Source organism: Pelecanus crispus, chromosome Z (assembly GCF_030463565.1).
Source record: "Pelecanus crispus isolate bPelCri1 chromosome Z, bPelCri1.pri, whole genome shotgun sequence".
NCBI classification, from domain to species: Eukaryota; Metazoa; Chordata; class Aves; order Pelecaniformes; family Pelecanidae; genus Pelecanus; species Pelecanus crispus.
The window spans coordinates 59,203,504-59,275,592 of record NC_134676.1 but is presented as its reverse complement, the minus strand read 5'-3'; positions in this window follow the sequence as shown (position 1 = coordinate 59,275,592).

Below are 72,089 nucleotides of genomic sequence, written 5' to 3'. Positions count from 1 at the left end.
AGAGCAATGGGTGGTGGGACATTCAAACATTGGGATACACATTTAGCAAAAGCCACCTGGTTAGTCAACACCAGGGGATCTGCCAATCGAGCTGGCCCTGCCCAATCAGAACTTTTACATACTGTAGAAGGAGATAAAGTCCCTGTAGTGCACATAAAAAATATGCTGGGGAAGACAGTCTGGTTACTTCCCCCTCTGGCAAAGGCAAACTCATTCATGGGATTGCTTTTGCTCAAGGACATGGGTGCACTTGGTGGGTGATGCATAAGGATGGGGAAGTCCAATGTGCACCTCAAGGAGATTTGATTTTGGGTGAAAATAGTCAATGAACTGAATTGTATGATGTTAAATGCTATATAATACTGTATGTTATCTCTTTAATGGTTGCTATATGCCACATCAATGGTATTACAGTAAGAATCACCCAGCTTAATGAAGATGAACATTAATGAAACCATGTTGGAATGAGAACTGGCTTCAGCATGCAACAATCCAACACTGCACACCACCTCTCCTGCTCTGAAAGACTGTAATGACAGATGGAACCCAATGTCATGGACTAAATGAACTCAATGGACATTTTAGAGGGATGGCCCATAGACGAAGAGAATGATATCTGTGTGTATATATCAAGATAGGGAAAGTGGTGGTGATTAATTAGAACACACTGGAAAGGGGTAGGACCTGTGCATGACGTAGATGGTATACAATAAGGGGTCGATACTGCCCTGGTTTTGGCTGGGATAGAGTTAATTTTCTTCCTGGTAGCTGGCATAGTGCTGTATTTTGGATTTAGTAGGAGAAGAATGGTGATAACACACTGGTGTTTTAGGTGTTGCTAAGTACTGCTTATGCTAGTCAAGGACTTTTCAGCTTCCCATGCTCTGCCAGGTGCACAAGAAACTGGGAGGGGGCACAGCCAGAATAGTTGATCCAAACTGACCAAAGGGCTATTCCATACCATATGACGTCATGCTCAGTATATAAACTGGGGGGAGTTGGCCACGGGGCAGCGACTGCTGCTCAGGAACTGTCTGGGTATCAGTTGGTGGTTGGTGAACAATTGCATTGTGCATCACTTGCTTTGTATATTATTATAACTACTATTATTATATCATTATTATTATTACTATTTTCCTTTATTTCAATTATTAAACTGTTCTTATCTCAACCCAGGAGTTTTTCTCACTCTTACTCCCCTGATTCTCTCCCCCATCCCATTGGGGTAGGGGGAGTGAGTGAGCGGCTGCGTGGTGCTTAGTTGCTGGCTGGGGCTAAAGCATGACGGTATGTAAATATATATCTCAGAATCAGCAAAATGGTATTGCAATTGGTGTTATTCACCTTGCATCTGCAACAAGTCTTGTTGCTCTTTCAATAATGGTGAAAACAAGGATGGTCTTCAGCTTTAAACATTAAATTAGAACTGAAGAAATAAAACTAAATTGCCGTTATAAATTTAATTGAATTGCATGTAATGAGTGGCAAGGTTTAAACTATAAAGAGAAACAACCACCGAACTGGAAGATATGTTTCTGTCCTCCTTATCCATCTTATGCACACATACATTTTATTTATTTTCTTCCTGATGTGAGAAGAAATGTCTGTCACTGGCAGTGGAAAAGATACTTATTTGGATAAGTAATATTACTGAACACATTTCCACAGTGAATGCCTTCCTCCTTCTTGGTAAACATGAAGCTGAACAAAGCAAAGCTAAGAATTAATTCCATTCTGAGAGAGAATTGATACTTGTACAACCTATGATCACATTTTTGTTAAAATGCCTTTATTTGCTGATGTTCACAAAGAGCAGACATTTCTTGATAGCCTTATCTTTATGGGATTTGAAATCAGCAATTCCACTTGAAGAATTAAAATGTTTTGTAGGTTCATGACAATCTGTATGAGTCTAATTTTCTTCCCTGACACTGAGTAGTGTAGCAGTGGGATTATTTCCATGGTGAAGTATCACTCAGCATGAATAAGGATGAAAGAAATGGATCCTAAATTAATGTAATGTGAAGAAAGCTCAAAAGGCAGCAGTGCTTGTAACATAGTAAGACCTCAGTTTTCCCAAGCATCAGTAAGATATGTATTGAAGATATGTTTATGGATTTGATGTAGGATCCATAATTATGATATTAAATTTTGATTTAACTGGGGCCTGAGGCGAACAGGAATGTAGGACTCTGTTCTGTGAGAAATCACACAAGTTGCTTCAGTGGGTCTAATTCTGTGCTTAGATTGGGTAACCTCTATGTATATGCTGTAATGCAGTGAAAATACATTGCTTCAGATGGGCAAACCACCTTTGACCTCCACAGAGAAGTAATCACTCTGTGGCAGATAAAGATTAACACAAAGTGCTTTTCATTTTAGTCTCTTCAGGTTCTTCTACAACACTAATCACTGTGAGCATTTTCTAAGGAAATGGCAGTGCATGTAATTTTCAGAAGGGATATGAAGAGTGAGAAATAGGTGAAGAAATACTATGTATACATAAAACATCCCCAGATTTGCCTGAGCACCCATCAAAGATGGAAATCAGGGCTTTTAAACGTGTCTGGATAAAGAAAAAAAAAAAAACAAACCCAAACATAGAAGCAAAGAAACTGAAATTATGATAATTTAATCTACTTGGGAGGAGATAGATAATTTTGGTTTGGGTTGGGTTGGGTTGGGTTTTTTTTGTTTTGTTTTGTTTTGTTTAAGAATTAACAGGAGCATTTAGAAGGCATGACCTGATAATGTGGAATTTAAGCTAAAAATAGGTATTTTGGAAAGGACAGGAGAAAAGGCATGCTACCTATTAACTTCCTGGAATATTTTAGGAGCAAACTTGTGTCAGAAGGTGAAGGAAGTCCATAGAGCAATGCAGTTTACTTAGGCTTTTGGGTGGAATGGCACAGGCATCAGAAGGTGGAGATACTTCAGATGGATCTTCATTAAATGAAGATTGTGACAGATGCAGAACTGAGGAACTAAAATCCTCCAAACAAAACATCAACTAAAGTAGGCATTAAGATGCTGGGAAGAAATTCCAATGGGAAGAGAAGTCTATAGAGAAGCTAGCACATTTTGAAGGTTCTGAGAGGCAAACACAAAAGTTTGGCATTCTCAGTTGTGAACTCTGATTTTCTCAGAGAAAACCACAAAAGACAGAACTGGGATATTTTTAGGTCCAGCTTTACTAGTAGTTTGACAAGAGATGGTAAATGGTGACTGTTGAAGTGCACACCACTTATTGCTTCCTCACACAGGACAGGACATTTTAGAGCTGGTAAAATCTTAAGCTTGCACAGCTAAACCTGCTGCAATGTACCTGTCAGACTCCTATAAGAGCAGATGATAAAGGCTCAACAGAAAATAACCCTGATTCAGCAATAAAACATTAAGTACACATAGCAAAGACCTGCTAGATTGTCTAAACAGATCTGTAACCTGGAGAGAAGAAGAGAAACAAGGATGCCAAGAAATAAGTATTTTGCACCAGGAATGAATACAAAAGAATGGCACAAGCATGTGCAGAGAGAGCCAGAAAAATGAAAAATGTAACCAGCAAAGGATCATAGAAAAAACAAAATCTTTTATAAATATTAAAAATAAATATACAAAAGAAGTAATGGCTCAAAATTTAACAAAGCTTATAAACAAATACCAAATAATAAAATAAGAAGCTTTTTCACATGGGGTTAGGAGAGGGAAGTTTCATCTTGACTGGACTCTGAACACAGTTAATTTAAATCACAAAGGAATTGAAGACATTGGCCAGAGTAGGGGAACACGCTAAACAAGCTTTAAGTTAGCTAAACTCATTTAACTTGAATAAGATGGATGGAAATTAATCTCTAAGTACTTAAAGAGTTTTATGGAGCCATGAGCTGCTGTTTCTGAGAATTCATGGAGGGTTAGTGATGCCCAGAAACCAGAGAAGAGAAAGTACACAATATTTATTTAAAAGGGGGAGTAGAAATGTGTGCAATAATAGAAAAGCAAACCTAATGTTACTTGCAGAAAGATACAAGCTATTAAATTGTGTGTACATAAATGAGAAGATGAGAAGTGCATGCTGGTACTTTTAATATGTAAGTTGAATTAAACTTTTTCTTTGGTAGGATGTGGGAACTCATGAGCAATGGAGAATGGAGCAATGGAGAAGCAATCATAAGCTTCAGTAAGCTTTGTCTGCTCTTCACATTCTCCCATACAAGTTAAAAAACAGAGAGCTGAAATTACTGTTGTGTGGGTGTACAATTAGTTCAAAAACTATACTCAGCATGTTGTCACTGGTGGCTTTCTGTCTAGCTGGGTGGTCATGCCTATTTGGAAGGATGTGCCAAAATAGGTTTCAGACTGCTGTTCCATACTAATATGTTCAGTAATGATTTGAATAACTGGATAGGGAGTATACTTGTAATTTCTTGGTGGATAACAGCCAGATAACAAGGTTTGCAAGTGGTTTGAGAAACAGGATTAGAATTCAAACTGATTTTGATGCACTGGAGAACTTTTCTGCAATCTGTGAAAGGGAATTCAATAATGATAAGTACAAAATACTTGGCTTTAAAGGGAAAAAAATAAAATTAAATAAGATAAGATACAGGTTTATTTTGTTTAAATCAAAATAAGATTATGGGGAAAGATTCCATTTTGACTAATTTGTCTCTGCTGTGTGATTAGCATAGGAGTCAATGCAATAATTAATTTGAACACAAAATTAATTTTTTGAGTACTGGCTTATCTGACCTTCCTGTTACCTAGACTGACACATTCTCCACTGAACCATCTGACTGCCATATGAATTTGTTTAACCCTGTGTATTTGTCTCAAAAGAAAGACTGTGGCAAAATCTGTGGTTTTTCTCTCCATTTTTTTCTTTCTATTTTGGATTAGCAACCAGTGAAAAGACAGAAAAATTGGAAAGAGAGTTGGAGGTCAGGAATTTCAGTAAATCATACAGTAATTTATTCTGCCCCAAATCAGTTTTAGCTGTATCTAGAGTAACTCAAGTTCATCACATTGGTAGAAATTTTTTTTATTTTTAAAGTTGCTAACAAAAGCATTCTGAACACTTAGTTGTATTCAGAAGAAGTCTGCTTTTCTCTTTTACTCTTCAAGAAAGAGACTAAACAAACTGTTTTGATCTTAAATTCCAAAGGAAAATTATTGTGAAAAAATCTACAATAGCAAACATAAGAGGGCTCCAACAGCTGCCATTTTGAAGCATGTTTTACAATTCTGAAAAAGATTATATTTTTCCACCTGCTGTTATCACCACTTTTTTGTGATATTTTTGATGATTTTTTTCCTATTTCACAGATTTTTTTTTTGCTTATAACAGAGAAACGTTTTGAAGGTATCATGAAGAATTGTGTATGTATACACAAAATTATGTATTTTAAAAAATAAAAAATCTGAGACAAGTAGTCCAGCTGGTTTTTTTGTAAAGATTTTTTTAGTGTGCATGTTGGATGAGAACTGATGATAACTAGTGAGTATTCAACATGTTCATCTATCTCATCCAAGAGAATCTGTCAGATGTGAAGGATGCAGTCTCTTACCTGTCTTTTTTGTTATGCTAAAAAAATATTTGAAACTCTAGACCCAGACAGTTGCTGTCTCAATGTTTTTGAAGAACATTTTTACTTACTGTTATGAAAAGGTAAACCAACTTCCCTAGCACTTTTGTTTCTTCTAATTGTTAGGTACAAGCAAGTGTGACTGCAACTATGTTTGCTTGGGAAAAATCCTATTATTTCTTTTCTTTGGGTATTTCTTTGATAAGGTTCTTAGAACACCTTCGTAACATCCCAGGGATATCCAGCTAGTGAGTCATTGTATCTGGATATGGGGGACTACCCTAGTTTCTTAAGGCATTCAAAGCTATTTTGATTAATGAGGTGAATTGCATTTCTCTATAGACAGAGGGAAGAACCATATGATATCTCTTATGTCAGCTTTTCCTATGTAAAAAGATTCTGTGTGGAATCCATCATACTCTCCAAAAGACTGGAGGTTTTAAGACATGGTTGGGGTAGGACTGTATGTGGACAAATCTTCCTCAATTCTAAATGTGAAATGGCTGGAGAAGGCATGAAATTGGAGCAAAGATATGGGATTACCATGATAGACTGTTTACCTTGGTAAATTATAGTTTTTGTAAAATTTACTTTTTAGATAACATTTAATTTGCAGAAGTAGCTGACATTTTATTTTCCTTATTGAATCATATACAATGAACCATTACACTGCATATTTTTCAGTATTTGAATGTGAAGAAGCAAATGTCATTTTGGGTAGTAATGATTAAATATGATTAAAACCAGGTACAGACTATAAAACAAGGTTCAAGTTGCTGCATATCTTCTTTTTCCTAAAATATTTTTTTACGTAAGTCTAGTCTGCCTGAGTGCAATTCTCAGTGAGGAAGATGATCTTACTTCAGTAGATGCTAATGTTGCATTAGGTATCTTTAAGGCCAGGTCTGCTTCTTCCCATTCATAGATGAATAGCAGGTAAATACCTTAAGTGGCTGGTTCACTGATATATCATTACTCAAGGAAAGACTGTGAGGAAAACTTTTTTCATGGCTGGACATTGATAAGGTGTGTACAGCCTATGTGGCAGAAATCTGGTCTAACACAAGAGAATAGTTTCACCATCAGAAAAAAATTCTATTTACTACACAGTGGTTTTGCATCATCACTTTAAGACACCTGTAATTCCTCTTTCTCATACGTGAAATTATTTGGCTTCATAACAATAGGATGAATATCTTATCTGTGAAAGTAAAAATACATTTTTGGTACATTGATTTGGTTGATGCTTACTACAGTTATTCAGTGCTTTCAGACGTAATAATAAAAGAACGCAGAAGGAATATGCATGTAGAATGAGCACCTAAAGTTGGTATTATTCTTAATCTCTGGTATGAAATCTGTATCAAAGTTATTCAGTCCATTAAATTATCATTTGAAGTTTAATCAGCAATATAAGCATGGGGTACATAAGATTGCAATCTTAGAAGGCTAACTACTGGGATGGAATTGGATCATAACCTTTAGTATGACATTTGGAACCATAGCTTTCCCATTACGTGATTTTTTTTAAGCTGTTTTTATGGAGCAGATATTTTACATTCTGAAATGGCATTTCCATTCTATATGCCAAAAACCAGCAAAAACAATGACGTTATATTCAAAATGCTGTAGTTCCTTTAGTATAAAATATAACAGATTTTCTTCTGTAGAAGATATAACTGCTGATTAAGTTGAGCATAGGAAAGCAACATTCAGTATTACTCTTGCCAAGTAAGTAGGTTCTAAGGAACATATTTGCTACAGGAGATTGTGCACATGAAGCCTGATTCAAATCCCTAGAACGTCATGGAAAGGCTCTCATTTCCTCAATGTTGAAAAGTGTGGGTAGCACACATGTTAGGAGGTGCTGCACTTAAGTTGGAAACTCATGGATATACACAGATGCTCCTGCTTTTTTACAATTACAAGACACCTAGTGCTGACAAAGCCTGATAAAAGGCACTGTGCACAAATAAATTTTGCTGCAGCTGTGTCTGTCCAACCTATTACTTAAAGAATTGTGCCACGGTAGAGCAGGCAGCTGCATTTATGTAGAAGCCTACTGATTTTGTATGAACTCTCCAGAGGCATCAATAGAGTTTTCTGAGCAATCTGATGAATTCTTATTTCAGATGAGAAATTTTCTGTTTGCAGAGAGTGTAGGAAAAAGCACAGCACTTCTAGAGATCTCTGCACCAAGAATAGCTGTCATAATCTTTGGGGAAGAGGATATGCAGTTGAAATGAATGTACCTGACCAAATCAGATTTAGATTCCATACCATTTGTTTCTCTAAATTCTATCTGAATTAAACACGTAGTCAGAAAGACTTATACTGACAAGCATGGTTGGCTTATACTGGGGAATAAACTTTCATCCTTTATGGTGAATTAATCCTGAGACCCAAAGAACAACTTTAATCTTTGAAACCATCTCCCAGTTACAGACATATGAACATTTTAAAAGATTTTGAAAGAAAATCCCTATGCCATTTTGTAGAAATAATCACAATATCATATGTGATAAAACATGGCATTTTTTGCTCTCCACTTGGACCGAAGGTGGTCTTCAAAGATTTTCAAGAATTGGAACTTGTCAAAATGCTTTCTTCAGATTAAAAAAAATATTTTTCTCACATGGATCATTCTTAAAAGGGTGGAAATTCAAGGGTCTAGCAGAAGTGCTCCTGTCAAAGTAGTTGAAATTGGTAATTTTTGTGAGATATTTTCTTTTATTAAAAAAAGCAACTGTAGCTGAGTCTGAAACCTACTTTTATTTAGAATGATTTGTGGAACAGCAGTTAGTAACTTGTACTTATGTTAGATAAACTACCTGGGCAGTTAACTAAACTATCCATGTGTTTTGTAAATGACATATCATTAAGAGGAAAAACTGAAAGTAAACTGTGCAGCATCTTGTCTGTCTAGCAGGTTGGCTGTCCAGTGAAAGTGGTGGGCAGTAAGACAGACATCCTGCCAGCTTAGGGGGAACCAGTCAGCCAAAGCAGCATGTTAATTTTGACATTCCTGGTCTTCAGCTTTGTGCTGCTTCCCTCAGACTACTTATCCATGAGAAATAAAGGAGTACAATAGGTTTTTAACTCAGTCTGACATTGGCTCCTAGTTGCTGGCATCTTTATATTATTTAAATCTAACCTTGCTTTACTAAGGACTGTGAGGGAGAAACTTGGTAGACATTAGCTTCAGCTGAATTTTTTAAATACTTTGGATTTCACTCACTTTCTACAACATACTCGTCCAGGCTTTCTAATTCTTTCTCAGGCCAGAACAAGAAGCATTTGACAGCAGCAACTACTATTTCTAGGTGTAATCATTGTCTTCAATAAATCCTTCACAATAACAATGATTCTTGAGGTAGCATTGGATCAGACCCTCATTTATTATGTTTTTATGATACATATATCTTTTATGGGAATCAATTACACAGAAAATAAAACAGGTGAACAAATAGCTTTTGCTTTGCGTGTACTCCTTTTGCTAAGACATTTTATTTTCTAATTCACAAACCAAACAGCTCCCCTTTATTTTAGCACTTCAATTCAGATGCTGCAGTTCAGCAATAATGTGGAGAAGTACCTGACACTAGTGACTTATGTGTAAAACATAAATATTCTTTTTATCATTTGTTTCTGAGTGGTGATTTGCTAGTGAACTGAACATGGAAATCTGAAGGCATGCATTTTACATGACACATGGCAGCATGGGATTATATTAGAAACTGACTGCTATGACAGTGCAAGTAAATAATAACACTTCACAGCAAAAATCATTGCACCAAGAATCTGTGAGTTGTTTTCTTAACTTTTGTTGGTTATAACTCAAAGTGACTTAATAATTTGATTTCAGAGTTCAAGATGAGAAGGTAAGAATTGGTCCAATATAATTAGATATCAGACTATATTAGCTGGCAAGAGACACAAAACTCTACCAGATGTTGAATATAACTTTCTAGCTGCTGTGGTGCTGACTGGTTTTTTGTTTCTTTTAATAGATTTGCAACACTTGACTTTGCTTAGGTTTTGTACCACACTTGGTGCATTACAGAAAGTAGAGTAAATATGCAGAGCTTCTGCAAAGACACCTGGAGTTGCTCCATGAGAATCCTTCTTGGAAGAAAAAGTTTTGAGTGGGGTGCAATAATATTCAAATTGGTTTTGCAATAATACATAACCAAGGTCATGCAGATTTGTACCCATTGTATCAAACCTAACAAGTTACATCTCAGGAAAAGCCACCCAGCTTTCAAGTTCAAGGTGAAATACTTCTATGGGCCTGAGGCACATTTATTATGGATTGGGCGAGCACTATAGATTTCAGTACTGTAATCTTGTAATGTACTGTGGCAAGTACTTTGTTATGATTGTAGTAAGAAAAGTACTCTGACTCCTTAAGGCATTGTTTTAAAATACCATGTATTGAAGCTAACACTACAAGGAAAAAGAAGATAAATGTAAATTCTTTCAGATGCTGGAAACCCTGAGTTTTGCAGCATCAGACAGACTTCCAGTCAGGGCACGGCACACTGTACAGTTACTTTCCGTGGAGGCATTCTTTGGCATTATGGTCTTTAGAGCTCTTGCAGGATTTTTTTTAGAAGAAAACTATCCAATTCATCTTTTCTATTGTTAAGAAAAAGTATGTTAACATAAGATCATGCTGCTTCACTCAGATAAAGACAAGGACATGCAGGTGATGCCAAGTAGGAGCTGCCTACAAACTCCTCTACTATGATTAGCTAGCTAATTTCATCCTATGGCCAACGTATATCCACAGCACAATGCAGGCATGAAGAAGGAGCTATACATGCAGCATAGCGCAGCACAGCACAGTGCAGCACCTGCCTGTGCCTACTCAGGTTAACTGCTCTGTAGTCAGTAACTGCTCAATGTACAACAGCCTCACAGCTAGCATCAATACAGGTCAATACTCAATGGAGACATGCCCTTTGAAGCCTTTGTAATCTCAGTCTGATTCCCCAAACTTCAGTCCTGCATTAATACGGAATGAGAAGCTGTGTTTCCTGAAGTATATTGAGAGATGATCATAAATCTTTGCTATGTTGTGCTTTCCTACATGTATTAAACACTAAAGCAGTTGGAAATAGTGGCATTTACCACTGTTTCACAGGACATCTGAGATTAACCTAGATCTAAATATTCAGGCAGGTTTTAGTGCTTCAGCTACTCTTCAATAGACTTCCAACCCTCATACATCAGCTACGGTGTTCAGATTTGAATAAAGACACATTTCAGTCCATTAGAGGAGAGAGGCTACTCAAATGCCACACTGAAGGCAAAATTTACAAGACGACCTGCCAATACTGAAGCAACTGAAGTACAACTGCTTCTGAAAGTTCAAGGGTTGCAAAGACAATATACAAGGTAAAAATGCCATACCTTTTGCATATGTTTGCACATTTTAACTACTCAGGATTCTTATTCATTAATAGCAAGCAGTGAATCAAGTTGTGATACTATTTATAAAGCTTGGAACTATGGAGAAAGGAAAGGGATCACTAGGCAAGGTGTGTTTTGCATAAAAAAATATATATGTTGAACAAATATTACTGTCAACAACCTTACTGTAATATCATAGAGGATGATGACATCTGGAAATGAATAGGTGGAAATTCACATTCAAAAACTTAAGGACTATTTACTGTCATATCTGAAAATCATGACTTATGTGATTCAGAGAAGCCCAGCCAAGGTTTTCCTTCTCAGTCTATATTAGGATAAGACCTAAACAGTCCCATTTCTGTACTTTCGTGAACTTTTTTGTCCTCTTCTAAAGACATGTGTAACAACTGTGTATCCACCAACTCATTTATAAGAGGCAGAAGGTAGCTCTGTGATCATTAACAAAAACAACAGCTGATAATTATAACATGTAGGAACAAATTCTGACCCTGCAGCACTTCTGATTCCTTCCTTGTTCTGGGTACCCAGTGCAGTTGACATCAAACTAGTGTTGGATCTATTGCCCAGTGAGTTTCACAGAAATTGTCAGGGCCCTGAGCATCCCCACAGGTTTGACTGTTGGGCTCAGGGCCATATGGTGGTGATAGTGCAGCTGCCAGCTGCCCCTTCCCACTGGTGGCCTTGGAGAGAGACTCCCAGGCACCACCACAGGGAAGCTGCAGCCAGGGCCGAGCCCCTATCCTTGCCTGTGTTGTTGCCATGGCTGGCTCCTGGCTCTTCATGCCTTGCAGAGCAGCTGGCCCTCACTGCTCCATGACACTTGGGCACAACATGTTGTAATTTGACATAAATTTTTATCAAAAACATAGAAGAAATTTTATTTTCCTAATGGCAAGCCATGTCTGATTTGCTAACTACTTCTGTCTTTTCCCTGCTCCTTGTAAGACTGCTGCCCCGATAAGTAAGTAGCCGTTTCCCTCATTGCTGCTGCTCAGCCTGTTACATTCAGTAACTGATCGTCTGGAACAGACTCCTAAGTCACCCAGTTTTTGATCTTCTTCAACCTGTTTGTAGTTTATGTATATGTGTAGTGCTTGACACAGAAGCCTGTACTCCAAGTGTGTCTGGTTCTTTAGGGAACTAAGATTATTCATCTTGGGTATCTGTGTAAAGGGGTAGGCTGAGCAAATTTGATCAGATATGGTGAAAACTAGATTAGTTCAACGGGCCCTGCTAAAAATTCCTCTTCATTCTCAGTAGGTACGAGTAGTGAGGAGGTGGAGAATGGATGATGATAGGGGAAGGTTATAAGGTGATGGGAACTATAGCTTAGGGTTTCCTCAGGAAGCATCCTCTGTGCTGGGAGATGTCTGCCTTCATTAATATGGTATGTGACCATGAGTGAGTGTGTACCAAATGTATATTTGGCTCAGTGTGTTTGTACAGGATTTGGTGCTTGGGAGAGACGCAGTGTTTTTCTTTATCCTGGCATTTATTGCCAAAAATTTATATTAGAATACTTACAAAATTCCTCTTGGTTAAATTAAATATGGGTTTCTGCTAGTTACAGAAGTAAAGCTTTTATAGAGCTGGTCCTGCTCAGCTATTGATTGAGGTTGTAAGACAGGTGTAAAATTATGGAGAATGTGGGAGCTCTGTACAGTATAAGGTGAGAAAATAATCTAATATCTACACTAACACTGCCTCAGCACCTCAGCATAACTCCTTCTATTGCAGGAATCCTCTGTTGACAAAAGTAATAGTTTCATTAGTGATTTGTTGCTGACAATATTAATACAGGTTGTGTGTATCTATTAATAATTTATCACACTTGAGTATAGCAGGCAAATGGTATCCTCCTAGCATTATATTAATGACAATGTTAAATTAATAAGTTGGTTCTTTTTCCTGAGAAATCTTTGAGAAGCTTTATAGCTGTATCAGTGAAAAATAAGTTGCATTAAATGTAACACAGTGAATTTGTTCCAAGATGATACTAGATCTTCTGTTACTGAGATTAAGAAAAACTTGAGCTGGGATACTGTGATGTTCTTCGATAACAAGTGTTAATTTTACCTCATATGCCTTTTTTAAAAAAGCATTGATTATTATTATTGTATGAGATCAGAAAGTAGTAACAGGGATAAGTATCTGACCTATTTTTAAGCTTTTCTTTCTTCTTATTGGTGCAAAGCTGAAAGAACTGTTCAGCCACCCACACAGATTTTTACAAACCATGCTTGCCTCCTAAGTAGGAATCCATACAGTTTACATGAGCTCTAAGAAAAGCTATCACTTGAACTGAGTGCCAGGCTATTGCTTCTTTTTTATAAAAGATAATACGCAAATCACTGGGCTACAACATAGCATCAGCAGAGCAATTAATAATCCCAGATTAATGGACTGTCTAGCTATAGTGAGGTGGAATAAGCAATAATGATTATATGCAACTACAGACTGCAAGTGCTGTGGTAAACCGTAACCATAAATGAAGGGAAACCCTACAGTAAGTGTATTCAATGTTACAAATAGAGTTACAAAAGAGTCATCACTTTAAAAAGCTTCCTAAAAAGTAATTAGAAGTTTAAGAAAAAATATGATCTAAGAATTATTTTTACTTTACAAATACAAATGTGGTGCAACTCTTTAATTCAGTGTGTGACTCCAGATTCACCAGACTGTGACTGGAAACATAGTTTGTCCTATGGAATATAATGAAATATTTTCTGTTGACAGTAACATTTATTCTACTGAAATTCAGAGCAGTTTGCAGTTGTCAAAAGCATCTGCACTTAGTGATTAGAACCACTCTGTGTCAGGGATAAATAGGGGAATGGATTTTAAGACAAAAAACCTTAATACTTCTGTAGAATAAAATTTATGTCCAAGTTTTAATTAGTTTTAACTACTCAGGGATGGGATTAAAAGTTTTAAGTAAATGTGTTTACTTTATCCCATTAAAGAATGAATGAAACAGCTTATATATAGAAAACTTGAGTGATCAAACCTAATTGTTTACTTTAATGCCATGTAAAGTGCATGTGGGGCTTAGCAGGTAACATTGTCTCCTTCTAGACCACCACACTTTGAATAAGTGTACTGAAATTCTAGGGAAAGTTGCAATGTTTTTATTGCTTTGATCTGTTTGGACAAATATATAGATGTTATATGAAAAATAATGTTAGTTTGTTAAGCAGCTGTTGCTGTGATTACCTGTGTGTATCAGTGTGTTATGAATTTAGAAGCAACTGTGTAAAAAAAAAGAAAGCCTTGCATTTTTTTTTTTAAATTGGTCAGAACCCACCATTAATGTTCTGTGGAGTTTGATAGGTGCAGAGTATGTAATAGTCTGGCCACTGTTTAGAAGTACCCCATCTAGAATTTAAAAATGACTATACATAAAAATTTATTTGGTGAATTTCTTTTATCTTCTGGAAGTTCAATGATCCATTGTACATACGTAGATAGCTTTTAAAAAAATCTAGGACATGCAGTTGCACTTTGGGAGCCTTGCTATCAATGAAGAACATTTAATTTTTGCTATGTGAAGGAAAAGAGACAGAATTTTACTTGTCTCCTAAAGTTAGCAATTAAAGTTAAACCATCTCTCAGTGTTTAGGAGATATGAAACAGAGGAATTACAATGCTTAGTATTCCTAATGCTACCTTCTTTCTCATTTTTATTTGGCATTTTTAATGTTTCTAGAAGTCTTGCAGGAGCAAAATTTCATATGACTTGAAAAAAAAAATTCAAAGTATACTAAACGCCTAACCCTGGAAAATCTCATGGGATTTTTGTTTGTTTGTTTGTTTGCTTACTCATCCCCACAGTATCATACTGAAAACACAAATATATGCTCATAGCATTGTTAAGAGATTTAAGAAACACTGTTCCCATTTTTTTCATGAGGGAAATGAAACAACATGGAGACAAGAAACTTCTCAAGGTTTCATGGGAAGTGTATAATTGAACCAGGCCCAAATATATACTATATATCTTGTTGAGAAAGTCAAGGATAGGAGTAGCACTGTTGTCGTTGGTGCTGGGAACCTTGATTATGTACAGCTGGCATTATGGATGGGGAAGTACTTGGACTGCACCTTATTCCTTACTATATTCCCTGTGTGTTCAGTCTCACTGATCTTGTTTCATCTAACTGATTTCCTGTGAGCTTTTTCTAGGAAAGGAAGTCAGATCTGAGATTTAAGTGGTTACAATGACAGTAGTGTTAATTTATTTTTATTCACCTGTAACTGTATTATCTACTTCTGAAACTCATGGGATTGTTTCGATCTGTCTAGGTTTTCCTGTCAGTGGTTATTTATTTAATTATCCACTCATCTGCTGTTATTCTCATCATTCCCCTGGCATGAAAGAAGGAAGAGCTGATTACTCCTGTTAATCCTTTGTTTTACTAAAAGTCCATTTTTGTTCTAATTGTTACTCCTTCTGCAGCACTCCCTTCACAACAGTTTGGACAGAAGGAAGTCTGACAGAGCCCTGCGAGGAAAGGGCCTAGTGCAGGGGAGCACGAGGAGTGTAGTCTGTGACTACTCAGGTCCCCTCCTTCTGAAATTTGGAGCCTTGCACAGATTATTCATCAAGCTATCTGTGGCAGCATTTGTCAGAGAGGTGGACTCACTTTACTTGTTACTGTCAAGCCTCAAATACCCAATTTGTTTTTGAAGAGGCTAGGGAGTTGTTTTAGTTCTGTTGTTCAGTGGTACAGAAGAGCATATGCTTTTGTCTCTGAGGATCAGTTTCTCTACCGGGACCAGGACTGCAATTGCTTTAGTGTTTCACCACTGAAGCACCCTAACACTGGAAAAAAAAAGTTCTTTTTAGGTATGCACTGAGGAGTCACTAAGACCTACCCCCCATATTACTACCACCTCCACAAGGAAGAAAAGACACGTCATAGTTGTAGGAGACTCCATTCTGAGGGGAACAGAGGGTTCAATATGCCAGGTGGACCCTCCTCATAGGGAAGCCTCGTGCCTCCCAGGAGCGTGGGTCAGAGATATCACTAGGAGACTTCCCAGCCTGGTATGGCCCCCAGACTACTACCCATTACTGCTCTTCCACGTGGGTGGTGATGAAGTTGCAGTGCGTAGCCCAAGGGTGATTAAAAGAGACTTCAGAGCCTTGGGACGGTTGGTGAGGGAATCTGGGGCACAGGTTATTTTTTCCTCCCTCCTTCCACTTGTGGGAGGTGACATTGGAAGGAACAGGTAAACCCAATCTCTTAATACATGGCTCCGTGGCTGGTGCCACCATCACAACTTTGGTTTTTTTGACAATGGGATGGCCTACATGGCCTACATGGCACCAGGCTTGCTGGCGTCAAATGGGAGCCACCTTCCTCAAAGGGGAAAGAGGGTCTTTGCTCAGGAGCTTGCAGGGCTCATTGACAGGGCTTAAACTGGATGTGAAGGGTGAGGGGCAACATACCAGGCTTGCCTGTGACAAGCTATGGGATGGTACACAATGGTTAGAGGGCTGAGGTGGTACTGTGAGCCTTCAACCTGTTGCCAAGAGGCGTGCTGGGGATGCTGCAGCACAGTCAAAGTCTTGTGGACATGAGCTGTGGGCTCCTGAGGTAGTAGGAACTAACAAGGAAACCTCCATGAAATACCTCAAGGGAAACAAGGGATGTTGCACTAAGAAAGCAACATAGCCAACAGCCCAGATGAAATGCCTCTACACGAATGCACACAGCATGGGGAACAAACAGGAGGAGATGGAAGCTACTGTGCTGCTAGAAAGCTATCACCTGATTGTCATAACCAAAACCTGGTGGGACAAATCCCATGACTGGAGTGTGGCTGTTGATGGCTACAGGCTGTTCAGAAGAGAGAGGCAAGGAAGGAGGGGTAGAGGCATTGCCCTCTACATAAAGAAATCGATACAGTGTGAAGAGCTGTCCCTGAAGAATAGCCATGAGCAGGTCAAAAGCTTATAGGTAAGAATTGGAGACAGAGGCAACAAAAGGAACCTTGTGGTTACTGGCTACTACAGGCCACCTGATCAAGGGGAGCCTACTGATGAAGCCTTCTTCCTCCAGCTCCAGGAGGCTTTGCGCTTGCAGAATCTTGTCCTGCTGGGGGACTTCAACCACCCCGACATTTGCTGGAAAAGCAACACAGCAGGCTGTAGGCAATCCAGGAGATTCCTGGAATGCATTGAGGATAACTTCCTAAGCCTGGTAATAGACACCCCTACCTGAGGGGGTGCAATACTGGATCTGATGGTCACCAAGGCAAGTGAGTTCATTGGTGATGTCAAGACTGGAGGCAGCCTGGGCTGCAGTGATCATGCGTTGGTGGAGTTCACGCTCCTGAGGGACATGGGAAAAGCGAGGAGTACAGTCAGGACCCTAAATTTTAGAAAAGCAAACTTCCAGCTCTTCAAGGAGTTAGTCAGAAGGACCCCATGGGAAATGGTCCACAGGGACAGGGGAACAGAACAGAGCTGGCAGATCTTTAAGGACAGGACACCTTCCATAGATCGTAAGAGCTCTCAGTCCCCAAGTGTAAAAAATCAGGCAAGGAAGGGAAGAGACCAGTGTGGCTGAGTCGAGACATGCTGGTCAAACTAAAGAGTAAGAGGGAACTGCACAGGCAGTGGAAGCAGGGACAGGTGTCCTGGGAAGAGTACAGGGAAGCTGCCCAGTTGTGTAGGAAGGGGGTCAGGAAGGCCAAGGCGCGGCTGGAGCTGAATTTGGCAAGGGATGTAAAGAATAACAACAAGGGCTTCTACAGGTATGTCAACCAGAAAAGGAAGGTTAAAGAAAGCGTACCCCCCCTCCTTGATGAACAAGAATGGTGACCTAGTATCAACAGACGAGGAGAAGGCAGAGGTACTCAACAACTTCTTTGCCTCAGTCTTCACCGGCAACCTCTCTCCTCACCCCTCCCAAATCAATGGACTGCAAGATGGGGACCAGGGGGTTAAAGCCCCTCCCACTGTAAGGGAAGATCAGGTTTGAGACCACTTGAGGAACCTGAATGTACATAAGTCTATGGGACCTGATGTGTCCCAGAGGCCTGAGGGAATTGGCTGACATGGTTGCCAAACCACCCTCCATGATATTTGAAAAGTCATGGCAGTCAGGTGAAGTCCCTGGTGACTGGAAGAAGGGGAATGTTGTGCCCATTTTTTAGAAGGGAAGAAAGGAGGACTCTGGGAACTACCGACCTGTCAGCCTCACCTCTCTGCCTGGGAAGATCATGGAACAGATCCTCCTAGAAGCGATGCTAGAACACATGCAAGACAGGGAGGTGATTCAAGACAGCCAGCATGGCTTCACCAAGGGCAAGTCCTGCCTGACCAACCTAGTGGCTTTCTATGAAGGACTGACTGCATCAGTGGACAAGGGAAAAGCAATGGATGTCATCTATTTGGACTTCAGTAAAGCCTTTGAGACAGTCCCCCACAACATCCTTGTCTCTAAGCTGGGGAGATATGGATTTGACGGGTGGACTATTTGGTGGATAAGGAACTGGCTAGATGGTCACATCCAGGGGGTAGCGGTCAATGGCTCGATGTCCAAATGGAGACCGGTGACAAGTGGAGTCCCTCAGGGGTCCGTACTGGGACTGGTGCTGTTTAACAACATCATCAATGACACAGACAATGGAATCAAGTGCACCCTCAGTACGTTTGCAGACAACACCAATCTGAGTGGTGTGGTTGACATGCCAGAAGGACGACATGTCACCCAAAGGGACCTGGACAAGCTGGAGAGGTGGTCCTGTGTGAACCTCATGAGGTTCAACAAGGCCAAATGAAACGTCCTGCACCTAGGACGGGGCAAGCCCCAATACCCATACAGGCTGGGGGGGTGAAGGAATTGAGAGCAGGACTTGGGAGTACTGGTAGATGAAAATGATGAGCCAGCAATGTGCACTTGCAACCCAGAAAGCCAACGGTATCCTGGGCTGCATCAAAAGAAGCGTGGCCAGCAGGTCGAGGGAGGTGATTCTGCCCCTCTACTCTGCTCTGGTGAGACCTCCCCTGGAGTACTGTGTCCAGCTCTGGAGTCCTCAGCACAAGAAGGACATGGACGTGTTGGAGCGGGTCCAGAGGAGGGCCACAAAAATGATCTGAGGGCTGGAGCACCTCTCCTACAAGGACAGGCTGATAGAGTTGGGGTCGTTCAGCCTAGAGAAGAGAAGGCTGTGAGGAGACCTTATTGCATCTTTTCAGGACTTAAAGGGGGCCTATACGAAGGATGAGGACAATCTTTTTAGCAAGGCCTGTTGTGACAGGACAAGGAGTACTGGTTTTAAACTAAGGGACGATAGATTTAGACTGGATATAAGGAAGACATTTTTTTACAATGAGGGTGGTGAAGCACTGGAACAGGTTGCCCAGAGAGGTAGTGGAGGCCCCATCCCTAGAAACATTCAAGGTCAGGTTGGATGGGGCTCTGAGCAACCTGATCTAGTGAAAGCTGTCCCTGCTCACTGTAGGGGGGTAGGGCTAGATGACCTCTAAAGGTCCCTTTCAACCCAAAGCATTCTATGATTCTATGTTTCTGGGAATAATGAAATTCTGGCAGTGAAAGTCTGGCTTCATGAAAATCCATAGAACTTTTGTAAGGAATTCAGCGGAGTCACAACCCTATGTTCCAAGAAGAACTGTTAAAATGTGTTTTCAGACACACTTAATAGAGAGCAGTCAAATGCAAAATGCACATAGTTTGGTATTGAAATGCATTTCCTAGTTGATGCTCCTTATCAAAGCCTTGTGATGTGAGCACAACTAATACCATGATAATTTTAATAACATAGTGAGGTGCTAAAATGTTGAAGAGTGTATACAAAAAAGATATTTTACCCAGGTGACTTCTTTTTTCTTCCCTGCCTTCCTCTCCATTTATATAATTATATTATTTTAACTAACTTATATATGAATTTAAGAAGGTTCACTCTTTGCTCTCACCAGTTGTTTCTGTACTGTTGTTGTATTTTACTATTTGCAGGTCAGATCCTGCTGTCTTGTACAGGCTCCAGGATGGAAGTTAGTGCATGTAAAGCGCTGCTGCTGCTATAGTGGGCGTTTGTTGGGCTTTTACCTTGAGTTTCATATTCTTTCTTATTATATTCATTTGTAATTTTCAAGTGAGTGAAAAATTTCAGTGTGTGGCTTTGGTTTAATGACTAAATTTCTTAAATACTTCATTGAATAATGTAGAAATATTTTATCTGGGAAAACCAAAGAATAAATAATTTCAATGGAAAAAGCATTCACTAAAACAGTGGGAGCACAATCTCACCCTTATTATAAATGCAACCCTGGAAACCAGGCAGATGGTTTGGTATAGTGACATTGTAGGTAATAAGTGTTTGTGTTAGAAGACCAAACAAGCAGGGCTAAACTTTGTGATCTTAAAATGGAGATTAGATGTGATTAAGTCAAGTTCCTTAGCTCCACAAGAATGCACTAAGACAGAGTCAAATGAACCATTTAAAATGTTCAAAGCTATGCTCGGAGGTAGTCTATTCTGTTTTATTTACTTTTCTTTACTGCTGAAGGTGTGTAAAGTATGTGCTTGTGCTTCTTAGATTGTAAAGGCAAAATGTATTTTATGACTGAGAGATTATTGGTTCTAGCTGAGTGAATATCCAAACACTACTCTTCTCAGAGAAGGAAAGGGAGATCTCAGTCTGGTTCTTAGCAGACAGAGATCCTCATCACAAAAGCACAGGCACTGTTGGCAGCTTCATTAACTGTCAGAACCAAGGGCAAAATGGGCATAAAAAGAAACATACTTCATCACTTAAGGTGGTTGATTTAGGTCATAGTTGAGGTTTATGAGGGATTGTTCTTGCTTCCCTTTCTGTAAATTCCTACAGCTAAACCAGTACATTGTCGTTTAGAACCTTCTATTACCTCTTGAAATTTTAGTGGCCCTGAGAATAGTAATTTATCCGTATTTCCAAAATAAATAGTAGTATGTACCAGTATTTCCAAGCAAGACGGTTTCATTCTCATTTCATATGGGTAAACATTCCAGTTACTTTATCACAAAAATACTGAATATCACAGAATATTGACATACAGTGCAGTACTACCCTGTATTTCATATGTGTATAGGTGTCAATATCCAAAAAACATTTGACAGTCTGCAAGTGTTGGAATGTTCTTCTCATGTGACAAACCTCTCTACTGAAATGGCAATTTCAGCTAGTGAAATGGAAAATACACTGGAAGCTGAAGTGTCTCACTTTATATGGTCTGTGCTACTGTTGTGGGACAATGAAGACTTGTCAAACATACCTGCTGACTGGCCTACATGGTGGGTCATGGTAGAATCATAGACTCATAGAATGCTTTGGGTTGGAAGGGACCTTTAGAGGTCATCTAGCCCTACCCCCCTACAGTGAGCAGGGACAGCTTTCACTAGATCAGGTTGCTCAGAGCCCCATCCAGCGTGACCTTGAATATTTCTAGGGATGGGGCCTCTACCACCTCTCTGGGCAACCTGTTCCAGTGCTTCACCACCCTCATTGTAAAAAATTTCTTTCTTATGTCTAGTCTAAATCTATTCTTCTTTAGTTAAATCCATTATTCCTTGTCCTGTCACAACAGGCCTTGTTAAAAAGATTCTCCTCATCTTTCCTATAGGCCCCCTTTAAGTACTGAAAGGCTGCAGTAAGGTCTCCTCACAGCCTTCTCTTCTCTACGCTGAACAACTCCAACTCCCTCAGCCTGTCCTTGTAGGAGAGGTGCTCCAGCCCTCGGATCATTTTTGTGGCCCTCCTCTGGACCCGCTCCAGCAGGTCCATGTCCTTCTTGTGCTGACGGCCCCAGAGCTGGACACAGTACTCCAGGTGAGGTCTCACCAGAGCAGAGTAGAGAGGCAGAATCCCCTCCCTCGACCTGCTGGCCACACTTCTTTTGATGCAGCCCAGGATTTGGTTGGCTTTCTGGGCTGCAAGCGCACATTGTTGGCTCATGTCCAGCTTTTCATCTACCAGTACCCCCAAATCCTTCTCCTCAGGGCTGCTCTCAATCTCTTCATCCCCCAGCCTGTATTGAGATTGGGGCTTGCCCCGTCCCAGGTGCAGGACGTTTCATTTGGCCTTGTTGAACCTCATGAGGTTCACATCCGTCTGTGGATATATTCAAAATCCAGCTGGACAGGGTCCTGGGCAACCTGCTGTGGCTAGCCCTGCTTGAGAAGAGGCGTTGGACTAAATCTCAATAGGTCCCTTCCTACATAAATGATTCTGCGTTCTGTGATCAGTATTTACAGGTATTCAACATTGAGAAAAACCTTTGGAATAACATGCTGTAAAAAAACACAGTCTGTCAGCTTACATGTGTTTAATTTGCAAGTCAAGTAGTAGATTTGTCATTATTGTGATTTCTGTGTTAAAAATCTGTGATTTGTTTTACTTGGTGGAATAATTTCAGCTGCTGCTTTTGTTTGTTTTCATTAAGGTAGACTTCTAGCTTAAGCTAGAAGTCAGAGCTGTTGAGAGTCTCAGTACGTTGTTTAAATGAGTCCCTTCTTGGGCAAAACTTAGGAAAATACTGCCTATGTTTACAGTGAGAAGAGATGCTGGCATTCACCTGTTTGGTATGGAAACGTTAGTATGGAGACAGGAAATATTTTGTGTACAAACATATTTAGAGAAATGGGAAAATAAAAGGCTATTCAGCCTTAACCAATGTGTGCAAGGTGTGGGAAGAGGAAAATATTTACAGTCTTCTTAAAATTGGAGTTTTGTGTTACCTTTTATTTGATAACACAGCTGCAGGATATTCTTGTCTCTGCCAAAACCTCCAGCTGTTGTTGATTACCCTTTTAGCTGTCCTGATGCACTGTTTGCAAATCACTGCAAGTTTGATTATTGAAATGAGCGGTTTTAAAGAACAAAAGTCCTTCCTTCCCTATTCTTTTTGTGAAGCAGTCACTGAATTTTTTTCATGCTTTTAGAGATTTGAACAGTGCCCCTTGTCTGTTGTCTTACTAAAAAGATCAAATTAAAAAAAAAAAAAAAAAAAAAAGCATGACTAGAAATTCTGACTTGGTTAACGAAGAGCAAAATGTAATCCCCATGTGTCTGTTTGCTGAACATAGCATTGGACTAAACCAAAATTAATTCTTTTTGAAAAAAATTCCAGTCCATGCAGATGTAGTAAGGAATCTGAATGTCTTGCAGTTAAACTGTCCTGTTGGGAGGAATAATCTGGCCCTTAGTATCAAGCTTTGATTAGAAGCTGTAACAGCCAGAAATGCACAGCTTTTACTACTGTGATTATTTACGTATCATTGAAAAAGCTGAAAGCTAAATTTTGAGCAGTAGATAAGTGACCCTGGAATATACAAGTGAAGCTTGAAAGCCATACTACTGTATTTCAAATGGTACACATTTTTGTAAGATGCTGTTTGAAAGCAGGACTAGTCTTGTAATTGTATTAAATAACCCCAGAGAAGTTCTATTACACTGCTTTTAACCCACGTCACTAATGTCTACAGTAATGCAGAGTGCCTCACAGAACTTTCCCTTAAATGCCATTCTTTTCTTGGAGCTTTTTTTGACTACAGCTGTTCATATATTATTATAATATCTCAAATATTTTAAAATAAAATTTGCATTTAAAAGTTTATAATTTATTTTGTTTACCTATATTTAAGCAAGTGGATGTTTTTTCTTCTGAAGAGAAAAATAATGAGAATCTTTTAGGTCACTGAGTGACCTTGAAAATATGTGTCCTTTCATTTTCCAAGGAAGTTATAAAAAAAGACTTTTTTTTATGTTATCAGAGATTATGATTTCCAATTAGGATCTGTGGTTGTCCAGTAATTTTTTTTATAGACTGCTAGCTGCATGCTAATGCAGTTAAATAAAAGATGATGCTGAGGACTGACATAATGACCGTGTTTTTGGCAACATACTGACCTTCTTATTGATGACCTATGCAAAAATCAATCAAAACTTCTCAGATTTTTTAAGCAGGATCTGGAACAATATGCTTCAATAAGTTAAAACAAATTATTATGTTAATAATAACAATAACAATAACAATAACAATAACAATAATAATAATAATAATAATAATAATAATAAAGTGTTTTTGTGTAATATTTGTTTGGGAACCATTGTTCTCCACACTCTTATAACCACATGTTTTTCACATTTCATATTTAAAATCAGTTGTCAACATCACATGTGTAGTTCAGTGTCTGGTTACCAATTCTGTATATCAGTATCATAGATTGACAAAATGACTGGCAACCCAAAGTCCATTTGGATGCTTGACTGGAAAACCAGAGACTCTGGACAGGCCCAGTGAAGTCAATGAGATCTCTTATTTAAAGTTGAATTCCTTTGTTGACACAGTAATTACCCCTCTATGCCACTATTACCAAATTAGAATATCAGATGATTTGATAGTATTCCTACAAACAGAAATATTGAATACTTATGGAGTGCTGAGCCAGTGTGACAATCTGGTACTGTCACATATGTGGCTAAAACATTACTAACAAATGTGAATAATTTGTTCATGAAAGAAGAAATTTCCAGGTTCTGGCAGGTTTCAGCTAAAGGCAAACGCTTGGTTCACAAATGACAGCCCTGAAACTCACCATGTATATAAAGAAAGAATCACAAGCAAAGACACTGGGGCCAACGTCACAAGTTTCTGTTTTAGACTGTGTCCTCTGAGGTCACTAAGGCAGATCACAGGTGTACCAATGAACATTCAGTATTTTGAAAAATTGAACGGTGTTTACAGAAAAGACAATACGTACCAGCTTTATAATACTCCACATATAGTGCTAGTGCACTCTGTTGTAGGGTAAAATACCTGCTTTTGCCAGAAAGGGCTTCTGTACTTAGTTCTCATCATTAATTGGTGAATACACTAGGCTGCAAGAGCACAGGTGTTCTCTGTTTTGCCAAGTGCATATGCAGATCCTGTGAATCTAGACCCCAAAGTTGAAACTGTTTGCTTTTGCTTGTTGAATTACAATGATTTCTGGGACCTTATCCCCTTTTACTCAGAACCACAGTAGTACATTAGAAAAAAAAAAAAAGAATTGAAATTTTATGACTAAAATGGCTAAAGATGATTTATGACTTATGACTAATCTTGGCTAAAGATCAGCTTTTATAGTCAAATAAAAAAAAAATTATATTTTCACCTGAAGAAACAGTTTTTATTAAAAAACAAAACAAAACAAAACAAAACCAATATTTTGTGGCTTGAGCAAAATTCCAGAAATAAAGTGTCATTTGAATCTATTCTTGTACTTCCTGTATTGTGTTAAAATTTCTATTATCATTGAATATCTATGTACACTGCCACTGAGGGGGCAGGATCATGCTGTGTAAGTTACTGAACAACCACAGAGAAAAACAGGTCTTGTTTTAAACCAAAAGAGAGAACAAAAAGATATGTGGAACAGTATGCACCTCAAGAAAGCAATGGCAGCTTAGCGTAGGTCAGCATGATGGATTTTGATTTTAGCTCATTAGCAGCCTAAGCAGGGTTTCAAAAAGGACATGCAATAAATATGCAGCTGTCCAAAAATCAGGGACATCATTGCAGCAGAATTTGTATGAAAATTCCAGAGAAGGAATCAAGACAGGTAGCTATTCATCAGTCAAATGTGTATATTAACAGCTGGTAGTGTGGAAGAGATGAAAACTCTTTCTACCTGCTGTTGCAAACTTTGAGTTAAATCTACTTTCACTATCACCTCTGACTGTTGGTGATCCCATTAGAATAAAATTTTATAACCTCCTCACACTTCTGCTTGCTATGCAATATTCTGTCCATGCAGCAGGACAGCAAATTGATCATAATCAAAATTTAAAAAGTAAGAAAGAAAGTCAGTAAGGCAACCCTTTTCCATAATGGTGCAGTTTCAGAAACTTCTTTTCTATGCCAGAGCAAAATAATTTTGAGTTTAATAAAAACAAATAAGTGTTATTGTCATTACAGAAATGATTTGGTATGATTATTCTGACCTTTTGGCAAAGCTTAGTTATTGTCTCAGCTCGATGGCTCACAACTTCCTTGTCAGAGGACTATTCTGAGCTTATGATGCAATTTATATAATTGATCTGACTTTTTTATTTCTGATTCGTCTGATCCTAAGCAACTAACAGCACAGTGAATACCATTTAAATCATTGACAAAATCCCGCAACATACACAAATGTATTCATCAATCCTTGTTCAAAATACTCAAACCAAACGCATTTACTGGGTAGGGAATTATTGACTGTGTTTCTAGAATACCACAACTTATACATGATTAGCTAGTTAAGGTGAAAATAAACCATTATGAAAGTGAGAGGAACTGCTCCACAAGACCAATTACAGATGGTTTTAAAAATATAAGAAGATACTATCCTAAGCAGCAAAATAGAAGAAAAACCTGGCTATTATTAGCAAACCACTCTCAAAGCTACAGAAGGAAGACTTAAAATGATTCATCCATAAGGCTGAGTAATTAGCTGCCCTTTCTTACTTTGAAAATTTTTGTTGTACACCTTTGTGCTAAAGTGCTGTTACAACTGGAAAGTACTTGACACTATGTTCTCTTGTTAAAGACAATTTTCTAGCAGGGCCACAGTGTCACGAATGCAGGTTTGTGAATCCTGCTGATTATGTCAATTTACTATGAATGAGTGACTTTACACAGTTTGATTTAGTAACAGTTAGAATTTACTTGTAGCAAATCGCAGAATTTGATTATAATATTTTTAATAGCACTCAATCATCAATGATTAATAAAGTGATTAGACAAAATTGAGCAAAACAGTGACTTAGTTACAGATTCAAAGATGGCAATGTTCACTCTATTACTATATGGAAGTGCATAAAGGAAAATTAAATCACACTGAGTTGGAATGATTTGTAAAGGGATTGCGTATATAGGGGATAAGGAGGACCCTCCCATTGAGTCACAAGGTTTAGAATAGACCCCCTTGCTTTCTAAACTCCTTCTCAGAGGGGAGCCTAGGTGTGGCTAGGTCTAATCTTAGTCTCAGACTTGGTCAACAGTTTATATGAATAAGGATAATACATATATGTATATAGGTATATCTAGTACATAGAATAAGTGTATAAAGGAAATTGGGTTACACGAGAGAGAGAGAGAGGGAGAAATCGTATGTGGGGGATATGGAAACCCTCCCATTGAGTCATGAGGTTCAGAATAGACCCCCTTGCTTTCTAAACTCCTTCTCAGAGAGGAGCCTAGGTGCAGCTGGGCCCAATCTGAGTCTCAGACTTGGTCAACAGTTTATGAGAGTAATGCTATAAGAATAATGCAGCAGTATAAGACTCCCTTTGAAATTAAATCATACATCTACAGACTACTTAAATTGATTCACGCATGCATACTCACAAATATGAATGCATGTATGAAAATGGTATACCTGTTAAAAATTCCCCTCGAGTTTAGTGAAATACGTCTAATGCCTTGGCATTTCTCAACGGGCAAGAGTAGAGCCTTGAGGAGTGAAGGATTTCAGCAGCCCCGGCTCCGTTGTCAGTCTTCGGCAATGGAGTTCTGGTAGTAGCAGGCTTTTGGAATCTGCTAGTTTTCGCTGACTCTGAGAGACATTTTGATCAGAGGGAGATGCTGGTGTAGCCTGCGGCAGTGCAGGAGAGCTCAAAGGGCCTCACTTAGGACAGCCGTTTATAGGATTGCGAGATGATTGACTTTAATCACCAGTAAATTTCCATCCGAGCCACAATTTGGGTCGGTCATTGCTAGAATTCCAGTAACAATGATACCACTCTGTTTCAAGGCTGTCAGGGGTAGCTGTTTGTTCTTGCTCCCCTCGTTAGCCATAATACGAAGATTTTGATAAGGACAGGGCTGCTCTCTGCTTCAGCCATGTAGGAGTTTCTAGTGCAATTAAGGGGCACTTAACTGACCAACTTGCTATGCAAATGTGGTGGCCTGGAATTCCTGAGATCCTAAAGTTGTTGAAGAGAGAAAGGAATAGTGGGGGGGTGGGGGTGGTGAAGATGCACCACCACACAGGTTGTCACAGGACAGTGAAGTAGTTAAGTTGTCCAGTAACAGTGACATTCACTTTAGACACGGGTGTGCCATGCTCTTTGTCCATGTCTCCTAGGGTTCTTCATCCTTTACCCTGTCATGCACTGAGACAAAGCAGCTGAGTTTGTGAGTAGATATGAACAAACTTTTTCTGCATCAGCGTCAGGAATTCAGAAGTGCAGATTTGGAAGAAAATCTTCCCATAGTAAAGGAAGGGAAGGAAATTAAGTCAGTGAAACAGTTTTGCATGTACCATCATAACTTCATGTTCTCCTTTGAAAAACACGTCTTAATTTAAAAGTTTTGTTTTGTACTGTAACTACTGCAGTGTGTTGAAACAATCCAAGTACATACAACAGCTTGGCAGCACCATGTTAGAGCAGTTTGAAGGCTGCAATGTTTGTCCCGTTAGAGACTTTTAGCTCTGTCTATGCAATACGGTCCTTTATAGGTAAGCTCTATCCTGTAATTGCTGATTGCAGGAGAGGTGTCTAAATACAGAATAGCTAACTACTGTGTGGAGCCCAACAGTAAAGATTTTATAAACATTTTTCTTACAAAAGCAAAAATCACTGAGAGAATAAAAATGATCCACAAGAGAATTTTGTGACTGCCTGTAAATACTGTGCAACATTTAACCGCCTCTGGACCCTCTTTTCTGCCAGAGGCCTGCTGTGAGGCTAAAGAACATTATTTAAAATGGAGACCCCACTATGTGAAGCCAGATTGATCACTGGGAGCATTTCGTACAGCAGCCATGCCTTGGAATGAATTATGTACTCCTCTCTCCTGCAACCTTCACTCTAAGCTTAATGAACACTGCTGGCTTTTACATTTTATCTATTTTTGGTGTTTGCTTTGTAATGGAAAGTGGCAGGCCAGCTGAATAATATTTTTTATTATTATAATTATTATTACTAAGAAACACTGTTTTTGGTGCTTTCTTAAATTTCTTTTTAACAAGTTTATACATAATATACCAAACAGTAGGCTGTTGAGACTTGGGGGTTGAGAGATCTGCAAAGTTTTACCTCATGACTTAGACTATGATTCAGGTTATCCAAATTTAGTTAAAGATTAATGTAACTAGTTCTGTGATTCATCCTACATCTTTGTACAACACATTTGTCTTAAACATATCTCATAATATTTCTAAAATCAGGTAAGGTGGATTTAGCTGTATTCAACTCACTGTGAAGTCAATTAAAAACATATTAAAAGGAAAAAAAAACAGAGATACTTCTTTTGTTTAGGAGACTAAAAGGTGAAACAATCTCTTCTAGAAATTGTGCTCAAAATTTTCCTCTTCCCATACACTAGCAAAGGAGAAACAAAAAACACAGGCAGAAGGTACTGTCTCTATCTTACAATGGTGTAATATACCCTCAGTGTCTGAGAATTTATTCATTTGCATGCATTTTAGGAATTGGAAGAGTGGATATCTCAGGAGGTATGGAGTTTTACTTTAAGTATAAAACAAAAAATTAAGCTATCCTTTAGGAGGGAAATGCCAGAATGTATGTGGGAATTGAACTGATTGGTTGAGGTTGGAAGGGACCTCTGAAAGTTGTTTGGTCCAACCCCTCTGTTCAAGCAGGGTCACTTGCAGCCGGTTGCCCAGGACCATGTCCAGATGGCTTTTGAATGTCTCTAAGGATGGAGATTCCGCAGCCACTCTGGGCTACCTGATGTCTGGCTTTCCTAACTGCATCTCTGCATGCCAGGACAGAGTCTCTGTATTCTTTGGAGGTTACTTGTCCACCTATGCTTCCTTTTTGTGTTTGAGTTTTCCTAGGAGTTCCATGTTCATCCATGTAAGCCTCCTGGCATTTTACCTGACTTCCTGTTCATCAGGTTGAACCACTCTTGATTTGGAGGTGATCCTTGAATACTCACCACCTTTCTTGGGCTCTCTTCCCTCCAGGACCATATTACATGGAACTCTACTAAGCAGATCTTTGAAGAGACCAAAGTCTGCTGTCCTGAAATCCAGTGTTGCAATCTTGATTTTCATCCTGCTTTCTCCTCTCAGGATCCTGAACTCCACCATCTCATGATCACTGTAGCCAAGGCTGTCTTTGACCTTCACAGCCCCAGTAGCCCCTCCTGTTTTATAAGTATCCAGTCAAGAATTTGCTCTCCTTGTTGGCTCCTCTATCACTTGGTTTGGGAAACTGCCATTGGTGCTTTCCAATAATCTCCTGGATTGTTTGCTATGCTGTGTCCCTCCAGCAGATATCAGGGTTATTGAAGTTCCCCATGAGGACCAGAGCCTTTGAATGTGAGGCTGCTTCTAGCTGTCTCTACAAGGCCTGATTCCCTTGTTCTTCCCTCCATGGTAGTTCTCTAGTGATAAATATATTTTACCTTAAAAAAGTCTGGCCAGTCATTTTACGATGGCCTGGTGCATGGCTAACTGACATATATTTCCTTTAAGAAGTGATTACCAGCAGAAAAATATTGTGCTGGCATGGGAGTCAGGCCAAACAGCACCAGGGTCTGATTATGTATGCAGAAGGCAAGCTAACTGACTCTGAAGGGTATTGTGAGCTTATTCGTAATCATATATAGTCCTATGTACTCCCTGCTCATATGTTTAATTTCTCAATTTCCTTTTCCAATCAACATGTTGCTTCCCTAATGAACTTTAGCTTGTTTATTATACTAGATAATAGAAGAATAAGCCTGCTTTCAAGTTTGATTTAAAAAGATATCTCTATCTCTGCCCAGTAGTCAGCATTCATGAGTAAAGAAAATAGACAAATAATACTGATTCATCTCCAAAACACTGATATGCAATAAAAACTTATTTCAAATTTAAGAAACACAGAGATTTTGCATTTAGACATGTCACGGCTTTGGGAAAGAGTAGGCAGAGAAGGAAAAGAATTTTTCCTTCAACGATTCTTATTAAAACAGTTCTAGTTGTTAATCATACACTCAGAAAAGTCCAGAACTCAAAACTTTTCAGGTTTGAAACTCTGTCCTGTCCCTGACTTCTGCAGAATGTTCAATTCAGATCTAAAGTAATATTCTTTTTTTGTAAAATATTATGTCGGAAAACAGTAAAATTGACCAGAGGAACCTTTTTAGAATTCAAAGAATCAAAATCTCTTGCTTCAGGATGCTGAGTTCTGTCAGAACTTCAGGAGAGAAAAAGACTCCTGATAGTGCCAAGACATTTCATCTCACATTATTTTTGTTTTAATGTTTTAGGTATATGACAGAAAATATTTAAAATGAAAATGTCAAATAAATTTTATCTCGCAAGGTGTAATTGCCCCCATATAGCTCAAAGGAAAATTTAGGCATACAATATCAAAATAAATTTTCCTTTTACAAAGATGTTTGTAGAAATGACTGGGTAAAGTGTTAGGATATCATAAATGGTAAGGGAATTGTTCTGTGCAAATATTACTATGGAATGGTAATTAATATTTTCCATCTTAAAATCACGTTCAAACTGAGAAAAAGTATGAACTCCTGTATCATGTAAGTGAACTACTTAGGAATTGCTCTGTTGTTCTCATTTCTGCTTAAAAAAAAAAAAAAGGAAAAAAAACCCCATCACTAATGCACACTAAATGACAAGTCTGAAACCCATACATGATACTGAGTTGTTATGTGTTGTGTTCTGTGATACTGTTGTCAGAAGATCTTTCATTGTAGTTCGGATAAGATCACTTGCACATGCCTGTGTCATAGGTAACAACTAACCAGTGTAGTCAATATAGGTCATAATACATTTTCCTGCTACATGTATATACAACTGTGAGCCCATTTATATTTGCTTACATGTTCAAACACCATATGTAATATTTAATTCTTTTTTCCATGTTCTTTTTCTTTTTTTAAGTTGTTGAAATTGTCTATTAATTCTGTAGGAAAATGTTTATACTTCACTTTATGCATTATCAATATTCATCATGATTCAACATTGCTGCCCTAATTCTGAAAACGCTGAGGATGTGGATGCACATTTTACACTTAGTTTTTAGTAGAATATTTGAGAATCAAGGTTGTTACCATGTTGAGTTTGAAACAAGGAATACTGAAGTTTATGGAGATTTTGAAACTGAACAAAGGTGGCTTTTGCCACTGAATCACTGATGTTGCAAAACAGAACAGTCTGTATTTCAAGCTTTTGAAGAAAAGTGAAAAAAGAAGGAAGAGCAGCATCTGTACCATGTTATTAAAATCTGAACTGGAATATATCATACCTGTTAAGCAGGGTCTGACAGTCTTTTCTCCAGTAATAGTGAAAAGCTTCCCCTTCTTTCTCTATAAGAAGTAAACTTTTTTTTTTTTTTTTTTTTTTTAATCCAGTTAATGAAGCAATGAAGCACAGAAGTAGTTCAGGAGGTCTCAAGAGGAGATACGTGTATGTGAATTTATGATCTGATGAATGTTAGAGCTTTCTGAAAGCAAATTACCACTCTGCAAATGAGAGTGGATACAATAATATAGACTAGGTGTTTGGGACTTTGACAAAGTGCCTTAATATTTATGTGTACACAGGAGGGAGCAGGATTTAGGTTGCAGTGGCAGGTGCTGAGGTATTTCAAGAGTCTCAAAACAGTGGAAGATGTTCTGAACCATACATGCAGAAAAAGCACTTGCAGTGGTATAGTGACAAAAGTGAAGGAATACAGCTGCAGGGAGGGGGAAAATAGATGTTGTTTCATAGTTGCCTTAAACATTTTAAAAAATCCTCCTGCAAGAGTTAACCTTTGTTTGAAAAATAAAAAAATTAGGAGTTTGCTAAACTGGCTAAATATACAATTTGACAACATTCAGTCACAAAACAGAACTAACAGTGCATACTTCTTCATCCAAAGATTTTGCCTCCATTTGTATTTGTTCATACATACTGATCACCGATCAGTGAGGCAAATGTTGGTACAATAGGAACATAAAGTGATCCTAAAGACCTGAAATAAGGCAACTATGTTTCAGAACAGTCATGAGAGTATTGAATGAGTCATGAGGACTTAAACTGGAAGTTTTTGAATCAAAGAAATGAGACAAAAATGATCCAACACAGGGAGATTCGAGTAACAATCATCTATCCATATCAGCTGCCACAGGGTGTTTAACAACAGACAACAGAAACATGTTTTCCTTGCTCCAGTGATGCAGAACTATCTGCCTTGACTCTATTTGAAAGTGACACAATTCACAAACCATATACGGTAGGAGAAAAGGCATCCTAGATGAAACCTGGACAATAGTGGGTGTATATTCCATTACCAAAGATGGAGGCATTTGTCAATCCTCATTAGTATTCATCTCTGGCAGTATAGATTCTTCATTATTATCTGATGATCACATTATGGAAGTGAGCATTTTTACCACTTGTGTCTCAGGTTTATCTCTCGTTATTACTTTTTTGAGCCAGATTTATGCTACTTTATGTTGTGGTTTTTAGAATTTTTTTGTTCTTTTTTTCAGGAAAGGGGAGTAATTTTCTTAGACTGCAAAAGTATACTCCCCTTGGTGGTGTACTTTAGAATCTCTTAGGAGCTGACACAGGTGTGGTACGTAATAGTCACTATTGAGAGGGTAGAAGAGGGTATTTTATTGGGAGCGTTGATGTACTTCTGTGGTATTTACTGTGACTGCCTTGTGGTCTCCAGATGGAATTTAAGATGTTTGTTATGACCCATAAAGTCTTAAATGGCCTATCAGGAATTAAATCTCTCCTCATGCTGGTCTGCCACAGCTGCTACCAACTGATATATAAAAGACATAGTGGTTGGCAGGACATTACCCGTGAAAGCTTTTTCTCTCATCCTCAGATCAAAGTAGTCTGAAATTGGCAGATTTCTGGGAAGTCTGCAACAGATGTGTGATACGACTTTTTGGAGAGGAGTAGAGGCAGAGACAGGAGGAAACAGGCTTCTGCCTCAAATTTGTGGAAGACACTGAAATTCACTTGAGATCTTAAGTGTAGTCATTGTCTGATTAATTATTTTAGACTGCCAGGTAAAAATAAATAACAATCATATCTCAACAATAGAACCTTGCTAGGAGGTAACTGGAAAAGCATCAAATACTTCACTGTTCTTCCAGTGTATTGTCATATTTCTAGCCTTGTCTTAGAATAATGATTAGCAAAACATGGTAGCAAACAATGTACCAAGTCTACAGAGCATTAATAAAATAGATTTTCTAATTCACTGTAAAGAATAATTTAATCTAAATTACACTTGTCAAAACTATTAGTGTTTTCATGCAGTGTTCTTGATCTTTTATATGCTTATGTACTGGTCTGTAGAGGTAGGAGAACTTGCAAAGTGAATACTAGTCAATATTATGGAATAATGATTATTCCACTGTGCAGTCTGCAGCTCTCAGAAGTACAGCTGTCTGAGGTTAGATTTACTCACTTATAACAATACAGTTACCTAGAAGATTGTAACTAATTGCGGACGTCATCTACCTGGAATTTAGCAAAGCCTTTGACACCATCTCCCATAACATTCTCCTTGGGAAGCTGGCAGCTCATGGCTTGGATGGGCGTAGTCTTCGCTGGGTAAAAAACTGGTTGGGTGGCCAAGCCCAGAGAGTTGTGGTGAATGGAGTTAAGTCCAGTTGGCAGCTGGTCATGAGCGGTGTTCCCCAGGGCTCTCTTTTGGGGCCAGCCTTGTTTAATATCTTTATCAATGATCTGGATGAGGGGATTGAGTGCGCCCTCAGTAAGTTTGCAGACGACACCAAACTGGGTGGGAGTGTCGATCTGCTCGAGGGTAGGATGGCCCTGCAGAGGGATCTGCACAGGCTGGATTGATGGGCTGAGGCCAGTTGTATGAGGTTCAACAAAGCCAAGTACGGGGTCCTGCACTTTAGTCACAAAACCCCTATGCAATGCTCCAGGCTTGGGGAAGAGTGGCTGGAAAGCTGCCTGGCTGAAAAGGACCTGGGGCATGAGCCAGCAGTGTGCCCAGGTGGCCAAGAAGGCCAACAGCATCCTGGCTTGTATCAGGAATAGTGTGGCCAGCAGGAGCAAGAAAGCAATCGTCCCCCTGTCCTGGGGACTGGTGAGGCCACACCTGGAATACTGTGTCCACTTTTGGGCCCCTCAATACAAGAAAGACATTGAGGTGCTGCAGCATGTTCAGAGAAGGGCAACAAGGCTGGTGAAGGGTCTGGAGCACAGGCCTTCTGAGGAGCGGCTGAGGGAGCTGGGGTGGTTTCGTCTGGAGAAGAGGAGGCTGAGGGGAGACCTTATCGCTCTCTACAACTACCTGAAAGGAGGTTGTAGTGAGGTGGGTGTTGGTCTCTTATCCCATGTAGTTAGCAATAGGACGAGAGGAAATGGGCTCAAGCTGCTCCAGGGGAGGTTTAGGTTGGATATTAGGAAAAATTTCTTCTCAGAAAGAGTAGTCAAGCATTGGAACAGCCTACCCAGAGAGGTGGTGGAGTCCCCATCCCTGGAAGTTTTCAAAAAATGGGTAGATGTGGCACTTTGGGACATGGTTTAGTCTAGTCTACCCTTGATTGGTTTAGAGTAGACTTGATAGTGTGGGTTAATGGTTGGACTGGATGATCTTAAAGGTCTTTTCCAACCTAAACGATTCTATGATTCTATGATTCTAATTAAGCCATACATGGTTTAAGCCACTAAGGACAAATTTGTGGTTAATATCTTATTTTATAATGCATTTATTTTATTCCATTTGAGGAGTTTGGGGAAAATGTGCAGTTTCCCTATCCATGCCGAAACAAATAAAATCCACTCGTGCAATTCAAGCTGAGGAGGAAATGAGTTGGGTTGCCTGACAAGACTTATTGTCTTGTCAGACTTATTTCCATATTATACAGAATACATGAGCAAGGCAGGTTTTGCATTTTTGCCTCAGAAATAGAAGACATCTTATTTCACAGTCTAATTAATTTTAAAAGAATATGGATCACCAGAGAGTAGAATGCCAACAGACAAGGGAAGCATTCAGTAAGTCGAAGGCATTGAGTAAAGACTAAGGCATTCAGTAAGCCTGAGGCACTATACAGATATATATATTCAAATATTATATGAAAAACAGAAATAAAGATTACTTAGCAATTTCCCCCCTCTCTCAGGACAATAGGTACCCCAAAAATGAGCTGGATATGGTTATTTCCTGTATCTGTCCTAGCTGGTAAAATGGGGTTTCTTCTGGACAAGTACAAGGAAGAAAGCCCTAGAGCCAGATTTCATAGAAGTAATAGATGTGGTTTCATAGTGCAGCATTGCATCAATCTAAACAGAAATAATATTTGGATTTTCAGGTAGGTCATACTCTGTCTGTAGCTAAGTATATTGCAGTTAGTCTCTGGGTAGGCTTAGTGTAAGGAGAAACCCTCAAGATGTTAGTGGATTGCAATTTTTGGGAATATCAAATTCACAATATTCTGAAATGGATAAATTATGACATGCTAATAAAAATTTAAGATAACACTTTTTTAAAAATCTTGTTGAATTCTATCATCTTTTCGTGGATTAAGTTAAATAGTCTTCCTTGGAAACTGGCCATTTCTGCATTGTTTATTAGGTAAATAAACTTGCTAAAAACATGAAAATTGGGACTTTTTTATTTTGATAAATGCTATATCACTACTTAATATTCAGTGATGTTGTATGTCTTCAAGACTAGTTTGCTTTCAAAAGCTGAGAAGTTCAAAGTTAAGATGAAAAAGTGATTTTAAGATTGTTTTGCAATAGATGTGACACAATATTGCTTGAGGGCATTATATTCAAGGGTAGGCTAGTGCAATAAAACAAAGGTATTATCCTGGAACCTTATTGTTTGCCTATTCTGAGACTACCTCATGTCTGTCAGTGGGTATATTTAAAACACAACATTTATAACTTCTCAACTTTGGGGCATATTTTGGCAACTTTCTGCTTAAAACTGTAATATGTGAATTTTGATGGCCATGCATTTTAGCCAAGTGAAAGAACATACTTCAAAGCCTCATAGAACAAAGCTAACACCCTCTTTAGGTGTGCAGGAATTCAGACGGTCTTCAGGAGAAATGCAGAGTCTTACAGAGACGAACAGGGTATTGTTAACTATTGCCAGCATGAAAGGTGTCTTTGTAGTGCAGGACCTCTTACCAACATAGCCCTTTATGTTTTCCTCACATTACAGCACGTTAGATTTGCACACTGGTGACGTTGAATAAACTGATGTTACTCCTATCACAGAGTAGAAGGCGCTCCTGATTTTGTCTCACGCAGGGTATTAAGCGCAGTCCAGTTAGGCTAAAGTTTCATCGCTAGGTGGGGGTATTGCTTACACAACGCTGCCTTTTTCAAGCTACGAGAAGTGTTTTTCAGCAGGATGCCACGATGTGCTAATTACCAAATGGCAGGGGGCCAAGTCCCAAACAGCTAACTGCCTTTGAGTCTAATGTAATTAAACCTATGTAAATAGCTTAGAACTGAACCTTTTGTTAGCTGTGTGCATATTATTGGAACAAAAATGTATTAGGTTAAAATGCACTTTATCTAGTAGAGGTCCAGCTCCTATTACATGCTATTTCTGTATCTGCTTTGGCCTGATTTTGCACACCCCCCACCCCCAGGTGCTATAATCAGCTGCCTGTGAAATACCTGCAACTTTATGGTAGGTGACCTCTTACAGAGCTGAGATTTGTTTCATCCTCACAACTGCAAATCTTCCCTCACAATAGTTTTCTTTGCAATCTATGACAACTTCCATGTTACTGTTCTTGAAATTGGTTACACTCACTATGTGTGTCTACACAAGACTTAGCAAACAGAAGCAAATTAAGCAAAATACCATATTGCTTGAGTCATGCCAGAATTTTTCAGAAAATTACACATTTCTTTTTGAAACCTTTTACTAGTTTTTCCCCAACCTCATTCTCGATCATGCACAATACAGCATATATGAATCATAGAATCATAGAATGCTTTGGGTTGGAAGGGACCTTTAGAGGTCATCTAGCCCAACCCCGCTGCAGTGACCAGGGACAGCTTTCACTAGATCAGGTTGCTCAGAGGCCCATCCAACCTGACCTTGGATGTTTCTAGGGATGGGGCCTCCACTACCTCTCTGGGCAACATGTTCCAGTGCTTCACCACCCTCATTGTAAAAAAAAAAAAAAAAAAAAAAAAAAGCAGCTGTAACATGTTCATAAACTTTCAAGTCCTTCATGTGGGCTCAACTCACCATGGATGTGATCACTTTTCATCTACAGAATCTGGAATACAGAATCTGCATACTACTTTAGCCCCTTAGCTCTGCAGATCTCTAGCTCTGTCTTCAATGTGTTGGCCAGAGCAGTAGCAAAATTACATCTTTATAGCTTAATATTTAACTCAAGGATAGAATACAGTCTCTGTCATCCCTTGCTGGAGATGAGAATGATACACAAAATTTTTCTTGTAATATAAATGGTGTCATTTGAAAGTATAGTGATTCATGAATATCACTAGCCAAATACACTATATAAGAATCTGGGAAACATTGATGGCTATGAAAGAAAAAGTGAATTCATACACTAATACAATCTAACATTTATTTATTCCCAATATTCTATATGTTGGGCCATATTCAGATGTTGTTCGTAGAAAGGATTTTGTATAAACTTTTCAAAACAAGGAAACTAGTGAAAAGATCTCTTTCTATTACTACAGAAAAGCTGGGAAGGATTGTTGAGAAAGCTCTGCACCACTTCAAATTTGGTCACTATTAGCCTATCTATACTTGTGTCCATTTTCTTAAAGTTGTTTGTTATATTCTGTTCACAAATTTTAGATCTCACTTTTCAGTTTGAGCAATAATCTTAGATATTACTAGTGATGTTCACAAGCCCACTTAAGTCTGGTTCTGAAGAAACTGGAGTGAAAGATGAATACAATATAAAACTAAAGCTATAGATTTTGAAATTTTAATTCACAGATGGCATTTGAAGAATAAGCTAAAATAGCTTTTGATATATGTGCTATGTATCTGCAAAGACACACTGAACTTTTTCCTGTATTGAAGAACATTGCTGTGTTATAAATCAGATGTCACTTCCATGTCTCTGTAACAATTCTCTTTAAAGTGGCAGGCATGATAAATTACTTAAATAATAATAATAATAATCACTGCTGCCTTACAATTCTCCTGTTTGTTTCTATTACAGTTAATTACAAAACACTCAAAAGATTTCTGAATGACCCTTAGGAAATGTAGGGTGAACTGCAACCTGAAAATGCTTTTTAATTGAATGATGGTGTGAAGAAAGTGTTTTGTCCTCCTCACTGACCATTCATTTCATTCCATCTTTACACATTTTGATAAAAACATCATCATAGTTTATGGTTGCATTGGGGCCAGTTAGCTGTCTTTCTGAGAACAGCAGTCTGTTGCCTTGTACAGACTCAGAAGAGAGTGTCCTGGTGACCCAGGTAGCTCAGGAGTGCAGTACCAAACACTTTATTTTCCATTTTACAGCTAACCATCCATGGGAAAGTTATTGATACTGTCTGTTGCAGGTGAATTATTAAGAGAAGTCATCGTTATGGGGTTAACTAAAAGGTTTTATTAATGATTAAACAATGATCATATGACAATTATTTGATGATTGAATGATAAATTATAATTGAATGGTGATTAAGCAATAATTGAATGGTCATTAAACAGCAATTTAACAATGATTTAACAATAACTAGGTGACAAATAGGCAGCAGTCAAACACTCTACTACTTGCTACCTTTCTAATAATTAAGCTATAGCTGGATATATAAATGTCACTAGCATACTTTTAGGCCTAATGTAAAATGTTGCTTACCTCGTTATAGGTATCAGATGCCAGGTAAGGGGTCTCTCAACCTTGAGGAGTAAACTTGAGAGGCATCCCTGCTAAGAGGGGGTAGGTCACTGCCCGGCAGCCTGCTGCTGTACTGGTGAGTTCAATATAAATATTAGGCAAATATTTATAGCATAAATTGATTGACTCGTAGTCAACCCCCCTTTGGTGTATGTGCAAGTGTGCAGCTTTAGTTTTGTGCAGTTTTATTTTTGTCTGGTAACAGTTCAGGCTGGTACTGTTAGCTCCTGATAATACATGGCCTAGATTCCTTAGTTTCTGAGAAGATATGGCCTAGCACAGTTCTCACTGCACAGCAGGCCTGATTTCAGCCAGGTCTCCTTGTCGGTGATGCCTGAACCAAAGTACTGTTCACTCAGTCAGAATGGGGGCATCCATCACAACACCTGAAGATGCTAGTCTTCTATCTACAAAGCAACATTTTCATAATCTTTTTGAAAGAAATACCCTCAGATTTGGTTATGTAGGAAAGAGTGGCTGCACTTCCACACCAAGGTGTGTCCTAATTTGAATTTGCATTTGTGCAATTTTTTTTAATATAAAAAACACTGCATCTGTGCAAGGGGAATGGTGCAAATTTTCCTAGCAGATAATGGGACTGGATTATGACTTGTATGTACCTCCTGTGGAGAGGAAGATGGTCAGTTTTCTTCTTTGCACAAATGCCTTTGAGGCAGTTGCAATTACAGTTCCTCTCCTTGCAACATTTGTGGAATGGTGGGAGCTGGCTGTATGAAACTGAGGTTGAAATGGACTATGAGAATGCATTAGCAGGCTCTGTAAGGAATTAATGTTTCTCAGATCCAAATTCATAGTATTTCATTGCCCTGGCATAATACTAAGTGTTAAAAACATCAGCTAGCACTTCTGCAATCTCAGAATTAAAATTCTTTTCATATGACACTACTATTGTTAAATAAGACTTATTTTCTAATCTAATTTTCTAATGCTGACATACACATGAGCACATTCTAATTCCCCACAGCACAGATTTAACCTTCTCTTAAACTAATCCAGTTTGTCAGACACCTCACCAGTTGATCACTAGATTTTTTTTTCAAATTACGCATCATATACCATTACAACTTTACACATGTGAAGATTACCATTACTGTATGTTGATGTGAAAAAGAACAGGTGGAATTCTGAATCAAATAGCAGTAGAAAGTACAAATAAAAATTAGTGTTCAATAGGTAGGTAGGTTGTATTCCTCTGCATCCATTCAGACTTTCTTCTAGGTGTAAACTTTTTTTCACGGATTCGTATATGTTTCTTTTGAAATTAATTGGATTTAGGAGCCATGCAGCATACATTTACAGGTAGCAAGGAATAGAGGAGGTGGGATTTTCATTCAGAAACCAAGGAATATAGACAGTATTCCTTGGACAATCTGCCCTGTACACACTGCATACAGTGTTTACCATATAGCAATATAGAGACTTCTCAGAAGACCCATTTTGCACTACCTCCTTCTTATGAAAGTGTGAAAAGGTGGACTTCATCAGAAATACTTCTTAGCTCCCTGACAGAAGTGAAGGGTTCTTTATTAGTGTGGGCTTTTCCTGCAGTCAGTACCCAGTTCATCTACTTATAATGGACGTTGATCTGAAAGTTATCTTCCCCTGGCATTAAATGCTGCATCTAATAATATTTTAATGAAGTTTATTCTTTTCTGAATGTGTTTTTTTAATGTGTGCTAAAGGATCAAATACCGTTTCACAGAATATTGTAGCTAATATATAGTATGCTGAAAGCTTTGTTTACATTACTGATTAAATCCCTGTTGATTTAGCATGAAATATCTTTTTAAAAATGTCTTTATTATGCAAGCAGTATTATAGTTACTGTTACTATTTATTCATGCAAATACATGAATTAAGCTTGTAAATAGGTCATCTGGCATTCTTACAGTGTTCCATAGTTGAAGGGGAGACAAGCTTGATTTCTGTACAGCTATGTTATCTGCTGTTTATATGACGAGTGCCCAGCAAAATCAAATGATTTAAAAATTCTCCCTCTTAGGTAGTCATTGACAGTTAAATTAAAATACTACTAAAAATAAAAAGCTGTATATCACTTGCTTGTGTTTTTAAAAGAACAATAACAAAACGCCCATCAGAACTTTGGAAAGACAAAACTGTGAGAGTGGAACAGAAGTACTGCAAATTTTCTGACTACAGAGAACAGTGAAAAGCAGGTAATGATGAATCGCTATGTTTCTCCATATTGGTGCAGGACCATTAGTTTTATGTTGTTCATAGAGAATAGTTGTTAAGTGGAGGTCACTTCTGAAAGTTAAAGCTAATAAGTCCTACTGTTGCAAAGACCAGATGAGGGAATTCTCTGCTGCAAATTTTTTGTTGCTGTTGAGAAATGTAAAGCAGCAGGGCATGAAAAAAGTGCTTTTGTTTCTGTTTCTCATTCAGTTATATGAGACATTGTGCTTGTGTTGGCTGGGATAGAGTTAATTTTCTTCATAGAAGCTAGTATGAGGCTATGTTTGAATTTGTGCTGAAAACAGTGTTGATAATACAGAGATGTTTTAGTTACTTCTGAGCAGTGCTTACACAGCCTCAAGGCCTTTTCTGCTTCTCACACCACCCCACCAGCGAGTAGGCTGGGGGTGCGCAAGAAGCTGGGAGGGAACACAGCCAGGACAGCTGACTGCAGCTGACCAAAGGGATATTCCATACCATATGACATCATGCTCAGCATATAAAGCTGGGGGAAGGAGAAGGAAAGGGGCAATGTTTGGAGTGATGGCGTTTGTCTTCCCAAGTAACTGCTACACATGATGGAGCCCTGCTTTCCTGGGGATGGCTGAACACTCTTCTGCCGATGGGAAGTAGTGAATGAATTCCTTGTTTTGCTTTGCTAGCATGCACAGCTTTTGTTTTACCTATTAAACTGTCTTTATCTCAACCCACGAGTTTTTTCACTTTTACTCTTCTGATTCTCTCCCCATTCCCACCAGGGGGTAGTGAGCAAGCAGCTGTGTGGTGCTTAGTTGCCAGCTGGGGTTAAACCACAACAGAGATGGAGAAAAGAGCTGTAGGATATGTTTGCAAAACCATAAAGAAAATTTTGTATAAATCTAGGTTTGTACATGGTGGGACTGGACTCTGAGTTAAAGTCTGCTCAAAGCATATGCTATGAGAAGCCTGTCTGGCACTTCAGACAATCAAACTCCTTTTTTTCTTGGGCATGACCTCAACTTAACAGGATACTGGTAAATTCTTAAGACTGAGTTCTGAGTGTTGGCTGACAGCTTAGTTTTTCTAATCTCTTTTTAAATAATAGTCTTAAATGTAATTTCAACTTTCTTTTTAACAGATAAATTTCTTCTAAGAGCTTTTCAACTGAAATCCTAGACTCAGTACACAAGCAGAATAATGTTCTGTCTATATCTTTAAGTCAGAAAATAATAATTTTTCTAATTTATGGAACAGCAAAGGAAAATTTTAATTTGTTCACCTTCCACTTTTTTTGAGGACAGCTCAAAATGGACATATCATGGACAGCTCATTCTCTACCACCAGAATTTCAGTCAGGTTACAATTTGACCAAAGTGGGCCACATAAAAAATCGGACTGATAAGATTGTTTCAAGAGCTTGAGGATAGACTGAAACACAAGGAATTTCTCTTAAATACTGTACCAGATACTATTTGATATCGCCACAGTGTAATTCTTTTCAATTCACTTATTTGAATATACTTCAAATAAAACTGCATGGTTACTAGGCATAGGAAGTAAAATTATATAGAAAACACCGAGTAACAGTACCTAATATTAAGCCGTAATTTACATTACCCATAGTATGAAGGTATTATGATGCAAGTTTTCAGAACCCATAACATGAATCATGGGATTATAATATTCATATAATGCATCTATTTTCACGGGAAGAATATAGAGCTCACTGAAACATTTTGACAGAATAATATTGTTAGAGAAATACATAGTTTGATATAAATCCAAATATTTTCTGGGATCCAGTCAATTTTAACCAGTCTTGAAGGCAATTAATTCAGTATCTGTTCTTTGTAGAGATATTAACAGTTTATCTAAATTGAAATCAACACATTCATTCTTGATCAGTGCTTTTTTGTGTTCATGATTTCCATTCCATAGACAAAAAAACTATTGCTGTAATTTGGAAGGAGAGATTTAATTTCATGATTTAAAGAAAAAGAGAAAAAATGATTAAAGATGGAGCTCTCCAAGAAACAGAAATTTTGCTTTTATCTGCAGATGAAGCTAAAAATAGGAAGCCGAATTGAGGTCAAAGCAGAAGTCTTTCAGTGGCTTACAGAGAGTTTCAGAGTTATAGAGCAGCCGAAGGTATTGCACTTGTGCAACTGATATTTCTAAAGAATAAATGGAAAATTAAGTAATCAGCTATTGTCTACACTGTGATCTTGTAAGACTGTATTTTACTGAGCTGAGGACCATTGCAAAAGTGAGGACATGCAGCTGTATGTGGACATAATTTGTCTCTCCAAGTACATGAAGAACGTCCATGATGAACTTTAACTTAAAGTTTGGATTTATAGTTGTGCTGGGAGGACTATAGAAATAAGAACATTTTCAATCTTTCTGATAAGTTTCAAGCAGCAATTTGGGCATTTCACATTATTATAGCCTTCAGCCATTTTCTCTAACAAATTATTAAGTAGTTTGTCTCATGACAAGCTTTGAAGTCTGAAGTTATCATCATACAAGAAGCTAGATTAGCTAAATAAGTCAACTATCAAATTTAACATTATTTAATATTTTTGCTCCAAATAAGTCTGGAGTCTGTAAACCTTTTATAAATATTTGGCTTATTTCTCTTACCTTTGTAAGTGGTTGTCTTTAGAGAGACTTTTCATTTACCATGCCTTACTTGCCTTTTATATGTGAGCTGGTACCATAGTATTTCCCTGGATTTGACTACTGTAATGAAATCTGTTAAATATTAACTCTTTCACTAGTACGCCAGCAAGAAGTGAGGGGAAGAAAGATCAAGCACGTAGAATTGACTTATAGCTCTGTATTTCTTTGATATATGCTTTTCATTGTGCAATTGAGACAAATCCATAAATAAGCTACATTTTCAGGCTTAACAATATTTATGCTTTCCAAATACAGCATATTGTGGCCTTACCTGAAAACATACTATAAATCGATAATTTTCATACAGGATGCAGTAACGTGCTGTGTTCTGTAGCATACCTTACAGCTTTTTCCATGCTTTCAAGCTAACTCTGTTGATAAGTGATGGGAGATGGACTGAAAAGCCTACAAAGGTAACCTTTATATATTTGTGTAAAAAAAAAAAAATCAGATAGTTGATCAGTAGACCAAACTGGCAGCATATTGGGAATTCAGTACACTGGCATGAAAAGTGTAAAATACTCTGTGTAAAGTACAATTCAGCTGCTTTATTTTGTTAATGACAATTCTTTATTGCATGTACAAAATTCACTGTATCATAGAATCATAGAATGCTTTGGGTTGGAAGGGACCTTTAGAGGTCATCTAGCCCAATCCCCCTGCAGTGAGCAGGGACAGCTTTAACTAGATCAGGTTGCTCAGAGCCCCATCCAACCTGACCTTGAATGTTGCCAGGGATGGGGCCTCTACCACCTCTGTAATAATGCAATTTTCTAATAATATGAAGCCATATAAAGTTGGAAGTCATTATGCAGTCACAAGCTGGCCAAAAATTCTTTCGAGTGTAACTAGAGTTAATCCATCCAGAGAAGGAAGTGTAGTTGTAAACACCTTGTATGTCTGCGTTTCTTGATTTTAGCTATTTGGTACTGTGTGAAAACTGCTTAGTGACTTGAGTATTTTAAAAACAGAGGTCATGTAGAGGAAATGGCATCTCAAGTACAATTTTAACTCCAGCATTACTGAAAAGCAATAGGAAGCATTGCTAAGCTGTATAAATTGTTCATTAGAAGAGGAAATATAAATGTGGTGAATGAAGGTTTCATACATATTTGCACAGGAAATAATAGTGATAAAGGGTGGATATGCATTTATTACATCAAAAAAGGTAAAAAAATTTTGGTAAATTGTGCAATGCTAATGGGCAATTCTCAATGTAAACCTGAAATACCTATGATTGGAGGCCAGGCGGAGTGCAAGAAATAAAACCTGCTTTGACTAGTGTAACGGGAAGGCTGGATTTCTAACAAAAATCCCTATTTTTTTTGTTAATCATAGTCCAAGGATAGAAACAGAGATAATCAAAACTGATGTGAAATTCTGAATTAGAGAAGGATTAAAAATCTGTTGGCCACATTAAAAATTGAGCAGGAAAATGATTGACCTGTTAGCTGGTTTGACAACCTACTTCCACATTCCTACATTTGGTGTTGTTGTTCCAGGAACACTTCATCTGTCTACCAAAAAGTTTGAATATGTTGCAGATACCTTGAAAGGTGACCCATTTTGAAGGCTCCATTTTCTGTCAGGACCAAGTTAAGTAAATATGAAGTATTTTTATACTGGCATGCTAAATTAATCAGACTGCTTATGTAGAGGTAAATAGTTAAATACAAAAATAAATATTTTTTAAATAAATGTGGAAAAAAGAGTCTGGTTCATTCTTTCATAACTAAGCAAGCATTTATATAAAGCTTATAGATCCTCACATCTGTTTGAAGAGCTACAATATTTTTCACTCCTAATTACCAAAACTACCAAGTACCCTGAAAAACACAGGCATGATTGTGTCTGCAGTAGCCTCTTTACCACACTGTATGTTACTGATGCAAACAGAGAATCTTGTATCTGTTGACAATCAGATTAGATGGAAACTAAACAGGGACCAAGTAATACCTATTAACTTTGCTAGGTAAGTCTCCAGTCAATAGTACTGTAAATAATGTTTTAAAGCAGCAGCTTATGTATGCAGAAATCAAGAAATGTAGTTAACTTTTTCTTATTAAAATCAGAACCATGGACTGGAACATGAGGTGCAGTAGGGTACAGAAGTCTGTCCTCTGAGGAGAGATTCAGTATGCCTTTTCTTAATTTAGATGTTCATGTTTGACCAGGTTATAACTATGTAGGTTAACACAGTAATCTCTTAGTGGCTTTCATCAGCTTTATATCAGCCTAACTATTACTTTATTATAACAATATAATCTTTTTCATCAATACTAGACATGAAGCAGCACTAGCTAATAAGACAAACATTCTATCTTAACCAAAAATACCTTGTCTTTATTACTTTTCCAGTGATAAATAAGGAGTTAACTTTTTTGTTTTGTTGATGACTGCATTTGTGTTGGGTTGCAAAGTGGTCCAGCTGCTTCCCTGGGGCAAGGGCAGTGGGACCAGTGGAGGCTTCCCATGGGGCAGCCATGACTCAGGGCAGGCCAGAGGGTCAGCTGAGGGCAGCTCCAGCCCAGTGAATCAGGCATCACCCCAAGGATGAGGATGGGCTGAGGTCAAGGCAGGAGTGCAAGCCAGCAAGTCAGGGTGAGGATCATGAACATCTTTGAACTGTCTTGTTAGTTTCACTGAGCAGCCATCCACTTTCTGACACTGGGTGCTTTCGTGCATCAGTAATCACCTTAGCACTACTGTACCAACCTTCCTATACTATGCAAATATAAATAGAGACTGAGGCATAGAATATTGTAGGCCAGGAGAGAAAAGCTGCATCCCATATTTGTACTGAATTGTCTTATATCTTTAGAAGAAAAATTATCACTCTTAGGGTGGCAATTGCTATGTCTACTATCAGTGAAAAGCTAATAATAAGCTAAAAGCATTTCTTCTGAAAAGATATTTGTATAAAGTATCTTAGTTAATGTTGGCATAAAATGAATGGTTCAGTAGCTGGAGATACCTTATAATGAAAGATACATGTTGAGTCATCCAAGAAAAGAAAAGGGAGTTTCACCTCTTACTAGATCAATGGTTATCTATCAGTTGAGCAGGAAAGGTTCTCTTGAATGCTAAAATGCAGACTCACTTTAAAAATAAACGGAAGAACGAGATCTCAATTTCAAAACCATGCTGCAATGTTATCATAATCCAGAAGCTTCCTAACATAATTCTTTTTCCTGTTTGTCCAGTGAGGTGAATGGTCCTCTTCACATTCTCCACATTCTTGCAGTTCAGCAACTGCAACACTCAAAATAGCATTTGAATGTAAGTATCTTGTTTAATAATCTAATGCTTTATTTTATTGGTTTAGAAGTTTTGCTTGTTCGTATAACTTGCTGAGGAAGTTTTAACAGATTAATCAATGAGGACTGATTTAGGCTAATGGCTTTACCTCCTGTGGCCAGCATATGAGGCTATTTATGAGATGAGAGAGAAAAGAAAAAGCAACCAGTAGGTACTAAAAAAAATAAGAGAGACTGGATAACTACATGACAGAAGTGGTCTCTGTTACTGAAATATGGTAAAAACAAAACAAAATCAGAGTACTTAGTGTAGGAAGAAAATCATAGACATTTCTAAAAGTGCAGCACATTTTCTTTTCGAGATTTAGAGGGAGTTTTGCTAAAGTGTTTACCAACTATAGTACATGCTTGAGAGAAAAAAGTAATAAAGCAGGAAGCAAAGCTAGGGAGTCTCATATTTGTTTCAAAAAGAGAAAATATATATGCACACACATGCATACAAGATTCAACTGAATGTCTGAACAGTGATTTTCTTGGGAGAACGTGAAGTGACACAATAGTCCATACTGACACCTCTGCCAAGCATATGTGGGGATGAATTAATGGAGTAATGACAGGAACTTTACCATGATATATTCATTGCTTAAATTCAACTATGTACAGGTTAACCATTTAAATTGCAATGGCAAGATAATAACTAATCAACAATACTTGCATATTTCATGTATATTTCTTGCTTTCTTGTTAATGAGGATGTGTGATGCTTGTTCCTTGGCCAATAAGGGGTGATCCCATTCTGGGTTTACATTTATGAGGAAAAAAAAGACACAATTTTTATCATGGTAGTTTAGATAAGGGTAGTTATTCATTGTTTATGGTAATAATGGCTTGGGTAGCATAATTTTGAACTGGAGGAAATATTTGCTGGTACCACAGTAGTTATACTCCAAAACTGATACAGCATTCCTTTGACATCTGCCATGGAATCAATCTGCAACACATTCAGAAGGCCTGAGTATATTCAGGGGAATGACTTTGCTTGCCTAGTGACAAAATTTAGAATCTTATACAGAATCTAGAAAAGTATTGATGTCACTGGTGACACAAGAGAAGGGAGGATCTTTGCCATAAACAGAACTTTAAAGGTAATGATAAAAGATCTGTGCAATGCACAGTGCCATGAAGGGAAGGAAAAGAATATATCCCTTGCTATCTCTGTGAATGAACATAGACAGACTAAGTGGTGAGTGCTGAAAACTGTCACTTCAGTTAAACTAATGAAAAAGCATGCAGTAAGGAATGTAACGCACTTGTCTACACAAGTGTGTACACACATGCACATATATTTGACATGGTGCACTTGCATTGCTGCTCAGATAAAATTGCATTAGGAGTAATCTGTTGCTTTTGCAGCAGATTCTGGTCTGTTCTAATCCTTAGAATTCATTCAGTTTTCCTTTTGGTTTTCTGTCATGTACATTTTCTATTGCCTTGCTCAATGTTGTTTTTTTCTGGATCACAAACAAATAAAATTCAGCCCTCAACTTTGTGGTGGCCCACTTCTAACCCTCACCCATCTATTCTCATGTGTTTTCACTCTTCTGGACCATTTGGTTTCAATCCTCAATCAGTTTTGTACAGAAACATCTTGCTTCTTCATATCAGATCTGCTAACCTTGTATATTAGTCTTTCGTGTGTTATGCTGCATTGAAAGCTTTCTTGAAGTGTTGGTAAATTATGTCTTCAGCTTTCACCCTGCCAACTCTTTTTATTAGCTCTTCAAAAGGTTCTGTAAGATTTATTACAAAACCTTTTGCTTTTCTGAGTCCATGCTGTGACTATCTTTAATCAAACTGTGCCTCACTAAATGCCCTTCAGTCATATTCCTTGTTGGTCCTTCGGGTATTTTCTGCTAAAGTGAAGCCAGTCTTACATTTCTCTAGTCCTAAGGTCTCACCAGCTAACTAGTCTTTAGGAAACTGTTACATTTTCTATGTATTTTATAAAGGACAATGAAACATTGCAGTCACTAGTAGATTTTCCCCTGCATTCAGAACAGCGGACTATAAAAGGGCATAAAAGACCATTTTCACATGGAAAGATCCAATGTTATGTAAACATTCACAGAATCTCACAGAATCACAAAATCACAGAATGGTTGAGTTTGGAAGGGAGGTCCTCTAGTCCAACCCTCATGCCTGAATAGGGACACAAGTTGCCCAAGACTCTGAATAACTCTAAGGAGAGAGACTCCACAATCTCCCTGGGCAACCTGTGCCAGTGCTCAGTCACCCACACAGTGAAAAAGTGTTCCTTGATGCTAAGCTGGAACTTCTGTGTTTCAGTTTGTCCCCATTGCCTCTTGTCCCGTCACTGGGCAGCATTGAAAAGACCCTGGCTCCATCACCTTTCCACCATCCCTTCAGGTATTTATATACATTAAATCCCCTTGTGGAATAATTGCTGGAGGTGACTTAGAAATTAAACTTATATTCACATTTTTAGGAAAGGTACAGTGTTTAAGAAGCTTCCAGGGTGGAGTGCGGCTGGCATGCAAGGAATCCATTCCACAGAAGTTCCCTAGGTGTGCAATCTTAGATGTCAGCAGCACCAGGGGAACTTGGTGTACTGGCTCCAAGAGGAACTGCCCGGAGGGTGGAGCAGTGTGGAGACACTGTGGTGAGGCTCTATGATAATATGGGAACCTGAAGGTACCATGGAACTGATAAGCTGCATATTTGCTACCCTGGGCCAACAGTCTGTCATGTTTTTGACAAAATGCTGTCCTTTTGGTAAACTTTGCTCATTATAATATTGTTATAGGACCAAAACACACCTCCATCCCAAAAGCTACCCACCTCTAAGGTGTAACCACTCTTCACTGAGCTTGCCCTTTGAATTTTTCTAGTCTATACCTTTAAAAGTGAAGTGAGAAAATTTTACACCAATCATAACAAAAGTATGTATGACTAGAGTCACTCAAGCTCCACCTGAAATGTAAAAAATAGAATAAAATAGCTTAAGAGAGAGAGAATGTTAGGGAAGATACCATCGCATACCACTCTGTCTTTTGGGATCCGTCAATGGGCTGAGTCTCTCTTCCCCCACATCAGGATGCATTTGGGTAAGATTCAAACACTTGGTTATACCATGTGCCTCCCTGGGAAACTTAGAAACTTCTACAGAGTTGCTTTATATCTTTTAATGCATTTGTAGCCAGGCTGTGTTACTCATACTCTTGGTATTTGCACATGCTTTGCAGACAGTGAATTTATCACCAGTAATCCAAAAGAACCTGTGTATCTGTTGCTTTAATAAACTGCACTATTCATTAATCTAGCTGTGATAGTTCTCATTGAACACAACCAGATGCTTTAAGTGTGGCTGTGGTAGTTCATGGAACGCGACTGGACAGAAGGTGCCTCGCTTTATTTGTGCATCCATAATCATGATAGTTCAGTACACTGAACACGACTGGACTTGTAAAGACGAATTGGGCATCTGCCAAATTACTTTAACCTTTTAACACAACAACCCCTGAGCCTTCTCTTCTCCTGGCTGAACTGAGACCTGAAAGTCCCAGGTTTCTCAACCTTTCTTCATAGGAGAGATGCTCCAGTCCCTTCATCATCTTAGCAGCCCTTCACTGGACTCTCTCCAGTATGTTAACATCTCTTTTGTACTGAGGAGCCCAGAACGGGATGCAGTACCCCAGGTGTGGCCTCACCAGTCCTGAGCAGAGGGAAAGGATCACCTCCATTGACCTGCTGGCAATAACTTTGCTTAATGCAGCCCAGGATACCATTCACGTTCTTTGTGGCAAGGGCACATTGTAGGCTTGTATTCAGTCTGATGTCCACCAGGACTCCCAGATCCTTTCCTGCAAAGCTGCTTTCCAGATGAGTAAGCCCCCAGCATATATTGGAGCATAGGGTAGTTCTTCCCATGGCTTTGAACTTCGTTTGTTGAACTTCATAAGGTTCCTGCCAGTCCACTTCTCCAGCCTGTTGAGGTATCTCTGGATGGCAGAACAACCTTGTCGTGTATCAGCCACGCCTCCCAGTTTGGTGTCATAAGCAAACCTGCTGAGGGTACACTCTGCCCCATCATCCAGCTCCTTAATGAAGATGTTAAACAGGACTGGACTCAGTATTGATCTAGTGGGTACACCACTAGCCACTGGCCTCCAACTAGACTTTAGGCCACTGATCACCACCCTCAGTGCTCAGCTGTTCAGCCAGTTTCAAATCCAGCTCACTGTCTGCTCATCCAGCCCATACATCAGCAGCCTCTCTATGAGGATCTTATGGGAGACAGTGCTGTAGACATTACTGAAGTCCAGCTGTTTTATGAAAATTTATGAAACAGTGAAAGTATACACACCAAATATTACTTCCTTTTTTTAATGAGCAGAAGGAGCACATATACTTTCACTGAAGTAAAATTTTAACTTTCAGTACCTTCTATAAGAAATAAATAAAAGGAACTCTTGCTTTATATAAAAGCACATTTTCAAATTAATTTAATTTTATGTATTCTAAGCATTCATTTTGAACACATAAAGTGATTTAATTAGCTTGCTGTGTTAACTTCAGGAATTTGTCTGTAAATACTTTGTGAATGTTTAATATCAGAGAGTTTGCATTTATCTATAGCAAAATGAAAGCTTTACTTTGATCATAGTCAGAACAATGATGGAATGAAAATCCAGTAATGGTGGAAGATTTTAACTCAAAGGTTCAGAAATCAGTTATTCTAGTATGGGAAGAAGCATATAGAGAAATCTGAGTGCATGCGGAGACTAACAATAGGACATTTGCACCATATAGTCATGTATGCAGAATATATGTTTCAAAAGAGTACAGCACAATGTAACTGCAACAACAATGAAGGAAAGTAACTTAATTTGCAACAAAAAATGATGCAGAAGCATAGTCTTTGGAACACGTATTCCACAAAAGAACATAACTCAAGAATATACACGTACAAAGTGTTCTGTCATCCATCATGCCACTGTTTTTCCTTAAAGTTTAGCTGTAGCCTTATAATACTTGTCAAATGTTGTTAAATCATAGAGATCCAAGTCCAAAGTAAAGATCTATGACTGGGCCAGTTGTTGCCTTCTTTGTTCCAGAACATCTGTCCACTTTCTGCCATGAAAAGTCAACCCAAGTTTCAAAGGTCATTGCCCAATTGTTTACTTTCCTGCCCAGTGCAGTCATATTTTTCCTTTAAAAACCACCTGTACACCACCTGCCCTTTCTGATCACTTGACAATATTTGTCTTCTGGTTGAAAATTTCTCCTTTTCTTTTTCAAAATCTGGAAAGTCTTATGCAACTACTTTGAATAATTTTATATTACTCTCATTTTGGTTACACTGAACCATGTGTTAATCTCCAGTAAGGTGACCAGAATAGCATACATCATTCTAAGTTAGTCTCACTAATCCCTTATGTGGTATTAAATAAAAATTGGATGAAATTATTCTAATGTGTCTATGCAGTCTGATGTTTCCGTTGTTAATTACTCTGTATGATAATTCTGCATTTATCGAGAGTTTCCAGATCCTTCTCATCCTCTGTGTAGAGAGTCAGTTTAGTTTGATATAGTTCTTTCTGCATTGACTCTTCCTTTTCTTATCATATCTAGTGAATGTTGCTGCTGTCTGTCATATTATAAGTATTATTATTATTGCTATTAATAGCTATATTTTGGTATCTCTGCAAGGCTTTGATCATGGTCTGGATGTTGTAAAAACACCACCTGTCCAAAGAAGCTTGTAACTGAAGAGCTTACATTCCTAAAATAATTACACTTGTATAGAATCAATATTAAAATGGTTTGTTTGTTTAACAGTGACCTGTTTCCTGTGAGAAGCCAAAAGCAGTCATATAGGCTGAACTGCAGAGTTGGGGGATTTCATGAATAGGAAAATTTGCACAAGTCTGACTTATTGCACAGTCTAAGGAGTGCTAGCATCAACTTTTAAAGAAAGTAGTGCTTGCACATACGCAGATGAGGTATAATAGCAAATCTCATTTCTATATTCCAGTGCAGAAGTGAGAAATGAGCAAGTCTCCATATAAAACTCAGCCCTATTTCCTGTCAGGAGTGATTTCATTATACGAAGGCACCAGCTGAGATTTTTCAGAAATTAAGTTTCAAAGGGCATGACATGTTTCTCTGTCCATTTGCTGGATTAAATGAGGTGTGACAAAACAGAAACTAAATATGGCCTGTGGTACTACTAAGTACCTTGCAAAAGAATACAGGGGCATGTGATTCTGCTTTCAGTACTAGCTCTGCTTTTCAGGATAAGACAAAGTATTATTGAAAAAATGCAGCCAGTTTCTTATCAGCTGCTGATTTTATTTTGAACCATTAGTTAGTAATAGAGAAGAATTAAGAAACTATTTCAAGGTGCATTTCAGGTTAAATGTTCCTCCCATTCTTTTCTTAGAAATTAAATGTGAAAGAAATTTTTATTAAAATGTCTCTATGATTTCACCTAAGATCTAACTTCCATTCTCAAAAATAAAACCAGTTGTGCCCCATCCCTCTGCTACTCTCCACTGGATGGTACTGCACTGAGCATACAGGACTTGATGTCTTGCTTTCTAGTTTTGTAAATTCTTCATTGTAGGTTGCTAATGCCAATTAGAGCCTAAGTGTGCTGAGTTAGGTGCAGGGCATGGAAAGAAAGTCTAGTTTCTTGACCTATCTACTGCCTTCTTTTGTCAATGAAATCCACACTAAAATACATGTAAACATTCTATGTAGTGTCATACTACTGACCATAGAATCATAGAATCATAGAATCGTTTAGGTTGGAAAAGACCTTTAAGATCATCCAGTCCAACCATTAACCTAACACTACCAAGTCCACCACTAAACCAGTTAAGGGTAGAGTAGCAATTTCATGTTTCCTGGCTTGGTGCCTGGATTATTTTTAATTAAAGTAAAAACTAGGAATCATTAAGATTGGAAAGGATCTCTAAGATCATCATTACAATCATCAACCCAACACCACCATGTCCACGGAACCATGTCCCAGAGTGCCACATCTACCCATTCTTTGAACACCTCCGGGGATGGTGACTCCACCACCTCTCTGGGCAGCCTGTTCCAATACTTGACTACCCTTTCCATGAAGAAATTTTTCCTAATATCCAACCTAAACCTCCCCTGGAGCAGCGTAAGCCCATTTCCTCTCATCCTATTGCTAACTACTTCGGAGAAGAACCAACACCCACCTCACTACAGCCTCCTTTCAGGTAGTTGTAGAGAGTGATAAGGTCTCCCCTCAGACTCCTCTTCTCCATTCTAAACCACCCCAGTTCCCTCAGCCGCTCCTCAGAAGGCCTGTGCTCCAGACCCTTCACCAGCCTTGTTTCCCTTTTCTGAACACGCTCCAGCACCTCAATGTCTTTCTTGTATTGAGGGGCCCAAAACTGGACACAGTATTCCAGGTGTGGCCTCACCAGCGCCGAGTACAGGGGGACAATCACCTCCCTTTTCCTGCTGGCCACACTATTCCTGATACAAGCCAGGATGCTGTTGGCCTTCTTGGCCACCTGGGCACACTGCTGGCTCATATTCAGCCAGCTGTCAGCCAGCACCAGAAGTGATTTTTATATGAAGTATATCTGATTTTAGTGACATTTACTTATGTACATCTCTCAGCCTCATAAGTTTGGGGAATACTGTTCATAAATAGACTGAAGGGATAAAACTTTATTGTCAATATTTATTAAAGTAATGGCTTTATATATAGTTATCTTTGCTCAGAAGGGTACTAGCAATTATTCACCTGTAAATAAAAATAGATTTAAAAGGATAAAGTGGTAGCAGACCTTTAAGAACTGCATCTCCATATCTTGACTCAAGGCTTCAGTGGGAGATAATAGTCCTCATCACCTTTCTGGGCAGTGACACTTTTGAAACATTCAGTAGGAAACAGATACCAACTAAATTTAGACTTCAGTCCTACAGTTTAGATCAGGTTTTAAAGGTGGTGTTATCTTTTCAAGGCAGTCTAAAAACCTACATTTTTTATTATCAGTTAAATTTGTCACCTCCAATATTGCCTTTAATTCTCCTCCAGCCTAATTCTTCCTCTAATGAGTAGTGTATATATACACTATTCTGACAGAGATGGCATTTTTTGGTGATAGACTCTGGGGCAAAGGAACAAGGAAGTATTGGATTTCATGGCAGCCTTGAAATGAATTTCACAAATTCTCAGCCTACTCCATTAACAGAGTAAACCCATTGTGGCATTGGAAGGAAAGATTATTCAAACACAATAATTATACTATTAGTATGCAATTGACCTATAAGATTATACTTTCTTTTCCCTTAATCAGAAGTATCTACTCAAGTTGCAAAATTTTTTTAAGTTGTTTTGTCCTGTTTTGATGTAGCCATTTAAATGCCTTGAAAACTATTATTTATGTCATGCTTGTTTTATTGTTTAAAGGCAATACATCATATTGTAGCCCTCTGAAGCAAATTAATATGCACTGTTTCTTAAAAATCTCTTGATCTCTGGATTCTAGAAAGTTTATTTCAATTTGACGTGTGTTTGTATCTTTTTACATAAGTTGCTGAATTGCATCTTTTAGGTTTCAGCTTCCATTGTTCTAAAGGTTCATTACACTTATTAACTTTTATCATAGTCAGCTGTTAGAGATTCACTTCATCCATTCCTGAAATTACTACAGTGCTTTAAACCAAGTGGTAAACATAAGGACTAGACTGTGAGGATGGGCTAAACCTGTCTGGATATTGTAAGAAATTTGCTTATTTTTTTCAAAAAGCAATATTCTAAGTGCCCAGAAACAGGTGCAATTATACTGCTTGTCAAACTGTGCTCTTTGTATAAAATTAATTCCTCAGAGAATCATGAAGTTTTACAGCAACAAGAATTTTCTTCATGTTTAAATGAGATACAGAATAATAAGTTTCAATAGTGTGTTTTTGTGTCACTAATAATTACGGGAATTTTATCTGCAAGGGACACTTGAGATACTGGTTTAAATAATGAGGTTCAGGCCACTTGTGCTAAGGTGGAAAAAGCCAGGAAGAATGATATTCAGAAAAAGTGCATCACTTTACACTTGCAAAAATAGGTGGCTATATAGCAGTGTTGTATGAATGTTCTTGAAATATCCACAGATGTATACACACACACTCCTACACAAACCCTGGGGGAAAGGGAATAGAATGAGAAAATAAGAATCTCTTGATATAATTCTAGATCTGGATGACAGAATCTTTCTTGACTCCAAAACTAGGATGTCAGCCTTCAAGCTGTTTCCACATCCACACTCAAAAGTGTTTGGTTACTAATTTAATCTAACTAACTACTTAATGAAGCTGAGAAGGTCAAAGATACTCAATTTATGTTCAAATGCAGTCTTCATATGTGTTTGAAGTATGCAATTAGGCAGGTGAGTATCTTTAGAGGAACCAACTCTTTGGAAAGCAACCAGCTTAAGGTTGCATTTGAGATGCTGTGAATTGCCTATCAGAAAGAAAAGATATCTCCAAGTGTCTCGAAGGTTAGAAATTTAACAAATGGAGTGTTTCCTATTCACTATCTTTCCCAAAACAGTAAATCCAAGATGAAACTACAGTCATGGTTTTCTACCTCCTTTTGTCCCCACTATATTCAGAGGAACCAGCTGAGCAATCTTGACTCCCTCAGAATTTTTGCCTTCCGCTCCTGAGAGGCCAAAGTTGAGGGGAGAGATCTGAATATAGAATCATAACATCGTTTAGGTTGGAAAAGACCTTTAAGATCATCAAGTCCAACCATTGACCTAACATTACCAAGACCACCACTAAATTATGTCCTAAGTGCCACATCTACACATCTTTTAAATACCTCCAGGGATGGTGACTCAACCACTTCCCTGGGCAGCCTGTTCCAGTGCTTGACTACCCTTTCCATGAAGAAATTTTTCCTAATATCCAATCTAAACCTCCCCTGCCGCAACCTGAGGCCATTTCCTCTCATCCTATCACTTGTTACTTGGGAAAAGAGACTGACACCCACCTTGCTACAACTTCCTTTTAGACAGTTTTAGAGAGTGATAAGGTTTCCCCTCAGCCTCCTTTTCTCCAGGCTAAACAATCCCAGTTCCCTCAGTCCCTCCTCATAAGACTTGTGCTCTAGACCCTTCACCAGCTTTGTTGCTCTTCTCTGGACATGCTCCAGCAACTCAATCTCTTTCTTGTACTAAGGGGCCCAAAACTGAACACAGTATTCCAGGTGTGGCCTCACCAGTGCCGAGGACAGGGGGACAATCATCTCCCTTTTCCTGCTGGCCACACTGTTCCTGATACAAGCCAGGATGCTGTTGGCTTTCTTGGCCACCTGGGCACACTGCTGGCTCATATTCAGCCAGCTGTTGACCAGCACCCCCTTTTCTGCCAGGCAGCTTTCCAGCCACTCTTCCCCAAGCCTGGAGCGTTGCATGGGGTTTTTGTGACTAAAGTACAGGACCCCGCACTTGGCCTTGTTGAACCTCATACAACTGGCCTCAGCCCATCAATCCAGCCTGTCCAGGTCCCTCTGCAGGGCCATCCTACCCTCGAGCAGATCGATACTCCCACCCAATTTGGTGTCATCTGCAAACTTGCTGAGGGTGCACTCAATCCCCTCATCCAGATCATTGATAAAGATATTAAAGAAGATTGGCCTCAAAACTGAGCCCGGCCTGGGGAACACCGCTTGTGACTGGTCACCAACTGGATTTAACTCTGTTCACGACAAGTCTCTGGGCTTGGCCACCCAACCAGTTTTTTACCCAGTGAAGAGTACACCCGTCCAAGCCATGAGCAGCCAGTTTCTCCAGGAGAATGCTGTGGGAAATAGAATCATAGAATCATAGAATCATCTAGGTTGGAAAAGACCTTTAAGATCATCCAGTCCAACCATTAACCTACACTACCAAGCCCACTCTAGACTAATCAAGGGTAGACCAGACTAAACCATATCCCGAAGTGCCACATCTACCCGTTTTTTAAACGCCTCCAGGGATGGTGACTCCACCACCTCTCTGGGCAGCCTGTTCCAATGCCTGACCACCCTTTCCGTAAAGAAATTTTTCCTAATTTCCAGTCTAAACCTCCCCTGGCGCAGCTTAAGCCCATTTCCTCTTGTCCTATCGCTAGCTACTTGGGAGAAGAGACCAACACCCACCTCACTACAACCTCCTTTCAGGTAGTTGTAGAGAGCGATAAGGTCTCCCCTCAGCCTCCTCTTTTCCAGGCTAAACAACCCCAGTTCCCTCAGCCGCTCCTCATAAGACTTGTTCTCCAGACCCTTCACCAGCTTCGTTGCCCGCCTCTGAACACGCTCCAGCACCTCAATGTCTTTCTTGTAGTGAGGGGCCCAAAACTGGACACAGTATTCCAGGTGCGGCCTCACCAGCGCCGAGTACAGGGGGACAATCACCTCCCTGCTCCTGCTGGCCACAGCATTCCTGATACAAGCCAGGATGCTGTTGGCCTTCTTGGCCACCTGGGCACACTGCTGGCTCATGTTCAGCCGGCTATCTACTAACACCCCCAGGTCCTTTTCAGCCAGGCAGCTTTCCAGCCACTCCTCCCCAAGCCTGTAGCGTTGCATGGGGTTGTTGTGACCGAAGTGCAGGACCCGGCACTTGGCCTTGTTGAACCTCATACAGTTGGCCACGGCCCATCGATCCAGTCTGTCCAGGTCCCTCTGCAGGGCCATCCTACCCTCGAGCAGATCGACACTCCCACCCAATTTGGTGTCGTCTGCAAACTTACTGAGGGTGCACTCGATCCCCTCATCCAGATCATTGATAAAGATATTGAACAAGACTGGCCCTAAAACAGAGCCCTGGGGAACACCGCTCGTGACCGGCCGCCAACTGGACTTAACACCATTTATCACTACTCTCTGGGCTCAGCCACCCAACCAGTTCTTTACCCAGCGAAGAGTATGCCTGTCTAAGCCGTGAGCTGCCAGCTTCCTGAGGAGGATATTATGCGAGACGGTGTCAAAAGCTTTGCTAAAGTCAAGGTAGATGACATCCACAGCCTTTCCATCATCTACCAGGCGGGTCACCAGGTCATAGAAGGAGATCAGGTTGGTCAAGCAGGACCTGCCTTTTGTGAACCCATGCTGGCTGGGCCTGATCCCCTGGTTGACCTGTACTTGCCTGTGGAGTTCGCTCAAGATGAACCTCTCCATAATCTTCCCCGGCACCGAGGTCAGGCTGACAGGCCTGTAGTTCCCCGGGTCCTCCTTCCGGCCCTTCTTGTAGATGGGCGTCACATTGGCAAGCCTCCAGTCATCAGGGACCTCCCCTGTTAACCAGGACTGTTGATAGATGATGGAAAGTGGCTTGGCAAGCTCCTCTGCCAGCTCCCTCAGTACTCTTGGGTGGATCCCATCCGGCCCCATAGACTTGTGAGCGTCCAGGTGGCATAGCAGGTCATTAACTGCTTCCTCCTGGACTATGAGGGCTCCATTCTGGTCCCTATCCCTATCCTCTTGCTCAGGGGCCTGAGTACCCTGGGGATGACCGGTCTGGCTGTTGAACACAGAGGCAAAGAAGGCGTTAAGTACTTCAGCCTTTTCCTTGTCCTCGGTGACAATGTTCCCCCCCACATCCAGCAAAGAATGGAGATCCTCCTTGGCTCTCCTTTTATTGCTGATGTACTTATAAAAGCATTTTTTATTGTCTTTTACAGCACTGGCCAGATTGAGTTCTAGCTGGGCTTTTGCCTTTCTAATTTCCTCCCTGCAGGACCTAACAAGATCCCTGTACTCCTCCTGAGCTGCCCGCCCCTTCTGCCAAAGGCGGTAGACTCTCCTTTTTTCCCTGAGTCCCCGCAAAAGCTCCCTATTCAGCCAGGCCGGTCGATTTCCCCTCCGGTTGGTCTTACGACACACGGGGACAGCCCGCTCCTGCGCCCTTAAGACTTCCTTCTTGAAGAGGGCCCAGCCTTCCTGGACCCCTTTGCCCTTCAGGACCGCCTCCCAAGGGACTTTCCCAACCAGGGTCCTGAAGAGGGCAAAGTCTGCCCTCCGGAAGTCCATGGTAATAGTTTTGGTGCCCCTCCGCTTAGCATCACCCAAAATTGAGAACTTTATCATGTCGTGGTCGCTAAGCCCGAGACGGCCTCCGACCTCGACATTTCCCACAAGCCCTTCTCTGTTGGTAAACAGCAGGTCAAGCGGGGCACCTCCCCTGGTAGGCTCGCTTACCAGCTGCATTAGAAAGTTATCCCCCACATGCTCTAGGAACTTCCAAGACTGCTGCCTCTCTGCTGTGTGGTATTTCCAGCAGATGTCTGGCAAGTTGAAGTCCCCCATGAGAACAAGGGCTAGCGATTGCGACACTTCTGCCAGCCGCTTATAGAATGCCTCATCTACCTCTACCTCCTGGTTGGGTGGTCTATAGCAGACTCCCAACAGGACATCCGCCTTTCCAGCCTTCCCCCTCATCCTTACCCATAAGCATTCCACCTTGTCATCACCACTGTCAAGCTCTATGCAGTCGAAACACTCCCTAACATACAGAGCCACCCCACCGCCTTTCCTACCCTGCCTATCCCTTCTGAAGAGCTTATAGCCCTCCAGTGCAGCACTCCAGTCATGAGAGTCGTCCCACCACGTTTCCGTGATGGCGACTATGTCATAGCCATCCTGCTGCACAAGGGCCTCCAGCTCCTCCTGTTTGTTGCCCATGCTACGTGCATTGCTGTACATGCACTTAAGCTGGGCTGTCGATTTTGCCCCCAATGTTGCCATGCCGCCCCTGGGCTCCTTACTAGCGGGCCTGTTTATATCCCCTTCCCCCTTCAAACCTAGTTTAAAGCCAATAAATAGTGCCAAAGGCTTTACTAAAGTCTAGGTAGACAATATGTACAGCCTTTCCCTCATCCACTAAGCGGATGATCTTGTCATAGAAGTAGATCAGGTTGGTCAAGCAGGACCTGCCTTTCATGAACCCATGCTGACTGGGCCTGATCACATGCTTGTCCTCTATGTGCCATGTGATGGCATTCAGGATGATCTGCTCCATAACCTTGCCCAGCACCGAGGTCAGACTGACAGGCCTGTAGTTCCCTGGATCATCCTTCCTGTAGATGGGCATCACATTTGTCTAACCTCTAGTCAACTGGGACCTCCCCAGTTAGCCAGGACTGCTGATGGATGATGGAGAGTGGCTTGGTGAGCATTGCTGCCAGCTCCCTCAGTACCCTTGGGTGGATCCTTCCAGTCCCATAGACTAGTGTGTGTCTAAGTGGTGTAGCAAGTCACTAACCATTTCCCCTTGGATTATGGGGGCTTCATTCTTCTCCCTGTCCCTGTCTTCCAGCTCAGAGCGCTGGGTACCCAGAGAGCAACTGGGCTTATTATTAAGGACTGAGTATTAAGTACGTCAGCCTTTTCCTCAGCCTTTTTCACTATGTTTCTCACCACATCCAATAAAAAATAGAGATTCTCCTTAGTCCTCCTTTTATTGTTAATATATTTATAGAAACATTTTTTATTACCTTTTACCGCAGTAGTCAGATCAAGTTCTAGCTGGGCTTTGGCCCTTCTAATTTTCTCCCTGAATAACATCACAACATCTTTGTAGTCCTCCTGAGTTGCCTGCCCCTTCTTCTAAAGGTCATAAACTGTCCTTTTTTTCCTGAGTTCCAGCCAAAGCTCTCTGTTCAACCAGGCCGGTTGTCTCCATCACCAGCTTGTCTTTCGGCACATGGGGACAGCCTGCTCCTGTGCCTTTAAGATTTCCTTCTTGAAGAATGTCCAGCCTTCCTGGACTCCTTTGCCCTTCAGGACTGCCTTCCATGGGACTTTGTCAACCAGGCTCCTAAGCAGGCCAAGGTCTGCCTTCCAGAAGTCCAAGGTAACAGTTCTGCTAACCCTCCTCCTTGCTTCTTCAAGAATTGGAAACTCTGCCATTTCATGATCACTGTGCTCAGGATGGCCTCCAGCCATCACATCACCCACAAGTCCTTCGCCGTTCGCAAAAAACAGGTCCAAGTGGTGCACCTTCCCTAGTAGGCTCACTCACCAACTGTGTCAGGAAGTTATTTTCCACATGCTCTAGGAACCTCCTAGACTGTTTCTTCTCCACTGTATTGTATTTCCAGCAGACATTGGGTAGGTTGAAGTCCCCCATGAGAACAAGGACCAGCGATCATGAGACTTCCCCCAGCTGCTTATAGAATATTTCATCTGCCTCTTCATTCTGGTTGGGCTGTCTATAACAGACTCCCACCATGATATCTGCCTTGTTGGCCGATCTCCAGAATCTGATTTTTTTCCCAAACTAATCAGCAAAAGTTTATTATTCCCAGGACATATTTTGAAGAAGAGGCAAAAGAAGTCTGTGCAGGCGAATCAGGAATGGAATCTAAACCAAGGTGATTTTTCTTCTCAGTGAGTTTTCATTGAGACCAATCAGGTGCATACAAAGCATGGGACCCGATGGGATGCACCCATGAGTGTTGAGGAAGTGACTGATGTCATTGTGAGCCCACTGTCGATTGTCTTTGAAAGGTCATGGCAGTTGTGGAAGAATCCTGAAGACTGGAAGAAAACAAATGTCACTCCTGTTTTCAAGAAAGACAAGAAGAAGGATTGAGTGAACTGCAGGACAGGAAATCCTGGGAACCCTGGAAGGCGATAGAGCAAATTCTCCTGGAAACCATGTCCAAACAGATTGCGGACAAGGTGACTGGGAGAAGTCAGAATGGATTTATGAATGGGAAATTATGCTTGACCAATTTGATTAGTCTTCTGTAATAAGATGACTGGCTCTGTGGATGACGGGAGAACAGTGGATGTTACTTGCTTTGATGTTGCCAAGGCCTTTGACACTGTCTCCCATAACATCATCGCAGAGAAACTGATGGAGAATGCATCAGGTAAATGGACAGTACAGTGGATCCAAAAGTGACTGAAATGCTGTGCTCAAAGGACCGTGATCAGCGGCACAAAATTCAACTGGAGGCCAGTCACTAGTAGTGTACGCCAGGGATTGACACTGGAGCCCATACTGTTCAATATCTCCTGTATGATCTGAATGATGGGACAGAGTGTGCTGTCAGCAAGACTGCAGATGATAAAAAGCTGGGAGGGGTGGCTGGTACACAACATGGTTGTGCTGGACCTCAACAGGCTGGAGAAGCAGGCAAAGTGGAACCTCATGAAGTTCAATAAAGGGAAAAGCCAAGTTTTGCACCTGGATAGGAACAACCCCAGGCACCAGTGTATGCTGGGGGCTAACTGGCTGGAAAGTGGCTTTGCAAAAAAAGCCCTGGAGTTCCTGGTATAGAAGGTCAACAGGAACCAGCAATGAGCCCTTGCAGAAAAGAAGGCCAAGGACATTCTGTGCTGCATTACAACTTACTTTAGCAAGACTACTTTGACAAGAGCGAGTGCTGGATTCTGCACCTGGGATGAGGTAATCCTGCTTATACATACAAACTGAGGGATGAGAGGCTGGAGAGAAGCCCTGCAGAAAGAGATCTGGGGGGTTGGGTTGATAGCAAGTTGAGTATTAGTCAACAGTGTGCCCTGGCAGCCAAAAGAGCCAACTGTATCCTGGAGTGCATCAAGAACAGCATAGCTAGCTGGTCAAGGGAGGTGATTGTCAGCATAGCTAGCTGGTCGAGGGAGGTGACTGTCCAGCTCTACACTGCACTGGTGTGGCCCCATCTTAAGTACTGTGTGCAATTTTGGACACCTCAATATGAGAAGGACATCAAACTATTAGAATGTCTCCAGAGGAGGGAGACCCAGATGGTGAAATGTCTCAAGGGTAAGACATACAAGGAGCAGCTGAGATCACTTGGTTTGTTCAGCTTAGAGAAGAGAAGGCTGAGGGGTGGCCTCATCGCAGTCTACAACTTCTTCAAGGAGGGCAGCAGAGGGGGAGGTGTTGGTCTCCTCTCTCTCGTGACCAGTGACAGGACACAAGGAAATGGAATGAAGCTGCATCAGGGGAAGTTCAGATTTGACATTAGGGACATTAGGAAAAAGGTTCTTCACTGAGAGGGTGTTCAGTCACTAGAACAGGTTCTGCAGGGAAGTGGTCATGGCACCAAGCCTGTCAGAGTTCAAGGAGCATCTGGATGATGCTGTTAGTCATGTGGTTTAGTTTTAGGTAGTCTTGTGAGGAGCAAGGAGTTGGACTCGATGATCCTTACGGGTGCCTTTCAACTCAAGATATTCTATGATTCTGTGATTCTGTGTATCTTGAGGAGTGTTGCAAGCAGCTGAAGGGAGGTGATCCTTCTCCTTTACTCAGTCCTGATAAGACTTAACTGGGTGCTGCAACCAGGTCTGGGCTGCCATGTGCAAGAAAGACAAAGACATACTGGAGCAAGCCTAGCAAAGGGCCATGAAGATGATCAAAGGTCTGTGAAGCATCTGTCTTATGGAGAGAGGATGAGAGCAAAGACTGTTCAGCCTGGAGAAGAGAAGGCTCAGGGGGGAACTTCTCAATGTGTACAAATACCTGATAGGGGGTGAAGGAGACAGACAGTTAAATACAGGCTATTCCATTAAACATGAAACATAAGGAAACTCTTATTGTGAGGGTGCTCAAACATTAGAACAGGTTGCTCAGAGAGGTTGTGGAGTCTCCATTTGCAGAGATATTCAAAGTGCAACTGGACAAGGTCCTCAGAAACCTGTTGCAAGTGACCATGCTTGAGCAGGGGTTTGGAGCACACACTATGTCCAGAGGTCTCTGCCAACCTCAGTCACTCTGTGATTCTGTCTTGGATCTGAGTTCTGAGGTATGACAATAATCTGTGATTGAATTTTGAATGTTTAGCATTGATGGAAAGCAGTCTGAACTGGTTTCTAATTACATAAGGTTTATTTCATAATATAAAAGAAGATGACTGTCTCTAGCCCTACTTTACTTGACTTTCCTTTTCTCCAATTTATCTTGAAAATTTTATGCAATTTTCACATTGAAATATGTAAATTAATTATATTATTGCTATCATTCCATAGTAAAAGAAAGTAACTTATCAGAATTAATCAAACATGCCAAGGTATTATCTATATACTTACTAGAAAAATTTTATTTTAATTTTCTCAGGCTAGCAGAATCACTTTAACAAAAAGAAAACAACAATTCATAACATACAGTTCAAACAGGCATCTCAATTTTTTATTTATAGTGGAATGGCATTAGCAATAGTTAAATACATAAAACTAAAAGCATAGTGTAAGAATAAAAAAAATTAAATGCAATGCAAAAGAAATTATGCTGAAAGGGACAGTGGAGGCAAATAGAATAGAATAGAATAGAATAGAATAGAATAGAACAGAACAGAACAGAACAGAACAGAACAGAATATTTCAGTTGGAAGGGACCTACAATGACTATCTAGTCTAACTGCCTGACCACTTCAGGGCTGACCAAAAGGTAAAGCATGTTATTAAGGGCATTGTCCAAATGCCTCTTAACACTGCTAGGCATGGAGCATTGACCACCTGCCTAGGAAGCCTGTTCCAGTGATTGACCACCCTCTCGGTAAAGAAATGTTTCCTATTGTCAAGTCTGACTCTCCCCAGGGACAGCTTTGAGCCATTCCCAGGCGTCCTGTCACTGGATACCAGGGAGAAATGGAGCTATGCTGGGGGAAGTCCTGCAGAGGGCATGTGATGGTGAGGGGGTGGTGGTGGTGGTGAGGGGTGCTGGGGAACTGACAGTGCCCATCTGCTGACGGGGGGTGCTTTCCAAGTGGGGGAGAAGAAATGCCAGCACCAAGGCTGGAGCTGGATGAGCAGGAAGAAAGCCTGTGGTGGAAGGCAGCAGCACGTTCGTCTTTCTCGTCTCGTGCAGGGCCTCCTTGCCCTGAGCTGAGTGCCATGGGGCCTGGCCCTCTGCTCTCTCAGTGCCTCTTTCCCCAGAGCTGAGCACCATGGGGGTTGGCCTGGGTCATGCAGGTCCTCTTTGTCCTGCTTTGGGTTCCTTGCCAGTGCAGAAGCCAGGCCCCATGGCAGCCAAGGCAGGGCAAAGAGGCCCTGCCTGAGCAGAGGGCACAGCATGTCTGAGCATGGGGCTCTCCTCGGGGCAGAGCAGCCAGCAGGGCCAGAGGGCCCGCCTCCACGGCGATCAGATCAGGGCAAAGTGGACCTGCAGGAGCTCAGGGCCAGGCCCCATGGCAGCTTGCTCACAGCAAAGGGGCCCTGCCAGGCCATCGTGCCCAAATCACGGCAGAGAGGTTTTGCATGAGCGAGCAGTGGGCCAGGCCCCATGGCACTCAGGTGAAGGGAAGGAAGCCTTCAAAGACCAGTGGGCCAGATGCTAGGGGACATGAATCAGGGTCAGAAGCCCTGCGAGAGCACAGGACTAGGCACCATAGTGTTCCAGTCAGAGCAAAGAGGTTCTGCAAACCTGTAGTGCCAGGACCCATGGTGCTCGAGGCAGGAGAAGGACCCTGCACAGGGCCAGGCGCCATGGCACCGTGCTCAAGGGAAAGAGGTCCTGCAAGAGCAGAGACCAAGTCCCATAGCACTCAAATGAGGGGAAAGAGGGCCCAGCAAGACCAGACAATCCGACCCAATGGTGCTGAGATCAGCACAAAGGGCCCTGCAGGTCCATAGGGCCAGGTGCCATGGCACGTTGCTCAAGGGAAACAGGCATTGCAAGAGCAGAGGGCCAAGACCCATGCTGCTGTGCTCTGGGGAGAGTTGTGCTCAGAGAGCACAGGTCCAGGCCCCATGATAGTCAAAGCAGGACAAAGAGGTTGTGCCAGACCAGAGGCAGAAGCCTCATGGTGCTCTTCTAAGGACAAAATGAGGAAACAGTGTGCGCAGCACCAGGGAAAGGGGGAGAAAGCAGCATGGGTGAGGATAGCAATGCCACCTGCATTGTTAGTAACACTGAGACTTTTTTTGTAGCTTTCATGACTTTATTTTCTTTGTTGTTAGATCTAGATTACTAAGGAGAGCCTTGTGGTCTTCCTGGGGGCCAGCACATGCTCCAGCTGACGGCCCAGCCCTGGTTTCAGCAGCTCCTGGGATGGTCTTCTAGTGTTGCCGGTGGGGTGGCCTCTTTTTGGGTGGTGAAGAGGCCTCAGGTCTGCCAGCCCTCCTCTTTGGGGGTCGCTGTGGCCCCCCAGGGGAGCATTCCCAGCCCTGGCTGGAAGTGGAGGGACCTGGCGCAGCCTCCTGTAGCTCCTCCTGGGGCTCTTCTTGCTCCCTGGGAATGGGACCAGGGGCAGAGAGGGGGCTGTCAGGATCCCCACCAAGAGCAGCTATGGAGGTGCTGGGGAGATCGTCCACATTGTATCTGGCAGGGCTGCCAGAGGGGGCTGGGCTGGATGCAGGAGACCCTCCTTGGGAGGCAGCGGGGCTGAGGGCAGCCTCAGGGCTGCCCTCCCACCCCCCAGCAGCATGGGTGTCCTCCAAGCCCAGCAGACGTTGGGCCTCCCTGCTGCACAGTCTCACAATGGCACCAATGAGATTGTTCACAAATGTCGCCGTGTGGTTATGAAGGAAGAGCCCCAGCAGCCGGACCAGGACATCTTTGTCCAGTCCCAAGAGGACGAGACTGGACATGATGATGTCCTCCACGATGGCTGCCTGCAGACGGTCATCCTCAAAGATCAGCCCCAGTGCCTGATGCAGCCAGGGCAGCAGGGGCTCGAGGACAGCTGGGTGGTCCCAGAAAAGGGTTGCCCAGGTGTCAGCCTGGAGGCTGCCCACTGGAGCCCTGGGCACCTGTCCAGCAGCCCGTGGTGGGGATGTTGCAGGGCTGTGGGTGGCCTGGTGGACAACGACTGGTGATGCCATAGGTGGTCTGATGACATACTCTTCGAAGTCATCACACTCCTGCACTGAATGCACGATGGAGCTCACCCTTCTCTTGCAGAGGGGGCACTCAGGCTTGCTCTCAGCCCACCGCCGGATGCAGGTGAAACAGAAACGGTGGCAGCATGGCATCACGTAGCTGGCCTCCTCCCAGCTGTCTAGGCATATAGGACAGTGGTTGTCCAGCTCTGTGGCCATGCTCTCCATGTGCTGTGGTAGGCTGGGGAGAGCTGGCAATGACAAGTCGCTCCCTCTCACTGGTGCTGCAGCAGTGGGTGTTGTGCTAGAAAAGGAAGAGAGGCCGCGGTCATTGGCTGGCCTGGGCAGGAGTGGAGGAAATGTCCAGGTCCCTCAGGAAGGAAACCCTCCCAGCTCCCCAGGGTGACGTTTCCTCATACAGCTCACCTCTGCTGCTGCGAGCACACCTCCTGGGTGCCCTGGCTGCCTCAACCTGGCAGGGTGGGGGAAAATCCTCCAATGGCCCTGGGAATGGGCACCGGCAGCTGAAGTCAACAACTCTCCAGGCACAATGTCAGCACCAACCAAAAACCTCGCTCAACGCTCCAAACCTTGCGTACTTGCTCAGCTGGAGTGAAGGCATGAGCCAGCTGGGTGAGACTCGCCACCCAGATATAAGCAACGAGGGACATGTCATCACAGTCCATCCCTCGGTGACGTCAGAACCCATCGCTCAGGGATGTCACAGTGCATTCCTCGGGGATGTCACAATGTGCTGTCCTTTGCTGCGGCCCTCAGCCCGGCAGCGCTGCGGCCCCAGCAAGTGCGTCTGGGGTTACCACAATGCCACTGCCCACTCGTCAATGCCCCCCCATCTCTTGTCTTGTTCTCAGCATTGATGTTTCATGCCATTCACTTAGGTCTTGGCTATGTCTTCCCAGGGCCCCATCAGGTTGCTGTGGCCCTGGTACACACCTCCAGACACATACGGCAAGAGGGTTCATTTGATAACATCCTGTGCCTCCCAAGGAAGAACCAGGACAAAGTCCTACAGGCTCTTCCCACACTCCTGCACTGCTGGCCAGCCCTCTAGGCTCCCCTGGTTCCTCCCACAGCACATTGAAAAACCAGCAGACAGTGTTCCAACTGAGGACAATCCAGGAGATGTGAAGAGACCTCCAAAGTTTATGTCTCTTGTTCTCTGCCTCACCTCAGGTAATTCAGTCCAGTCTAGGTGGAAATACACATTTAGCTGCTTATAAATACGTGGATATTCCAGTATATATGTGGATGGGTGAAATAAATTTTATTTTGAAATAAAAATCTTCCTCCCCTCCTTACTTTGAAATTTGTAACATTATTGAGATCTGTTGCTAGTGTTTGCAACAGAAGTTTTTAGCTGGAATGCCCTGAATACCTCAGGAAATGCTCACAAAATCTACATAAAGACCAATAATGCAACGTGATCTAAGCAGTTAAAGTATAAGATTACTTATCATATTGCATGGCCTCTCTCCTTGCTCACAAAGGATTGGGGGGGGGGGGGGGGGGGCAGATTACTATTTAGGAGTTAAAATCATTCTATTTATAAATTAATACAGTGTGCTATAGGGAGTCTGAAAGAAGAGCAATGCCATTAATTATTTCTGTTTCCCCAGATTCTTTATTTTAGTCAGATGTTTTACTATAAGTTGCCTCATGTCATCAAGAAACATGTGGAGGAAAGGCTTGAATGCATTACATTATCCAAAGCCATCCTCTAATTTGCTGGTATACTTGTAACTTGTTGTGCCACATGGCCACAAAGCCACCAACAAAGACAAGAAAAACAAGCAAGGAAACAAAGGAGAGGCCAAGAAATTGCCACATCATTTCAATGACCACTCTTTCCCCTAGCCCTGTACATAGTAATCTAAGGAAAAAAACCTGAAAAGTGATGCATTGTTGCCAAAATCAAGGGAATGCCTTGGACTGCATGAGCAGCTCAGAAGAGATGATACATCAGAAGGGAAGTTTGGATGTCAAAGTGGCTTTCATGACTCTATGAGCAGAGAGGAAATGGTACTTGACCTCTTTTTTTTTTTTTTTTCTCCTTAATTCACCAAAAGCTCCCCTGAAATAGAGTTGTCATTGGAACTGGGCTTACAAGGAGTTCCCGGTGGAGTTAGGCACTCTTTTCACATTCATTCTTCATCTTTCAATTTTTTGGAAACACACATTTCTCTGCAAAGTGTGGGCTTCCATCTTAAATCATGGCTGCCTGGGCAGCCACTCAACTTTAATACTTCGATCAAACAAGAGATGTTTCTTTCATTTCTACCAGAAAATTTGCTCTCTGAAGCAAAATAAATTTAATTAATTCCTTCTAACTTGATCTTAAACTCATTTTAAGTTGCAGTGGAAAGGGGTTTTTTTCTTTAAATCTATTTAATGTTCTTATTTCCTTAGTGATTCCTGCTTTCATTTCAGGCTTGATTTATTGCTCAGCAAAAATCCTTTAAGCTGAAGTACTGCAGGAATCACAATCTTTGACATTCAATTTAATCTTAATGAAGAATTTTAAATTATTTTTATTACACTTCCTGGAAGTCTTTAATTGCTCATGTAGGTATCTTCTCCCTGCCTTATTAATGAAAAACAACCCTGTTTCCCTATTCCACTGCCAAAATCCTACAGCTATAGCGTTGCTCTAAGAGTTGATCTAGATTTTTTTTTATTTACATAGTTAAGTAAAATGCAGGCTGACTGTCATCCCGCAAATATTTGTGAAATGCTTCCTTTGCCAATTAAATGCCAATTTTGATAGTTTAAAAGGGATAAGGGTAGGCCCATATAAGAAACTGACATTTTATTGACAAACCACAGAGAATTTTTAGATGGTTTGGACTGACCCCAAATATATTTATTTTCATTTTGTCATTAAATCATAAACCCCAAAATGTTTGTTTCAAATTGAATGAAATGAAAGGGGGGACATAAGGGGTGGAATTCTTGCTGCTACCAGTACCTCAGTGATAACAACAATCACCTTATATATACACCTCATTACCCTGAGGAGACTGATTTGAATCTTCTGCAAAAAAATTCCACTACAAGTTATGGGCATTTCAGTAGATGGATCTTACTAATACTGTGCTATTTTTACAGTGGAACTGATAATAGAACTCAGGCATACCAGTTCCTTCATGTATGTTTTACTAGTAGAGTAGAGAAGTAGTTTTCAGATTTTCCTAATCAATTTAAAGTACTTTAGGTATGGA